This window comes from Elaeis guineensis, chromosome 3 (genome assembly GCF_000442705.2).
Source record: "Elaeis guineensis isolate ETL-2024a chromosome 3, EG11, whole genome shotgun sequence".
NCBI classification, from domain to species: domain Eukaryota; kingdom Viridiplantae; phylum Streptophyta; class Magnoliopsida; order Arecales; family Arecaceae; genus Elaeis; species Elaeis guineensis.
The window spans coordinates 62188271-62260359 of NC_025995.2; the positions used below are offsets into that span (position 1 = coordinate 62188271).

Consider the following 72089-nt stretch of genomic DNA (forward strand, 5'->3'; position numbering starts at 1 on the left):
ACAGATGGAACGTTGCATTCAACGTTCATCACATATCGACGAGAGTGGCACGAGTTTATAGGTGCCAGTTGGATACATTAGTTGATACATATAGACGGATAAATTCTGAATTTTTTATAAATATCATTTTACAGTATTCATAATCTACTAAAATTTTAGCTTACTAATTTTTTTATTTTAACTCTATCAGTTTTTGTGAGAGCCATATACATATGAGATATTGGCTATATTGCCGTAGATATGTACAGTTGGACATGACATATGGACTGCTAGGGTGCCACTTATTTATTTTGATGTGGTAGAGTGGCATCTTTCTGATCATGTCCTATGGCAGTTTGGTCAGATTCAGGGTATCCCATAGCAGTTTGATACCAGTCAGAGACTTCATCGTATTGATCGATGAGGGAGAGCTCGTATTGACTGACGTATCAGACATGCAGAGTACATTGATATTTGAGATGCACGTCGAGATCACATTGTTCATGGTGATCCCATTTTGAGAGGTCATTCATATATCGATGACTACATGACTTGATTTTTTAGCATTACAGTGCGAGTCATTGGACAGCCTCGGTATGCAATTTTCGGATACGAGGGCGAGAGTTCTGCTGTGCGTCTTTTGATAAGACTACGAAAATTAGTTTATGTTGTTTGTGTTATATTTTTGTTTTATATTTTACAGTATATTGACTGTTTTATTTTTATTTTGTAGACTGATTCTATGTCAAGTCTTGTGTTGGACGCTGTCGTGCTTTATCTACGACTGATGAGGACGAACGGATTCAGATACTACGTGAGATAGAGAGAACAAGTTTCGAAATATTGGTGGCGATTGGTGTTGATCCATATAGTTGTGCGCCTTGGTATGGAGCAGTCGATGCGCTAGATATGAGATATACGCCGTCACCATATGTTCCACATATGTCATCAACGCATATTCCACAGATGTCATCACTAGATGCTGCACAGATGCCACCGCCTTTTGATTCAAAGATGGCAGTGCTTTCTTCTTCCTACATCCCCCAGATGATATCATCGAATACCAGTTGGCCACATGAGTATGATACTTTCTTTTCAGGCCCATCCGTGTATCTAGATGAGAGGGTTAAGCGGGTCGCTTAGTCCGTAGATGATCCAACAGTATCCGTTATTCCTGAGCAACATGACCAGCAGACCTCCTCCACTGATATAGGAGAGGAGCCATCATAACAGGAGCAGGAGCAGCCGTTGAGGACCTTCCTGAGAAGGTCCAAGCGATCACGGGCATCACGACATCTTTGTGAGACTTAATCTTTTTTAAATTTGTACTTAATATTTTTGAAACTTTTATTGTACTATTTTTTGTATGCTTAATATTTTTATTCTATTTAATATTATTAATTATTGATTTTACTTTATATTATTTAATTTCAAGTGAATATGTCTCAGAACATTACAAGAGAAAAAGTTATGCTAAAAGGACTATAGAAATTATAATGTAAATAATAATAGTATATCAGATAATTTAATTATGAGATAAATCAAATCGCATTGGTACATCTCGATCTGGTACGGACACAAATAGCTACGTACGGTGCGGTATTGAAAAAAATTTTGAATTAAAATTTTTATTTTTTTTAATTCAAAATTATAATTTTTATTTTTTTCTCATTTTTTTGATATTTTTCTTTTTTATGATATTTTTTATTTTTTAAACCCCCATAAAATTTTTTGGGATATTTTTTTAAAAAATTATTTTTAAATAAAAAAATAATTTGAATTTCTATTTTTTATTTGAGTTAACATTTGAATTTTTATTTTTTTATCATTTTTTCACATTTTTTACTTCTTTGTTTGAAATATTTTTTTAAAAAAATAATCTGAAATGGAAAAAGTAATTTCAAATGGTATTTTTTATTTTAATTAAAATTCAAAAAAAAAATTATAATTAAAAATTATAATTTCTATTTTTTTCAAAAATTTTAAATATTTTGTTCTTTTATGATATTTTTTTAATTTTTTATTTTTTGACATATCTTTTTTAAAAAAATTAATTTGAAATGGAGAAAGTAATTTGAAATGATGATTTTTATTTGAATTAAAATTAAAATTTTTATTTTTTAAATTTTAAAATTATAATTTTTATTTGGCTTTCATTTTTTATTTTTTATGGTAATTTTTATATTTTTAATTTTTTAAGATTTTTTGAGATATTTTTTTAAAAAAATAAATTTTAAATGGATAAAATAATTTAAAATTATTTTTTTATTTGAATTAAAATTAAAATTTTTATTCTTAAAAATTTATTTAAAATTATAATTTTTATTTTTTTAATTTTTTCCTTTTATGATATTTTTTTAAAAAATTAATTTGAAAAGGAGATTGTAATTTGAAATGATGATTTTTATTTGAATTAAAATTAAAATTTTTATTTTCTTAAATTTTAGAATTATAATTTCTATTTCTTAAAATTAGAATTTTTATTTTTTATAAATTTAAATTTTTTTCCATTTTTTTCTTTATTTTTGGGGGAAAAACACAAAAAAAAATTTAATTTTTTTTAATTTTCTCTTTTTTTATGGTGTTTTTTATTTTTTTACACCAATTTTTTTCTTTTTTACAGATATTTTTTTAAAAAATAATTTAAAATGGAGAAAGTAATTTGAAATGATATTTTTTATTTTCATTAAAGTTAAAATTTATATTTTTTTAAAAATTTTAATTTATAATTTTAATTTTTTTCACTTTTTTTCTTTTTTTCACTTTTTGTATGGCATTTTTTTCTTTTATTTTTCTTGAATTCAAATTAAAATTTTAATTTTTTTATAACTTAAAATTATAATTTTTATTTTTTTCTTATTTTTATCATTTTTTCTATTTTTATAAAAAATTTTTGAAATTTTTTTATTTGTTTGAAATTTTTTTTAAAAAAATTAATTTGAAATGGAGAAAGTAATTGAAATGATGTCTTTTATTTTAATTAAAATTAAAAATTTTATTTTTTTTAATTTAAAATTATAATTTTATTTTTTTTAATTTTTGACGTCTTTATGGCACTTTTATTTTTTTAATTTTTTATTTTTTTAAAAACATCTTTTTCTTAAAAAATTAATTTGAAATGGGGAAACTAATTTGAAATGATGGTTTTTATTTGAATTAAAATTAAAATTTTAATTTTTTAAAATTTAAAATTTTAATTTTAATTTTTTTCTCATTTCTTTCTCATTTTTTATTTTTTATGGTATTCTTTATTTTTTAAATTTTTTAAGTTTTTTAGATATTTATTTTAAAAATTATTTTTAAGTAGACAAAATAATTTAAAATTTAATTATTTTTTTCTCATTTTTTTCTTCTTTAATGATATTTTTAAAAAAAATTAATTTGAAAAAATTAATTTTATAGTATTTTTTATTTTATGCTATTTTTTAAGATCTTTTTTGAGATATTTTTTTTAAAATTAAATTTTTAAATAATTTTAGAATTATAATTTCTATTTCTTTTCGATTTTTTTTAATGGTATTTTTAATTTTTTTTACACAAATTTTTTTTAGATTTTTTTTAAAAAGATAATTTGAAATGGAGATACTAAATTTAAATGTTGATTTTTATTTTTATCAGAATTAAAATTTTTATTTTTTTATAAATAATTTTTTTTTCATTTTTTATCTTTTTTTAGAAAAAAAATATCATTTTAATGGCATTTTTAAAAATACATTATTTTTTGGTATTTTTATTTTTTATTTTTTTTTAAATAGTCTATGTGGAAAATATGAGATGACGTGACTATGATAAAACGTTATTCCAGTAAATAAGTTAAAAATTAAATTATTTAAGTAAATATTTTTTTTTTATATTAATTAGGAAAAAAACGCTATGATTTTTAGTGTAACTTACCCTTACGCTTTTCTGTTGCAACAGCGGGACTTCTCCCTGCGATGGGACATCTTTATGCAAATTCCCATTCAATGTTCTATTTCCACTGTTATAGAATAAACTTTGTAAGAATTATGTACACTTAGGCAGGAAAGGTCTTACTCAGAAGAAAAATATTTCGTTTCGTTCCCTTCTTGTTTGCTGTGCACACTTTAGGCTGTACTTATATTTAGTATATAAATATTACCACAAGGGAGAAATGCCTTACTTCCTTCTTGCTTGCTTCAAAAAAGTAGCATAGGCAATATTTTTTGGCTTAGTAGGTGCCTTTCCCTTTCCATTCTAGGTAAAGAGGAGATAGAGAAGTAGGTATCCTGGAATATTCATCTACTAGATGAAAACCATACTTCAACATTCCTTTTTGGTGTTTTCAAAATTCTCTCTTTCAGTTTTTTGACTCCTTTTGGGCTCAAAAACTTGGGAATTATAGTCTATCTTTGGGGAGGTATAATTTCTTTTCATTTAGGTTGTCTTGGGATGATGTCATTATTTCTAGGGTTGGCTCAAAAAAGTGTAGTTACTCCTTCCGAAATGGCTCTCTTTAGTTCTGGGGTAAGGATGGCCATAGCTTTATCGGAAACACTATGGCTCATCGTAAAGTTTCCTATTCCTAATTTTACAAGGTAGCCTGATGTTTGCAAATTTAAGATCAAGTACTCCAACATATTGAGAAGTGAAGAATGCTGGTCCATCCCTCGGAGTAAGTTGGAGTATTTTAGATTTTTGTAATCTCTAAGACATACTAGGACCTTAGTATTCAGGCGTTTTGTAGTCAAGGTCTTATGGCTACCAAAACAAAGTCCCACACAGATATATTCATTCTTAGAATGGATCTCTTCTAAATACTTTTTACTTAATAATTAAAAAGTCTTTTGGACTGAATTATTGGATTGAGTTTCCTCTATGGTCTTAAATAATAATTAATTAGCTTTGAACAAGAATGATCCTTGATGATAAATTCCTTTGATTGGAATTTTAGGAATTTTTAAATTTTCAATACTTTGTTCTAATTGCTCAAAACATACATTATTTTTTAATAGGTATAATTCTGATGAAAATTGGTTTTTATCCTAGCTATCATGCTTAAATTACTCCTAGTAAGAGACTTAACAAGTCTAGCTATAGTATAAAGTCTATTCATCCGTGAGCGGTGGCCTATAAATGGTTTTCTAGCTCATAAAAAGGCTCTAGATGCCCTCTCAACTTCAAACGGGCAGATTAAGCATCGACGAGGCCTCAGACCTAACTCAAGATTCTTCAACAGGCTTGTTACTAGTGCTAGATATTACGTTTTTTCTTCCAAGAAGCAAATCGCTCTAATACCGGACTCTTGAACACCTAAGGATTTAGTATTTGCTACAGCACTGCATGGCGGGTAGTATTTCATAAGAAGGCTTAAACGTAAAATACTTTTAGATGCATGCATATCTATGTGCATGTGAGTGTGCATGCGCGTATTATAACGGGTATGAGCCAATAATCTTGGACAATTTTGGATTTCCCCTTCTTAGGTAAGTACGATATGTGTTCCCTCTATTATAACGGGTATGAGCCAATAATCTTGGACAATTTTGGATTTCCCCTTCTTAGGTAAGTACGATATGTGTTCCCTCCATCGGGCAAGAAGGGCACCATTACCATAAAATATTGAATAGCCTCATATAAATATGGAACAATAATACTCAAATAGATCTCGTAAAATTCCTCATAGAAAGACAACAATTGTTAGCAAGTGGGTTTGCATGTCACCCTCTAGAATATTATAGAGGTTATAATCCTCTGTCAGCTGTTGCTCCTCAGATAGATTGAGACCCTTACAACCATCAAGATACTCGGGACATTTAGTATTATCATCGACAACATTAATTTACCAAAAAAATGTACATTAACTGGCCAACAAAATCAAGAAGTGCCCAAGCTATTGTCCTCAATACCATGCAAGAAAGCAGAAAATATTAGCATTTGACATGTGCAACACATAATTAATTTGTGGATTGATAAGTTTTCATCACACATATTTAACTGACACTAGTATCTGATCTATGGGTGTGTTTCTCTGACATAAAATTGCGCTGATTTTCTTGCATATATTTTCCATTCCATTTATTCAGATTCACATCGCATTCTTTTATTCATTATTCTGATGAAATCATAAAGTGATTCAGTACCATTGAACAAACTACCAGCAACGAGTCCAATTTGGAGCAAGAATTCATATGGTCGACACCAAATAGCCTAAAAGAATGATGTATATTATTCTCGAAAATGAACTTCTTGTTATCAAGATAGCACAGAAGAAACATTAGTGGGATGACAGGGACTAAAAATAGATACTTAAAAAGGTGACTTGAACATAGCATGTTCATTGATTTGCATTTTGAGAATGCATAGAAAATTATGATACAACCGAAACGGTCGAAACTGACTTATCTATTCATATCTAAATATAACACTTTAATTTCATTTGAAAATTGCTTTATGATGCAAAGCAATACTGAACTAATAATCATGTTCCTTCATCTTCTATACATTTTTTTGTTTTCCTTACCTTTTCTTTCAGCTCTTAAATAAAGATACGCAAGATCTCAAACTCTGTAACCAAAAAAACCTTCTCGAATTTATCCACAGATGGCTCTATAATCTACTAGTTGTTAATAATCCTCAAAAGAAACCTTTTTATGTTTCTCCAAAGCCTTCTTTAATTTGAATCCTCTCTTCTTTTCAAAGCATCAAAAAATCCATTCCCCCTATCATGGCCCGGCCCATGTAACAAATCTCAGCCCAAACGACAAAAAAAAAAAAAAATGGAAAGAAGAAACAGAGGAGAAGACTCCCGAAGGGACTCTTCTTCCTCCTCTCACCGACTCCCAACCGGAGTCGGAAAGAGACCCCCTCCGGCTCTATTTAAGGAGGGGATCCCTCCTCTCTCTCTCTCTCACTGGAGAACCCGAAGTCCATCGGCGGCAATTGCCGGAAAATCATCACGGAAGACCGACTCTGTGCCCATCTAATTTTCATGCCGGAAAGCTTCGCCGGCGTCGAAGGTGAGCCTCCTCCTCCTTCCTCTCTTCTCCCTTTTCCTTCCCGTGCCGATGTGCATGCTCGCCGGCGACCGGAGTCGCCAGATTTTTTTGACAAAGGGATTCGATCCCTTTTGAATGTATGGGTACAAGTGGTCACCGCCGGCCACCGACTTGATCCTCCTCTTGCCGCCAGGTCGCCCTCCTCGTGCCGACTGTCGCCCCCATGCCAGCTGCACCGTCGGTCGGCCAGCCAACAGGAGATTGTGAGATCCCCTGCTTCGGCCTAAGGCGAGCCGTGGGAAGAAGAAAAGAAAAAGAAGAAAAAAGAAAAAAAAAAAAAAAAAAAGAAAAAAGAAAAAAAAAAGAAAAGAAAAAGAAAAAGAAAAGAAAAAAATAGAAGAAAAAAATAAAAAAATATATATATAGACTCTCTCCTCTCCCTCTTTTCTTCTCTCTACTTTCTCTTTCTCTCTCGAGTCTCTCTACTTTCTCTCTCTAGATTATTTCTCTCTCCTAAGATTTTTTTAAATTTTGAGAAGAATGATGATGAATTTAAATGATCCCAATGATGAATTTTTGATCTGTGATCACCGGACGGTACACCGGTACCCACTTTGATCAGATCAGGTATTTTTTTAGATTTTATTTTTTATGATTTTATTAAATTATCCATATGATAATTTCAGTATAATTTGATCTGATCGATCGGATTTGTTGAATCATATCGTCTGAAGAGTCCAAGATGAATTTCTCTCTAAAATTTCTCTCTCTAAAATTTTCTCTCTCTAAAATTGTTTCTCTCTTTTGATCGATTTATCAATGAAGAATTTCTTTTAATAATTCTGATCTGATGAAGAATCCTGATCCATGATTGTTGGATAATGTACTGGCACCCATCTTGATCAGATCAAATATCTTTAAATTTTATCACCCATGATTCTATTAAATTATCCATGTAGTAATTTAGATTTGATTAATTTATCTTGATCTAATCAATCGAATTTGTTGAATCATATCATCTGATTAGTACATATTCATCTTCATGAATTTTTCTCTCTAGAATTGTATCTCTCTAGAATTGTATCTCTCTAGAAGTTTATTTTTTTTAGAATTTATCAAGAAAAAAATTTATTTTGATGAGTTTGAGTGACGATGAGTTTGAATAATTCTAGTAAAAACATCCTGATCCGTGGTTGTCAGGTAGTATGCCAGCACCTTGATCAGACCATGAATCCTTAGATTTGATCATCCATGATCCCGATCTAGCCATGACTTGATTTGATCATGTTGATTTCACCAATCGAGATATGGATCAATCGTAATGTTGGATTGTATCACTTGATCAATTCGAATTGTACCTCATGAATTCTCTCTCCTCTGATTCTCTCTCTCTACTTGATTTTATGAAACCAATGAAGAAACCTCGATCCTATCACTTCGAATTCAATTTGATCTGATAGTCAAACTTTGGATCGTCTATGTCCTAATTAAATTTTGATTCGATGAAATTAGATGATCGGATCCAATCTAAACCGTTGAAATATGATATTCGTATTCTTTCTGATTATTGAATTTGATCTCGTATAGGTATCATTGATACCCGATAATCGGATATTGTGATATAGTTTATGAACTGAAGAATTTTGGAAGAAAATTTATAGAATTATGTAGATTTATTGGAATGCGTTCGAGGTAAGTAATGTTTCACTTTTTCTAGATTTATCGACAAATTATAATATATTTTTCTGACATAAATTGTGAAACGATGTTTGAATTGGATGAATGATATTTTATTATGAAAAATATCTTATTCGAAATGTTATGATGAAGCGTGATTGAACATATTGATTTCATGATACATTATATTGATTGATTTCGATACTACATGATTATATTTTTTTATCGAAATTAGAATATAAAATATGATTTATGAAGAATTCTGATATAAGAACAATATAAATTGACAACCTGACTATCTAAAGGACCCCGCCAATGGGGGCATATACGTTGGCAATTGATTTATCCTGAGGGTACATGTCGCTAGAGAGACCAGCAACAAACCGCCAGAGAAACCAGCGATTCCGAAGGACTTTGCTGCCAGATGATTGACAGCTTACCGCAAGAAGATACGTAGTGTTATGACTCTGCCACAGCGAAAATATGATCATAGCTCATGATTGACGAAAAGAATTTAAGAATGAAAGAAATTGAAATCTCGAAAGAAACTCGAATTTAAAAAAAAAAATAAATTTGGTATGAACTATATTGCATAATCAAAATTGATTTCAAATTGATGAACTTTATATGCTTATTTTCTATAAATGATTATTTACTTTAATGCCTGATGAAATCTATTGAAAGTGATCATTGCTTACTGGGCTGTCTAGCTCATTACCTCCTATTTTACTGTTTTTACAGATGTTAAGGAATTAAGATGATACAAGATATGAATGGAAGAGTGATCAGAGGCAGAATTTTTATATTTTTATTTTATATTAAAAGTCTTATTGAATTTGATGTAAGACCTATGAATCATTGTTGAATTTATTGAGATATTAAAGAAGAAATTTAGATCGTTATGTTTTGGATCTAAATTATTGACTAATTATTCCGCTCTTATTTTAGGATAGCATGATAAGATGCCTTACATACTTATGGAAAGAATTTTTTATGAATATACAGTAGTTGCCATAATCTTCGATTCACAATTTCAGATCGAAAGCATGACACCCCCTCCTCACTAACATAGCTTGCTTTGTTCACTCTGCATTCTCATCTTTACACCCATTATCTTGCACGTCCGCACATTTGTTATTCTCTAACATTATAACATACATGAACAATAAATGATAAGAACCTAATGGCAGTAAACACTAAAAGTGGAAAGTTCAATCACATTCCCTTTTAATCTAAATAAGTAAAGGATTCACATAAGTTATGTCATTGGAACAAATTTTAGCAGAATTTAACAATTAACAAATTACGAGAAGAATACTGGTGATCATAAAAAAAATCAAACTAGTTTGAAAGCAAAATTGCAACTTTATTTTAATCTCTCCAATATTGACCACTCTAGAGTATAGATACATTTACAAGAGAACACTAGAATATAGGCATCGGTTTAAGCTGAATTAAAGTACATTCTCTTTATCTAAGCTCAAAAGGTAAGCAACCAAACCCACAACAGGTATGAACCTTAGATTCCTCACAATCTGTTCATTATTCTTCTTCACATTTTGAAGATTGTCGCCTATCAGCCAAGGCTGAAATATGGCATAAAGACAGATGTCCCATATAAATGCATAAGCCAGCCTCTCTGATCCAACATACCTTTCCAAAAATTCCCAACGATCTGCAATACCTCCAAACCCCATATTGGAGCGACCGAAAATAGTCCACAGTGTTGAAATTAAGCAGACTGTCCCACCAGCTATTCCCACAAATGATGCACCATTTGTCATCAATAAACCCAACTGAGATTGTTTGGAAGGAGAATGCTTCACATCTATGTCATTAAGTCGCATCGCCATGTAAGGTATCAAGAAAGCTATGGACATCATTGCATGAAAAAAGAAAATAGTTGTCAGTGGAAAGGATGAAAGATAAAAGGTAAAATTAGATATCATTTTCTTGTACAGAAATGAATTTGGAGTTCAAAATAAAGCATACTATTTGTGAGGAACATCTGAAAACCCCACAAGAGGTCTAAAGATCCTTTATATCTGTCTCTCTGACAATCAGTGAATAGCAATGGAGCAAACAGAAGTGTCCATCCAATTACAAAATTGAATAATCCCTCAGCCATCTAGAAAAACAAAAGAAACTCAAATTGAAAATTTGAAGTTAACAAATGATAAACTTTAAAGATAGAAAAACAAATTGAATAATCTGTAGGTGCTTTTTAGCATCTTACGGGGTGAAGCACTGGTGCTTCCAGCACATGAATGCCAACTACACTGCCAACAAATGCACCAACCGAATTAGTAAATTGAAGATACAGCAAACATGCATAATAAACATGAGCATGATGGAGCCGCATTTTCAGGTGCACACAAGATGAACAAATACAATGTAACAAAATTATGGAATTCAGGAAGACAAATAACTCAACAATGAGAATTTACTTATCACAATGTACTAGGGAACAGAGCACTTATTCACAACAAAAATTATGGACTACCTCACTGGTCTCTCTTGACAAGAAGTACCTGACACAAATTACCAAGATTTGACAGTCTTTAGATATGATGTTTATGTCAAACATTAGATGTGAATGAGGTGGGAAACAACTAAAGCATAAGATACATAGACTTTAACATGAATATGTGCTCATCACTGAGGTCTTTGGATGTCAGCATAGATTGCGCCTAGATAAACTAAACCTCAGATGAAAATGAGGTAAAGGCCAGTTACAGGATAGAAGAAATTTGAGGAAGAAAGCACCACCCAGGAGCCTTCGTGGAGAAGGGTGCAATCAGAAAAAACCAGGATACGTGATTCAACTCAAAAACTGATTTTCCATATCTTGAGTTTTGTTCCCACCATTAACCCATTCCTAGTAGCAAGCATATATAAAAGAAATCCAGGTGAAATTTGAACCAGCAGCCAAACAACCCCTTAATGTGTATACTGCCCCATCTGTGATATGACTGCAAATGCAATCCTGCATTGTCCCCTCTATGAGACAGCAAAACCTTTTACAGCCTTGTGCTAGCAAACTTAAAACGCTCCATATGTCCTCATAGAAATTTGCAACTGTTATGTACAAACAAAAAGAAGATGAAAATGTGCAATCAAGAATTTGCAAGGAATTGAAAATGCATATGTGAACCTCCAGCTCATGGAATCTCAAAGATAGCAAAAAAAAATGATGAACCATTGAGGGTTCCCTCAGATGACGCAAAAGATAGCATGGAGATACCTATTGAGAAAGTGAGAAAGAGTCCAACAGCATGAAACTTTGGAGAAGGTAAACATCAAAGACAAAAACAATTCATTAACCATTCAAGTTATAAAAGGAATCAACAACATTTATTATATTTTAACTGCTGACAATTTATGATGCTTCTGACGCCAGTGCTAAAGCCCATCATTGCTCATGGTTACTAATGATGTAACACATGGAAATGAAGAATCCAACAATGTGCCATTGTTGATTCTGCTCTTTTTGTTGAGCAGCGCTGTTGTTTGGCTACCCAATATCATTTCTAATACTCCACATTATCTTTACCATGAGAAACATCATGGTACTACAATCCTATTCACTACTACTAGGAAAGATGAGAGAAGCATCAGGATTGCAGGGAGATATGGACCCAGAGGAAGGAATAAAAGGTTTCCTCATCTTTGTTGTCATTTCTGCAATATATTTTGAGAATTGGTGATTGGATGCAAGACTATTGGACAGGGCTCAGTTCTGGGTATGTGCACAGAAGTTTCTGCATAAGCAATCCTGTACCTGCATTGTTCATCTGAAACAGCCTTAGACACTACCTTCAGATGACAAAGGGATGTCAAGTGTGAAAAATGGGTGGAAGCAGTCTGTCTTGGGCCATCATTGAAGCAGATGTGCAGAAATCTATATGCTTGCATCCAGAATAAGCCTTGTCCCATGATTATAGGAATAGCATTCTCTGCTTGGATTGCATGGTTGTTGAAAATGACCAATATTTTAGTTGGAGGAGAGCAAGAAGTCCACTAACAACAGCATCTGAAAGAAAACCCTTATAGTTTAAGAAACCAAGACCCTATTAAAACTTAAAAAATGCAACAGATGATTTATATAGATCTTTAACAGAATATAACTCTAGTAACTTATGACAAGCCATTGATCGATTTAAATTACTTATTTTTATATTCTTTACTATTTTAAAAAAAATGAAAATGGTGAATTTTGGCTTATTACTTTCTAAATCTCATTTGTTAGCTCATCAAGCAAAAATCACTAGTTTATCTTCTATCTAATCTTAGCTAAAATGGAAGTTCAGCCAATTAACTTCCTTTTTGGATGAATAATGGGATAGCATATAATTTCTCCTTCCTTTCTTGATCACTTGATTCACTCATATCTCTTCAATCAGAAATCAATGAATCTTAGATTTTTGATTGCTATGACTATTGAATTTAAAAGATTCCAGTGCAATATGGTCATGTATCCCATTTAAGTCACTTTCTCTCTCACATGACATCCATTTTATAAAATCTAATCTATACTATGTTTGAAATTTTATGTTTATTTTTATTTTATGATTAAATAAGAACCTAACACTTTAGGAGGCTGTTTGCTTGCATGCAATTCATTTGCCTATAATTGGAATTGTAATTGTAAGAAGGGACCTTGTTTAGCTCGTTGTAATTGAAAACCACAAATGCAATTACAACTGTTAGGCTGTTCAATGTGGAAAGCAATATGGTTGGCTTGTGCTTAAGCTAGTATGGTTATCCCCCTGACAAACAGTGAATAGGATGTATATTTTGCTCTTTGTAATTGAAAACTGCAAATGCAATAACAACTGTTAGGTTGTTCAATGCGGAGAGCAATTTGGTTGCCCTGTACTTGAGCTAGTAAGGTTATCCCCCTGAAAAAGAGTGAATAGTATGTATATTTTCTATTATAGTAATACTTATCATATTATTTTTTAATTATAATGAAAAAATATTATTGCTTTAGAATTATCATTAGATTAGTATAGAAATAATTATTATAGTAATTATACTGATATAAAATATTTTGATATGATAATATCTAGAAATATTACTATGGTCATAGATATATTTATAATGTGCACTATAATAACTAATAATTATTACTGATTATTTATTATATAATAATATATAATTGTATAATAAATATAATAATAATCTATAGTTATAAATAACTATACATTGTTTATTTTATACAATTATAAATATTATTATAATATTATATATAGACTACAAAAGGAATCATTGCATACAATAATAATAACAATAATAAGTAATAATTAAATAAACATATTAGTGGTTGGAGTGGTGAGGGGCTTGCCAAAAGGACTTTTTCAACTGCAAGGAATCTTGTAATTGGAACTATGATAAATTTTGGCTGCAGTTCCAATTACAACTTTTTTTGAGCCTCTTTTTGTAGTTGAATTGCAGCCTTGAGCCCACAGTTGCAATTGCAGGCATACCAACACTTGTTTTGGATGCCTGCAATTCCATTGCAGCCAACAGCAGCTGCAGACTGCAATTACAGGCAAACAAATAGGCCCTGGGATGCACTTGGCATCATCATTAGTTTATCACATTTTAAAACTCAGAAAATAAAATTTTGTTTCTTTTTTTCTAATTTTTTGAAAATGAAAACTTGTTGGCAGTCACTATTGTTTTTTATTTTATATAACAAAAAATAGAAGGAAGAGAGGGAAAGGAAAAGAAAAAGCAGAAGAAGGAAAAGAATAAGAGAAGAGGAAACGAAGGGAAGAAGGGTAGAGAAGTAGCAAATCCAGCCAGCTAGTATGCTATTCACCTAGATTGCGCCAATCTGGGCTAGATGGAAAGGATAAGAACAATAGGAGGAGAAGGAAGAGAAGAAGGGGAGAACAGGAACAAAAGGAGAAGAGGAGAGAAAAAAAATCCAGTCAATATCTAGATGAATGGAGGAAGCATAGCAGTGGCCAGATTGTAGATCGAAGTAGAGAATTGTTGAGTGTTAGAGAGAGTTCAGGTCTCACACAGTCCCTAATTGGTGAAGAAAAGAGAAAACCCTGAATGGTTTTTCCTCTCAGAAAAAGTAATCTATTTTAAAAAGTTTTTACTTTTTTCCAAAAGCTTGAGTTCAGTTTTCTAAAAGACAAAAAACGGAAACATGCATATAAAAGAAGTTTCTCGCCTGGTTTTCATGCTTCATTTTTAAACCAAAATTGGAAACTGCAATGATAGAAACATGCTGTTGCTGACCCAAGAAGTCACCCAAATATCACAATGAGTTTAAATTATCTTGAAGCCTGAACTGAATTTTCAACTCCTAATGATAGAACTTTGACAAAATCTTCTACATGCAACATGAATCAAGAGTTTGCCTTGCTAACAAGTATAAATCATTGTTTAGGTGAACATGTATGGTCTTGTGAGGTTTTTTAGTTAACTTTGCGATGCAGCCGACATAAGTCTGCTGATCTGATGGATATACAGAAGTACATTTAACATTAGATTACCATTCTTGGGGAAAAAAGAAAATCAATCTCATGTTCATCAAAGACTTCTTCTGTCCTCATAACCTTTTTGGATATGGTCCAAGAATTACTTTAATCATGAATACAGCTTAAACTGGGATCTGTTAAGTATAATTCTAGGACATCAATGTAATCTCACTCTCTTAAACTTTCCAACACATAAATATAAATCACTTAAAATTTAAAAGGAAAAACTTGGTTCAAGCATCATGAATTACAACCTGATCAAAGAACCAAATTCTACCAAAAAGGAAGGGTTGTCATCACAAAAGAAGCATGGCAAATCAGATAGTCTTTACATGGACAGAAAGTAAAGAGTTCTGGTGCAGTAATACAGGATAGCATGCAGGACCTATACCGAAGATGGCAGGGGACCAGACAGCTGGACTGAGTGCTGTTGGCCTACTGTGCTGGTTGTTATGAGCAAGATTTGGGCTTCAATTTTAGTTAAAATTTTTTTATCATCACCATCCAAACAAAGTGCTCAATGCTTGCATTGCCAACAACCATGTGCAAAGATAACAAGTGCCTTGAATTTGATTGCATCATAGGCTTTCCTCCTTGCATTTTACATATTTATTTTCTTTAGGAAGTAACAAGTCTCAAGTACTCCTGAGAAAGACATACCTCAACTTTTGAAAGTGCAAATATATTCTAAACTTTAACAGAAGCAATAATATCAATGGATAATGTATTCCCTATGTATCACCTTCACTACATTCGTAGCAGGATTTCATAAAAATGAAAGTTAGAAAAAGGTATTCTGATCCACATGACTACACCAGATCTTCATCTCTAGCATAAAGGACCAAAAGTTATTATAAAAGTTTGCAGAATTTTCCAGTGGAAAAGAAAATTAAGATGAAAGGGATGGATGTTCAGAAGCAATGTGATTCTTTAGTATTATGGACATTTTTCAAGATCTAGCTGAATCTTTTAAGAGATTTAGAGTCATTATGCTATACAAGATCTCTCAACTCAAAAATCCATCGTATAGTAGTCTTTTGCTTTTCATTTTCCCACAGCATTAAATGTGGCATGAACCATGAATTGCACATGTATTTTAAATGACAAACAGATCAAGCATTTGACAAGAAATCGGTGAGATGCATCACCATGATAATAGCAATAATGTTTCTCAGAACCTTTCACTTAACAAACTGAAAAGTTAAAGTTCTTAGTCTAAAAGGTAGATCAGCCTAGTGCATTTGGTAAAGGGGATAAAGGGGAACATCCCCCCAAATCGCAGGTTATCCTGCCAAACACCCCAAAACAGACCATGGAATAGCCTTATTCAAATAAGTCGAAAAAGTGGGCTTATTCGGATAATACTTTTCCACTAAATTGGCAGAATAGAATTATCCAGAGGAATATGAGAAACTTATCGTCTCCACTTATGATTTTGCCTATATCCACTCTTTAGACACAGCAAAAACCAGGAGGGCAATTTTATCCTTGTTATGAAATCCAGATCATTATGAAAATCAACGTGCTCACTTATTCCCTCCACCTATCTCTACAACCAAACACTAAAAACGGGACTTATCCCATGAAATTTACTACAACAATAAGGTGGATAACCTTCCAAAAGTTATCACTCTATCAAATGCAAAACATTAAAACTCATGTTACTTCTTTTCTAAAACAATGAACAAACTTGTTTAACTAGAAAAAAAATCATGGAATAAGTGCTTTCTACAATGTGTTCTAACCAGGAAATGGTAGGGCAGTAGCTTATATCTAATTCAAATTACTGAAGATGGAATTTGTATTGACTATTGAAAATAAAAATATAATTTAGATGCCACTGAGTTCCAAACAGTAATATACTCAGAAACGAGGTGATTATCTTAGACCATGACTTGCAAACATGCCAAATGCTAAATCTTTCTTTCATATGCAAAATTAAAACACATGAAAAATCTTAAGGAACAATCTCAATGAGAAAACGATCTAAAAATATGATGTTAAAAAAATAATGTTTTGACATTCAAAACGAACTTACCAGTGTTTAGCAAGGGCAAAATAAAGAAGAAATTGAGGGACAGGCCCGCGATATCATTGATTGTGTCCAACTTTATAGCCCATACTGGGTCACCCTGCTGACAAGTTACTAATCAATACCAAAAAATGAATGGAGATTTTTGCTTCTTTTCCTTTTCTTATTTTTTCACCTTAGAATAATAATTGCAAACCAAGAAAACACTTTCTTTTTCACAAAAAGACAATTATCAATATCTGGCACGTGATTTCTGCAATATATTTTAAGTACAAACAGAAATCTACATTCTGGAATCAAGAGTTACAATGCCTATAGTCACTCCACATATAAACTCCAAAACCAAATATCGTTTTCCTTTTCTCTCGTCCATTGTGATAGGAGTGACTCCAAGTTCATGAGACTGAAATATCAGTGGTTTACCTATATTTGTTCAATAGTGTTCTATATGCATTGAGGTTATATTCAATTTTTCATGGACAGCAGCATACATATCTAGTTCTAATTATGAAGATTTGTGTCAACAAGTCAAACTTTTGTTTAAGTGTTTAAATGTTCACAGCATCTGTATGTATCACCAACAAGCATTTAAAAGACACTAAAATTTTAAAATACAAAATTTTCCTAGCAAATATTTGTCTGACTTCTTTGTATCTTTTGATAATACTGCATGCCATTTCACATAGTTCTTGTCAATACTCAGCCCCCAAAACTCAGCCAAGCCCATGATATATACTTCAAACCTACCATGTGGCTCACATGTTTGGGCACTAGAAAAAATATTTTAATATAATCTATTTCGCTCGGCAGTATGAACAAACTGAAATGCATTACCTGGGGCATACTGTTTTGCAAATTGACGTTTACTGAGCATAAAAGGATGCTAACTATGATATAGTTGTTCAAGTCCATAACCAAAAGGAAGATTCAAGTTTTTCAGGGCTTATAGTATCTAAAAGGAAGTTGAGGAAAAATTTCACAAGGTGGGACCCAATTGCAACATCTACCATTGAATTCTTGCATAAACTGCTTTAAGCCATGCTTTTCTGAAATGAAAACAAATGATAAATGCTTTAGAGTGAGGCCAGGAAGCATCCTCATGCTAAATAGTGGTGCTATCATTATGACTAGAGTTCGTACATGCTTGGACTGAAGCATGTAATAGTTTATGCATGCAATGATAACCTAGCTAAAACAGCATATATGGATTCTATATTTATCAATATACAATCATGAGATGTCTTTTACAGAATTGAGAACAAGATTGCTGCTAATATTGTCAAAATAATATAAAGAATGCTGTTTGTGGACTTTTGTTGTAACTTGGAATTGTGATCTGCTGACGTTCATCTAGATTTTTATTGGGTTCTTGGGCCACTAATTTTGAATATGTATTAACAACCAGCACATGCTCCCAGGGCATCATGGCCATCAGCCCACTAGAAAGGATCATTTGATTATCAAGCATAAAGATAATATGTATTAATGACCAGCACATGTTCCAGGCGCATCATGGCCATCAGCCCACAAGAATTGATCATTTGATTGTAAAGCATATAGATAATACATATTAATGACGAGCACATGTTCCAGAGGCATCCTGGCCATGAGCCCACTAGAATTGATCATTTGATTGCAGAGCATATGGATCACATGTAGCCTGGTTGTGCTCATTGGCACCATTCTCCTCACTTGTTACTTCTTTCAACATAGTTTTTCTTTTCTTCCACTCCATTCTTCCTGTACTTGATGATCTATGTGTCTCATCAGGTAATAAAAAGGTATTTCCTTTAGTTCTACTTCTCTGTCTTTAATCTATTTCTTCTTGCTGCATGTTTTATCATTTACTGCAGAATTTTGATTTGTTTAATAATTGGTTGAGCCTTCACATCATTCTTAACCTTTAATGCCCTATCTCAGAATGTTCAGACATAGAATGGAGGTGTTATGAATGCAATAGCAAAAGATCTAAAGATAGGGAACAAATTAAATAAAACATTTGCATAAAGGTCAAGAGTAAATGTTAGAAAGGGAAGTTTGTAATTGGATGCTAAAATATTCATAAAAAGCTTTATGCTACCCACACAGGCTATTCTAGAGTACATTGAGAATCTCTGCACAGATATGAACATCCCAAATTCAGAATAATGAAAGAGAATAATTATTCAAGAATGAGATGCTTGTTGAAGGAGCAAGGATGCTAGCATATCTTGTGTTGCTTCAGCCTTTTTTACTTTGTCAGATGTCTCCACATTACTGAAGAACTGTCATATTCTCATGGATAGAATGTAATCACCAGATAAATTGACATATTAGTATAATATCTTGCATGACATGACATTATTGATTGTGCCAGAGATTCTGTTCTTGCAAGTCTCCTCTTTTTCTTTCCTAGGGTTTCTTCTAATAACCGAAACCCAACTTAAAGATGAGGAAGACTATCCATGACTAATTAACAATAAAAGGTTAGCGAGCATTACTTTGGAGAAACACCAAAACATTGGGTCAGCCATATCTGCAACAGGTGGTGGTCTAAAACACTCGTTGACCTAACGGCTTTTCGATTAATTTACTGATATCAATTAAACTTTTGTCCCTGTGATTGCGAAAACAGAACAACACAGCCAAGAGATAGAAGACCATTACCAATACATTAATGTCATAGAGAAGAACAGATGCTTTGCTACTCAGCATTGCATGACATTAGTAGATCTCTATATGATGATCGAATCACAAGAGACTTTAGCAAGAAGAAGAGGATGTGTACCGGAGCATAAGGAAGAAGGAAGAGCCAGAGAATGTAAACGGCCTCGGCGGCCCACAGCGCAGCCTGCAGCATCCGCCGCGACGGCCAGCCCTCCGCCGGCGAGACATCGTTGCCTTTCTTGACCGTGCACGGAGCTGGGCCTCTGAACGGCAATCGGCGGCCGAGGAGGAATCCGCCACTTCTTCCACTGATCGTCGGCCGACGCCGAGACCTCCACGCTGCCGGCGTTCCTCTAAAGCAACCATGGAGGAGGATCTGGGAAGGAAGAGCCGAAGACGGATGGAGATGAGGGGCGGTCAGGTTGCTGCAAAGTAGCAATCCCCACGCCATCTTTGTTCCGGCGAGACCGTGATTCAGTACCAAAGCTGCAGCAGTATCGAGTCCATCATCACCAGTTTTTAGATCCAATCCGAGCAGAGCAATTTGGTGGCAGAAGTTGCGGCCACGTTCACTGGTAGCTCGCTGTCACGTTACCGGATTCTCCACCATTGGAAACATTCGCTGCTTCGGTGGGAGTGGCTTGGGGTCCAAGATATGGTTCCAAGTACAACTCATTGGCTTGGATGGGTCAGACGAGGATCATGTCCAATTTCGGATGGGATCTTATTTAGAGGGTTTGGTGTGGATATTTTGAGTAATTTGTGATAGGTACTTTGGGTTCATTTGTGTTGATTGGATCAGGTTCAATTCTATATGGTCATCTCTGACCCCAATGAGCCTTTCTGGGTTAGCCTCAAATTGGGTTGGATTACTGGATTACAACTAAGGTCCAAATCTGATTTAAGTTATTGCACTATGTTGCTGCTGTGGACATGTAATATTCGATTGTTTTGAAGGTGCAAGGAGTAGAAAGTTTAATTCCTTTCAACTTGTTCAAAAAGTAGACATTTATATATTTCTAGATGGTTGAATCTTGGTAAGTGATGACCCATTTATCTCTAAGTTCTGAACTTCTTGTTCTCTTAGCGGTCATGCTTCTCTTTTTTTTTTAATCTCCAGTTGAAAGCACTGTTATTAAACCCGGCCCGGCCCGGCCGGTCGGACCGCAAACCCGGTGACCCGATCAGAAGACCGGGCCGGTTATCTAATTAAACTGTTTATGTTTAAAATTTGGTTAAAACCGTATGAACCGGCCGGTTGAACCGTGAACCATCTGACCCGGTCGAACCCGGTTGAGCCGTGAAATTAAAAATCAAAATTCTGATTCGAGATCGTTCGACTTCCTGGCTTCCTCCCGTCGTCCCCGTCCCTTCGTCTCTTTGTTCCCGAGCTCAAACCCCAGCGGCCCAAGGGCCCCAACCTCAGCCAGTCCGCCATCTTCCCTCGGCGTCGTCGGCGACGAAATCAACAGCGGCAGCCGGCAGCGGAGGAGAGGAGAACCGAGTCTTCTCCGTCTCCGGTCAGCCGGTGAGTAATCTCAGTCTAACTCTTTTTTTTTTTCCAAATCTCCGGAGTCCGGCAGCTCTGCTCCGTCCGCTTCCTCCAAGGCTCCAACCGCGAGTCCGCGACGGTCCTCCTCTGCTCGCCCTCCTCTGCCTCTTTCTTCTCCGCTCGGCCACCTTCGCCCTCCGCCTCCTCCTCCTCCGCCGTTCGCCTCCTCTTCCTCCGCTCGATCCCCTCCCCCTCTGCCTCCTCCTCCGTCGGCTCCTTCCCCCCTCCGCCATCTCCTCCTCCTCCGTATGCTCGACTCCCTCCCCCCTCTGCCTCCTCCTCCCTCGGCTCCCTCCCCCCTCCGCCGCCTCCTTCTCCTCCTCCATACGCTCAACCCCCTCCCCCCTCGGCCTCCTCCTCCGCTCCGTTCCCTCCCCCCTCTGCCTCCTCCTCCTCCTCCTCCGTACGCTCCCCCCTCTGCCTCCTCCACTCGGCTCCCTCCCCCCTTCGCATCCTCCTCCTCCTCCTCCTCCATATGGCCGTCGGTCGTCCGCCTTCCTCCCCCTTCCGCCGCCTCCTCCTCCTCCGTATACAGCCGCGGACACGGCGAATTTTTTTTTTTTTTTTTAAATGCTGTGACCTGTGAGCAGGAGCCTGTGACTGTCTGCGGACAGTATTACTGTAAACAGTTTTACTGCAGCTGTATTACTGTAAACATCACAGTACAGTAAACACATTCCGTTCCGTGAACATGAAAAATTTTTTTTTTTTTAATGATGCTATGCTGATTGACCCGATAAATATTAAATATTATTTTTTAATTTCTATAATCTGTGATCACCATGAGTTTGACTCTATAGGATCATGGGAAAAAAAAATTTGGATAGAAATGAAAGAAGATGTTGATGACTTCATCTTGTTATTTATTTATTTTATCTTCTACTTATAAATTATAGCTTAATTTAATTTTCTTTGTAGATTATCAAAATGGCCTCTGTTGAGGGAAGTATGCCATCCATGGATGATTCAAGTAATACTTCATCCACTCAAATAACTGGGGTTAGAGGTAAAAGTGATCCTGCATGGAATCATTGTAGAGAAGCTCCTGAACTTAGTGGTAATACCAAAAGGATGAAGTTGGCATGCTTGTATTGTGGAAAGTCATTTGCTAGTGGTGGAATCAATCGCTTCAAACAACATCTTGCAGGAGTAAAAGGAGAAGTAGAACCATGTCGCAAGGTGCCGGCGGATATTCGCCATCAAATGATACAAAATATTCAAGCTATTAGTGAGAAGAAGAAAAGAACAAAGGAAATGGGTGAAGATTACAATCCCTTTAGTGCAAGGCATAAGGAACATGAGGAACAAGTATATTATAGGCAATTAGGTGAAGATGATGACATACAAGAAATTCCTCCCTCATCAAACAAGTCTACGGGTAATGTATTACCTACAAGAGGTAAAAATATAGAAGGTGGAAAAGGAAAACAACTAGAAACAATTAGAAATTATTTCATGCCCAGAACAACTCCTGGTGCTCAACCAACTATAAAAAGCTTGTTGCAAAATAAAGAAGCAGTTGAAAGGTGTGATCTTGCAGTGGCAAAATGGATGATAGATGCATGTGTGCCATTTAATGCTGTCAACTCTAAGTATTATCAGTGCATGATAGATGCAATAGCTAGTATGGGGCCGGGTTACAAAGCTCCAAATTTTCATTCTGTTCGTGGTTATTTGTTAACCAAGAATGTTGATGAGGTGAAAAAGTATGTTGAAAGCTTTCGTGCCACATGGAAGAAAACAGGATGCACAATCATGGCTGATGGATGGACAGATCAGTGTAGGAGAACTTTGATTAATTTTTTAGTTTATTGTCCTAGAGGGACCGTATTTTTGAAAAGTGTGGATGCTTCAGATACCTCAAAGACAGCTGATATGTTGTATAAGTTGTTCAAAGAAATTGTCATGTCCGTTGGTTTTGAAAATGTGGTTCATGTAGTGACTGATAATGCTGCAAACTATGTTGCTGCAGGTAAAAAGTTGGAGCAAGACTTTCCTACACTTTTTTGGTCACCTTGTGCTGCTCATTGTCTTAATCTCATCATGCAAGACATTGGCAAGTTAGTTTCAGTGAAGAACACCGTAGCCCATGCTGCAGGTATCACAAAATATATTTATAATCATTGTTATCCTTTATATTTGATGAGAAAATTTACTAGTGGAAAGGAGATAATTCGTCCGGCACCTACACATTTTGCTATCAATTTTATTGCTTTACAAAGCATATTGGGCCACAAAGATGCATTAAGAGCAATGGTGACTTCTAGAGAGTGGACAACTTCAGCTTATGCTAAAGATAGTAAAGGAAAAAAGCTCACCGATGACGTGCTTAATTCTCTTTTTTGGAATGAATGTGCTACCATTGTTAAACTAACAGAGCCTTTAATTCGAGTTTTGAGGATTGTTGACAGTGATGATAGACCTTCAATGGGTTACTTGTATCATGCTATGCATCAAGCTAGAGATGAAATGATCAAGAGATTTAGAAGGAGAAAGATTGTAGTTGAACCTTATTTGAGAATAGTTGATTCTCGGTGGGATTTGCAATTACACCAAAATCTTCATGCAGCTGGGTTTTGGTTGAATCCCTGTTTTCAATATGACTCAGAACTTATGGATAAACATCCTCGTAGTATTTCTGGACTCTTAGATGTCATAGAGAGATATTCATTTGGTAATCCAACCTTGCAGGGGAACTTAACTAATGAGATGAGATTATTTAGAAATGCAGAAAATGACTTTGGACGCTCATCGGCTATAAATGATCGAAGTCGCTTGGCTCCAGGTAAGCTTGTTCCTTAGTTATGTTCTTATGCTTTCATTAGTTTTATTAATATAAAGTTTTTTCAATTACATTCTATTTTAACAAATACAATATTTTGTATCTAGATGAATGGTGGGTCACCTATGGAAGTTGTGCACCTAATTTGCAAAAGTTAGCTATTCATGTTTTAAGCCAAACTTGTAGTGCATCCGGGTGCGAGAGAAATTGGAGCATCTTCGAACATATTCATTCTAAAAAGAGAAATAGGTTAGAGCATCAAAGGCTTAATGATCTAGTATTTGTGCACTACAATTTGAGACTACAACAAAGGTAATTTTATTGTGAATGATATCCAATTGCTTGTATTTATTTTTTGTTATTTAATTTTCAAACTAACAAATATTAAATACAGGTTTTATTTCAAGGGTCGCAACTATGATCCTATTGACTTTGAATTGTTTGGTGATAATGATGCGTGGATATTAGTCGATGAGCCATCGGAGTTAACTAGTGAGGAATTAGAAACTTTTCACCGTGAATTGGCATCATGTTCTATTCAAGAAAATAATAATAATGGTGAGCGAATTATTTTATTATATAGTTTATGAATAAAATATTATTATAATTTTATTACATATGATTTTTCTTTTTAACTTTTTGTTAAAATTATGGTTTTGTAGATATATTGAACTTGGAAGATTTGGATGGTGATGATGGTGAAAATGATGGAAATGATGCGAATAGGAGAGAAGATGGAGGAGATGAGAACATTGCAACTCAAGAAGATGTTTTTGCAAATATTGACATAAATTTCAGTCCATTAGCTTGAATTTTTATGTTGTGTACTTGTTTATCACTTTTAACTTTTTTTTTAAAAGATATTGAAGTGAAATGTCGTACATTATTATGTACTTGTTTGTTAAAACTTTTCATTTTGCTAGCAGATGTGGATGGTTATGTTTTAAAGTTTAAACTACTAGTTATTATGCATTTATAACTTTATGCCATTAAATCTTTATATTCATCAATATTTTAGTCTAATTATTTGTATTTATAGGATTACAGTTTTGTTTCATTTGTATTTTGATACTTGTAGCATTGAAATATATATTATCAGGATTATTATTGTATTTCTGGATATAAACAGGTTATTAAATTTTAGATTTTATGATTTGTGCATTGACCCGCCGGTTCAACCGTTGACCCGACGGTTGGACCGCTGACCCATTAACCCGGTGCCTTATCCGGGTTAAGGTCCGGGCCGGGTTTAATAACTTTGGTTGAAAGGGACGCATTACCCCCGAGAACTTTATTTAAACGAGTAGATGTATGGCTAGAGCCGTAGCAATGTATGGGCATGTTTACGATAAGCCATCATTTACACGGTGCTTGCATTGGCGCAGATAAAGAGGAAAAATATATGATTGCAAGAAAAGAGACCCGATGGTGGCAACATAAATCAAGCGGGACGGATACCATAGAATGCCATATAGGGCGAGTTTAATTGTTATCGGTAGAAAATTTTCAGTGCCAGAATTAAAGATACCGATGAACCTCGAAAGCAGTCAACCCAAGGTCGGCCATCAATCTCTATATCCATCAATCTTTGTGCATCAGTTATTGACCCATGCCTCAGTCGATCCATCCGAAACAAGCCGCTGACCCCCCCGAATCAAGCCGTCGATCTTCTATTTTGATCGAGAAATTTGAAAAGATTAATCAGGAGATCCCATGTATCCTTTCAAACTACGCGATTGTTGGGAACAACTGGCCGCAGGCCAGATAGAACAACTATAACCATCAAATCTTGAGAAATTAGGTCGAGAATTTTAAAATGATGCACCAAAAGAAATCAAGATAGCCTCTCACAACTCTTCCCTCCTACGACTCTTGCCTCAATCTATAAATAAAAGTAATCAGAGAAGCCCTAAGATACATAATCTCTCTCATGCACTTCTTCCCATCTGTTTTGTGATTTTCTAATTTGAGCATCAGAGGATCTCCATCTGAGCCAACCCCAATCAGAGACTTATTTTACAGGTCCGAGCACCATTGCCTTGTCATTCACCACCCAACTCTAGCCAATCCAATCCAAACTGAAAATCTGCAACAATAGATTGGTGCTAGAGGAAGGACTTGACCCATTTTTGGGAAGGAGTATGAGATTTATAGCATTGCCACTGTGAAGAACTTCCTCATGATGTTTCAATACCACAACAAGCAGGCTCGTCTAAAATTCGATCGAAAATCGTGCCCTGACTCAACAACCAGAGGTGCCTTCACAGTCCTCCCAACTGACTGTGGAGGAAATGAAGATCAACTCAACACGCTGGTTGCCCAGGTATGGAAGTTGGCCACAACTATTAACACCATGTAACGACCAAGCCCAGCACAGGAGGCACCTCAGCAGCAACCCTAGCCTCCCTCCTGAAGTCCAAAATGGGAAGGTAGATGCAGTTGAGTCGATCTCAAAGTCCCGAATGGAGGGGACTCCCACCCTTCACTCCGGTAAGGGATCCACTCTGGGTCGATCTCCATCATACCACACAAAAGTCTATATGGCCCGTGACACTGACATAGACCGTAAACTCCAAGAGATGAATCAATAAATTGAAGCACTGCAGCATCAGGCCAAGGATCGAAACGATCACAATGGCTTCTACATCGACCCACCTTTTAACAATAGAATCATGTAGGAGCCACTGCCCGCCAACTTCAAAATGCCATAGTTGGAAAAGTATGATGGATTGACCGACCCGATGGACTATTTGGAAAGTTTCAAGGCTCTCATGCTCCTCCATAGAGCGAGCAATAGAATCCTGTGCCGAGCATTCCCTCGACTCTCAAAAAGACAGCTCAGGATTGGTATTCAGATTTGAAGTCAAGCTCCATTCATTCATTCGACCAGTTGAGCCAGTCATTTATAACCCGCTTCATCAGCAAAAAGGCAACATTGAGAATCCGATTCTTTAGTAAACATCAAACAAAGAAAAAGAGAATCTCTCTGAGCCTATGGGAGCCGCTTCAATACGGCCACCCTAGAAGTATAAGATCTAGACCAGTCGGTTGCAATGATCGTCCTACAGGGTAGACTTCAAAAGAATTATCTCCTCTTCTCCCTGAAGAAGAAATATCCAAAGGACTTTATGAAAATGCTAGATCAGATCGAGAAATATGCTTGAGCCGAGGAAGCCTTCGCCTTCGAGAAGCATGGGACCTCGACCAATGTTATGATCGAGAAAAAGAAGAAAGACCTAAAGCTCTCCCCAATCCATGAAGATCCTCCAAGGAGTAGGCCACGGTCCAAAACTCCACCCCAATGCCGACGATCCAGAACCCCTCCTCGGGGTTGATGACCTAGAAGTCCCCGGAGACAGCGTCGCCCATCACTGAGGTGTTTGTCTCCACAGAGGAGGTTCACAAACTATACTCCTCTAAATACATCCAGGACTCAAGTACTCATGAAAATCAGGGAACAATTTTCCAAGATAGAGAAAATACAGTCTTGGTCAGATCAGCATAATCGGAATAAGTATTGTCTCTACCATCATGACCATGGCTACAACACCAAGGACTGCATTCAACTCTAAGATAAAATTGAGGAGTTCATCCTGCAAGATCAACTGGATCGTTTCATTCGATACATAAGGGGGAGCGCAAGGATCCACTAAGGCCACCCCATTAGCCAAAACAACCTCAGCAGGAAGAGCCAGCAAAAAATCAACCTGCAGCTAGCACAATCAATGCCATCATTAAGGGGCATAGCGGATTAGAGTTCGGGGCAAATGTTTAAGGAAACCATCACTTTCTCTCAGGAAGATGTGAAGAGGATTCAGTTCCACATAACAATGCAATGATTGTATCTTTAAATATCACAAACTATGATGACACTGTATCTTGGTGGATAATAAAAGCTTAGTAGATATTTTGTTTTACGATGTATTGTTGAAGAAAAAATTCATCCGATTAGATTAGATCGTTAGGCTGCATCTGAAAAATTTTCTATTTTAAGGATTACATAACAATTATGGGTTACCTTGTTCATAGTAGAATAGAGATCAAAATCTCTAAGAAAACTTAAATTCGATGCCTCGTGAGGTCTGAACGCACAGACCCTCTACTTCGCACACACGCCAAACTCCATAAAGAAGAAGGATGATTTTTTTTGCATTAATCTTCAAAAGAAAAGCGAGGGAAGGGAAGAGATCATATCTCACAGCCTTGGACAAGTTTTTCACACCACAAAAGGGTGCCCAAGGACTCTCCACGCCAATAGATGGACACCAAGAAAAAACACCTTAATTTTTAGCACCCTCCCTCACTTGTTTTGTCACACAAAACATCTCTTTAACTACCGGTGGTTCCTCTTGTTATGCCGCACACACCAAGATACCCATAACTGCTAGTTGTTAGGTCCCTTCTTAAATACATGAGGCACCATAATCTGATCCAAAGTCCTAACTAATTTAGGATGATAATTCTTATCCAACCAGGAGACGCCAACCACCATAAAAAAAAGGAGTGCTGCCCTATTTGCGTGAACTCCCTGTTGAGAATAGTGTCCTAAAGTCAATCGTCAGCCTGTTGACGGTTGTGCTCATTTTTGTATTTGTACATGAATTATGAATTAATAAAAATTATTTTGATATTTTTTCATCATAAAATATTTCATCTTCTAATGAACTCCTATGTTGTGGTGAAGTCCTTAGGACTATTTAGACTCGACAAAGGAGGATTTGTTGTTTAGTCCTTAAATTTGTTCACGACCAAATGATACGTTGTTACCAAGGATGACAATGTTTATCAAGCATAGGTCGTTGTATGCCATATAGGTTGGTTGTCCTCTTAACCAATGAGTGTGGAGACACTGGTATGGCATACAGATGAGATGTAAGGGTATATCTGCACTGAAACATGACCGACTCCGAAGCTATTTCTGCTGTCAAGATTTGCTCTGATAGAATATGGGTATAAATATCCCTCCGACCTGAGACCACCACAGTGACTTGCAAGCAACTCACTGTACTTAGGAACTGGACTACTTGAATTTCTAATTCAGTGACGGAAGGCTGTTGGGTGTAGTCAAGTACTTGATTTGTCGGTGCGTGTATCAAGATGGGATTGACCACTCTAGTTTAGGAGCTGTGTACAGTCGTGTTTCAATTTAGCAAAATCTTGATCAGGGTAGTCCTTGTGAGGAGTCACAGGACTGTTTGAGTTGAGCACGATTCGGATGATCTGATCAGGGTTGACAGTTTAACCCTGAGTCATCCTAAACACAGGGGTCAAAAGGATAAATTATACAGTAACCATATTCATGTAGGTTCTGAGTGTTGCGATTGTGACTCTTCGACCTATCCGAACATCGGGTACCATTGCTAGATGATCACTTCGATTAGTACAGGAATTGGTTCCTGTGCTACCGGCTTAGGTTCGAACCTACGGGGTCACACACATTAGAGGTTCCTATCTGATCTGATGGCTGGTGTAGAATCCTACATATTTAAAACTCAGTGATCGAGAATTAAGATTCTCTGATCATAAGTTCCACACATTATGGGTACCGGGGTCAAGAGTCCCACTGGTTGGAACTTTTCGATCAGGGTTACATATCGATGAATTCTGATGCCCGATTGCCCATCGAATTTGGACTCAATATTTATGAGAGGTTTAATTAGTGATTTGATTGCTAATTAACTCAATTTGATTGAGTAATTATTTTTGAATCAAGTTCAATTGAATTGAATTCAGTTGGGTTTAACCCGATTAGGTTAAGAGTTGACCTAATCGTCGAGATGGTTTGGTCCCTGATTTGATCAGGGGTTGGACTTAGTCAATTCTTAATTTGATTAGGATTTTATTGAGCCTAATTAAGCCTAATTAAATTAGATTTAAATTAGTCTAATTGGACCTAACTTATTTGGTTCAATTAGGTTGGTTTAAATAATTAAACCACCTTGACCCAATCTCCATGCGCCACCTCACTTCCATTGCACCCATTTGAATTCATGAGAAGGAACTTCTCATGAATTATTTCCTCACGTCAAGCCCTCTCCACGCCCCACTTTAATGTGCCAAATGAATAGATAAGGATGATTGGTTGGCCATTCAAATTCAAAATAAAGTTTGAATTTGAATGGACAATCAATCTTTGTACCTTATCTCTTTTTTTACGCTCCATTTATTATATGAGAAAAAGTTTCTCATGAAATCACTCCATGCACAATTTAAGCCATGTCTCACACCTTTAGTGGATAAGGAATGAGTTGGTGTCCATTTGAATTCAAAATTTGATTTGAATTCAAATGTGTAATTACTCATCTTTATCCTTTCTTTTGGATAAGACTTTTGACGTTGTTATAAAAGAAGGAGAAGAGTGGGGCATGCAAGAAGAAGATTTTTAAAAAAAAATTTTGGAGCGTGAGAAGTCTTGTGCATGAGAAGGAAGTCCATATCCTTCCAAGAGAAAAGAAAAGAAAAGAAAGAAAAGTGGGTGCAAGATTTTCGGTGAGTTCCCTAGAGTTTTAGCCTGGGGTTCGGAAAGTGAGAAAGTGAGCTACGAGTATCGTGAGCCCATAAAATCTTAGAAAAATCTTCAACATCTTCTCAAGCACGTCTGTTGATGATCTGGAGCATCCGAAGAATCGACAGACATCGATCGAAGGAGTTTGATCAGCATCTGCTGTCAAAAGGGCTCTACAATGAGCTAGCACTCATGAGGAGTCGATCAGATCGAAAATTTCGTGTGGATGATTCGCAGAGGCCAGATATACTGTGTGACTGTATCACGATGATCAGACTCTCCCGACGATGATCAGATTGCGGTGATCTACTATCCGCACAAAGGTATTGTATTTTGAACACATTACAGTAAAGTATTTACTGTTCGAATTTGAATTTCAAATTTAAATGAATGCATGCTATATATCATATTTAGATCCTAGTGTAAGATAAATTCATATTAATTAATATTTTCTCACTGTAAAATCATGATTTTGAAAAAGTTTTAAAATTACCATTTTATCCCTGTACTGAATTTTCCCACAAATAGTATCAGAGCGGGTTCTTAGATATGATATATATATTTGCATGCGTAGATTAAGTTGTAATCTAAAAGTTTAAATTTAAAATTTAAAATTTAAAATTTGAATTTTAAAAGTTGTTCGAAATTCAAAATTCAAAAATTTGAAATTCAAAATTTGAAATTTAAAATTTAAAATTTAAAATTCAAAATTTAAAATTCAAAAATTTAAAATTTAAAATTTAAAATTTGAAATTTGAAATTTGGTTGAAATTTTAAATTTGAAATTCAAAATTTAAAATTCAAAATTTGAAATTCAAAATTTGAAATTCAAAAATTTGAAATTTAAAATTTGTTTGAAATTTGAAATTCAAAATTTAAAATTTGAAATTTGAAATTTGAAATTTAAATTTTAAAATTGATATATTTAGATATACTTGATCCAAGTAGCAAGTAATCGAATTGGGTTGGTTGCCATGACCGTCCGATCATAGGAGAAAAGCAGGGTTTAAAGGCCCTCTCCTCCCATTCGATGGGGTCTCCTATGGCGGTAGGGGTGCCACTGCAATTATATCCCATGTAGATGAAGCAGCGAAAGGAATTAATTGTAAAAGTTCAACTGTGAAATTTATCATGAATGTGTTAGATTAGATCTAAAGGAATATTCATGATTTATTTTGATTGAGTTATTTTCTGTTATGTAATTAGCAATAGGATTGCTATTTATGAAATGTGCTGATCTATTTGTGAAATGAGTCAACATATTTGGTGAACAAAAAATAAAATTTTTAAATTTGAAAATTATTTTCAAAATATCAAACCCTGACCCATCAGCCCAAATACTTAATTAAAAGAATTAAGTGTTGTCTAGTAGGTCTAGAATTATGAATTAAGACCTAAGACAATTGCATAAACTTGTGGGTCAATGGGTTAGATGGATTAAGTCCATAATTGGGTTAGACCTAAGGTTAGCTTAAAGAAATGGACTAAATTAGAGTAATTGGTCAAATCTAATCAAAAGTTGAATTAGATTAGATCAAGGATACTTTAGACTCAACTCCAATAGTTGTAGTTGAATGGGTCCATATTTTTAACTAGACCAAGATTGACTTAATTCATGGCTACACAGTGGAACCCTATTTAATAAGTTGATCAAATTAAAACTAATGAATCGATTGGTGTCTAAGGTAAGTTTGGCATTTTGACCAGTGGTTTTTAAGTGGGAGCTACTCGCAGTGATTCGATCTCTGACGAGTTAATGACTTATCCCCACCACTGATCTCACTTACCTGGCCAACCTGATGAATTAGATTTTGATTAGATCACTTGGTGATTAGGGCTCACCCATGTCATTAGGTAAATCAGTTTGACTGATTTAGGTGCTCATAATGCCAGCTTTAATTAAATCTTTTTTTAATCTGACTTAGTGAAGTCAGTGGGAGGATTGAAATTGACTGGATATTTTCTTCTCATTTATCCTTTAATAAAATCCTCAAAAATTATTAGGTCCCTAAAAATGATTAAGTTATATTGATAACTAAGTCATAGCCTCCCATTAAGTGAGTGATAATGAGTCCATTAGTTTAATAATCATTGGAGGCCCAAAGGCCTAGTGCTTATTGACTAATGAAAATATCATTCATAATATGATAATTTGGTTTGAGTCTTTCTGATGGTGGTCAGGTTGGCCGACGAAAGTCGGGCCTGATCATTTATTGGTCCGATTCACCAAATCAAATCATGTTAATGGTTGGACCTAACCAGATCTTTTCAGTGGAGGCTAAAGCCTACTAATTAGATTTTGAGGCAAAATCAATTACTAGAAGTTATTTAGAGAAACAACTGGTTATGAACCTACCCATAGATGCACATGGGTTGACCAACCAAAGTTGGGCTCGTGTGTAGTCTGTGTGGATTCTAGTACCCACTAAGGAATTAAAGTAATTTCTCGAATTGGAGGTTGAGGCTACCAGTTCGTAAAAATACTAGAAGAAATTTTAGACTAAAGTCCAAATCTTTAGTATTTATAATTTATGTACTAATAGAGGTCTGATTTTTCTTTATGCAGCTATGGCCACTACCCTATCCCTTCGGTCATTATTAGATAATGACAAGCTCATGGGACCTAATTTCGATAGCTGGTATCAAAAATTACAAATCGTCCTTGAGCATGAGTGGATCCTTTATATAGTAACGGATTCGGCACCTGAGGAGCCAGCCCCGAACGTTAGAGGGACGGTCCGAGACACTTATCAGAAGTGGCTCAACGACCGCACCATCGTTCGGTGCATTATGCTGGCGGCAATGAATGATGAGTTCAGCCGTAGGTTCGAAAATGCCCAGCCACAAGAGATGCTTCAAATGTTGAACGACTCCTTTGGCATGCCTGACGACATTGAAAGGCACAAAGCTAGTTGTGCCATTTTCAATGCTCGAATGAGGGATGGAGCCTCAGTCACTGATCATGTACTGTACATGATCGAAATGATTGAGCGCCTAACTAAACTGGACTTTCCCCTGCACGAGCAGCTCGGTAAGGATGCGATCCTTAATTCATTGCCCAAGTCCTTCCTCCCCTTCCTTACTTATTTTCGGATGACAAAGCCTGCAGTGAACTACCACGGTTTGTTGGGGTTGCTGTAGAACTTTGAGAAGGATCACCAGCTCTATAAGGAGTCGGTGAATGTTGTGGGAGGGTCTTCTTCTGGTCGTCGATCTTTTAAGAAAGGGAAGAAGAAGAACAAGAAGAAGAAGAATAAGAAGGTGCAGCTGCATGCTGGGATGTCTGCACAGGGTCAGACCAAGAAGTGCAAGCTCGACCAGAGCCAGGCGAAGTGCTTCTTTTACAAGAAGCAGGGGCACTGGAAGAGGAACTGTCCTCTATATATTGCTTCCCTGGACCCAAACAGGCCGAAGAAGAAGCAAGGTACTTATATGATAACACCTTGCAACTTTTCTATTTGTGATACTGCTGCTTGGATATTAGATATCGGAAGCCCTTATCATATTTGCAATTCGATGCAGGGTCTACAGGTCAGTAGGAGATTTGATGAAGGCGAGAGATTCCTGAACGTTGGAGATGGAAGCAAAGTTTCAGTTCTAGCATTAGGAATCATGAACCTTATAATCAATTCTTGAAACGTAATTCTGAGTGAATGTCACTATTGTCCAAGCTTTTTATTAAATATTATTTTTGTAGGCCTTTTGGCCATGAACGGTTATCAATTTTTAATAAAAAAAAATATTTGCAATATCATTTTGAATGGTGTTACAATATTTGTTGGACAACTTAATAATGAAATTTACTTTCTATCACAACCTGTTAATGTGGTTCAAACCTCTGGTAAACGTCCTAGAATAGATAATGTGTCAGAAGTCTACCTTTGGCACTGTAGGCTAGGTCATATCAATAAGAACAGGATAAACAGGTTGGCTCAAGAAGAAATTCTTGAAGTAGGTGATTGTAAATCACTTCCAACCTGTGAGTCCTATCTTCTTGGTAAAATGACCAAATCACCTTTTACGAAAAAAGGTGAGTGAGCCAGTGAACTCTTGGATTTGGTACATTTTGATGTATGTGGACCTATGAGCTCAAGTGTAAGAGATGGATATTTCTACTTCATAACCTTCACAGATGACCTATCGAGGTATGGGTATGTCTATTTAATGAAGCATAAATCGGAGTCGTTTGAAATGTTCAAACTATTCTGAAATGAGGTAGAAAAACAAACTGAAAAGTGTATTAAAACTCTTCGATCTGATCGAGGAGGTGAATACCTTTCCAATGATTTTCTGACATATCTTGGAGAGAATGGGATTCTCTCTCAGTGGACTCCTCCTGGAACACCACAACAAAATGGTGTATCTGAAAGGAGGAATCAGACCTTGTTGGACATGGTTCGATCCATGATGGGGTTTGCTGGTCTACCGATCTCTCTCTGGAGATATGCACTCGAATCGGCTTGTTACCTTCTAAATAGAGTTTCGAGTAAGTCTGTAACCAAAATGCCATATGAGATATGGATAGGACGTAAGCCAGTACTCTCGCACCTTAGGGTTTGGGGGTGTCCGACTTATGTTAAACATTTAATTACAGACAAGTTTGGACCTAGGTCTGACAAGTATAATTTTATAGGGTACCCAAAAGAGACCAAAGGGTATTACTTCTACCTAACTGATGAGCAAAAAGTATATGTCAGTCTTAAGGCAATCTTTTTAAAAAAAGAGTTCCTTGGTGAAGGAACTGTTGCCTCTAAGGTCGAACTTGACGAAGTTCGGCAGGTGAAAAAACCGACACAAGTTACTGAACCTGAACCAGATTTGGTTAGATCAGATCTGGAGCCCATTGTTCAAGCACCCTTAAGGCAATCTGGTAGAGTACCACATCAACTAGACAGATACTATGGTTTCTTGGTCTGAGATGGCGATCCTATCGAACTTGATGAAAATGATGAGGATCCGATCACCTACATGGATGCAATGCAGAGATCCGACTCTGAGAAATGGCTGGAGGCCATGAAATTCGAAATGGAGTCCATGAAGGTCAATGATGTGTGGACATTGGTTGACCCACCCAAAGGAGTAAAACTCATAGGGTGTAAGTGGGTCTTCAAGAGGAAGAGAGGCACAGACGGAAAGGTGAAAACCTATGAAGCCCATCTGGTTGCCAAGGGATATCATCAACGTTATGGTATAGACTATGACGAGACGTTTTCTCCAGTGGCAATGCTCAAATCCATTCAGATTATGCTTGCGATAGCTGCCCATCTGGACTATGAAATCTGACAGATGGATGTGAAGACAGCTTTCCTAAACGGAGAGCTGGATGAAGAGGTGTATATGATACAACCTGAAAGATTCACATCCACAGATGAGTCTAAGGTGTGCAGGCTACAGAGGTCCATTTATGGACTTAAGCAGGCATCACGAAGTTGGAACATACATGTTGATAAGACGATCAAGACGTATGGCTTCGTTAAGAACGGAGAAGAGCCATGCATTTATAAGTGGGCTAATGGTCCAGTAGTAGTATTTTTTGTATTGTATGTGGATGACATTCTCTTAATCGGGAATGATGTCCCTGCATTACAGACAATAAAGATTTGGCTGTCGTCACAGTTCTCAATGAAGAATCTGGGAGAAGCTTTCTACATCCTAGGGATGAGGATCTATAGGGATAGATCTAAAAGGTTACTTGATTTATCACAGTCCACGTATATTGATACTATGCTGAAGAGGTTCAGTATGGAGAATTCCAAGAAAGGCTATCTTCCGATAGGCCATGGAATTTCTCTCTCGAAGAGGGATTATCCGACAACACCTCAAGAGAGAGAGCGTATGGGTAGGATTCTATATGCTTCGGTAGTGGGATCTATCATGTACGGCATGACATGTACACGACCAGATGTGGCATACTCATTAGGGGTAGTGAGTAGATACCAATCTGATCTAGGGGAGAATCATTGGAAGGTTGTTAAAACCATCCTGAAGTATTTAAGAAATACTAAGGACCAATGGCTTGTTTATGGTGAATCGGACTTGAGACTTATAGGGTTTACAGACTCTAGTTTTCAGTCTGATCACGATGATAGCAAAAGTGTGTCAGAATTTATTTTTACCCTTAATGATGGGGCTATCTGCTGAAAAAGTTCCAAACAGTACACAGTGGCTGATTTAGTTTGCGAGGCAGAGTATGTCGCTGCATCAGATGCTGCCAAAGAAGTGGTGTGGCTAAGAAAATTCATCATCGAACTCGGAGTAGCACCCTCCCTTGTTGGTCCAGTTCTGCTCTACTGTGACAGTTCTGGAGCCATTGCTCAGGCGAAGGAACCAAAGGCACACCAGCGGACAAAGCATATTCTGCGTCGCTACCATCTCATCCGAAAAATTATGGATCGAGGTGACGTCGATCTTCAGAAGATCGACGGAAAGGAGAATCTGACTGACCCATTCACTAAAGCCATTGCGGTGAAGGAGTTCGACAACTACAAGTCGAAGATGGGTATTAGATACTGCACCGATTGACTTTAGGCCAAGTGGGAGATTGTTGAGAATAGTATCCCAAAGTCAATCGTCAGTCTGTTGATGGTTGTGCTCATTTTTGTATTTGTACATGAATTATGAATTAATAAAAATTATTTTGATATTTTTTCATCACAAAATGTTTCATCTTCTAATGAACTCCTATATTGTGGTGAAGTCCATAGGACTATTTAGACTCGACAAAGGAGGATTTATCATTTAGTCCTTAAATCTGTTCGCGACCAAATGATACGTTGTTACCAAAGACGACAACGTTTATCAAGCATAGGTCGTTGTGTGCCATATAGGTTGGTTGTCCTCTTAATCAATGAGTGTGGAGACACTGGTATGGCATACAGGTGAGATGTAAGGGTACATCTGCACTGAACGTGATCGACTCTGGAGCTATTTCTACTGTCAAAATTTGCTCCGATGGAATATGGGTATAAATATCCCTCCGACCTGAGACCGCCACGGTGACTTGCAAGCAACTCACTGCACTTAGGCACTGGACTACCTGAATTTCTAATTCAGTGACGGAAGGCTGCTGGGTGTAGTCAAGTACTTGACTTGTCGGTGCGTGTATCAAGATGGGATTGACCACTTCAGTTTAGGAGCTGTATACAATCGTGTTTCAATTTAGCAAAACTTTGGCCAGGGTAGTCCTTGTGAGGAGTCACAGGACTGTTTAAGTTGAGCACGATTCGGATGATCTGATCAAGGTCGACAGTTTAACCCTGAGTCGTCCTAAACACAGGGGTTAAAAGGATGAATTATACAGTAACCATATTCATGTAGGTTCTGAGTGTTGCGATTGTGACTCTTCGATCTATCCGAATATCGGGTACCATTGCTAGATGGTCACTTCGAATAGTACAAGAATTGATTCCTGTGCTACCGGCTTAGGTTCGAACCTGCGGGATCACACACATTAGAGGTTCCTATCTGATCTGATGGCTGGTGTAGAATCCTACATGTTTGGAACTCAGTGATCGAGAATTAGGATTCTCTGATCATGAGTTCCACACATTATGGGTATCGGGGTCAAGAGTCCCATTGGTTGGAACTTTTCGATCAGGGTTACATATCGATGAATTCTGATGCCCGATTGTCCATCGAATTTGGACTCAATATTTATAAGAGATTTAATTAATGATTTGATCACTAATTAACTCAATTTGATTGAGTAATTATTTTTGGATCAAGTCTAATTGAATTAGATTCAGTTGGGTTTGACCCGATTAGGTTAAGAGTTGACCTAATCATCGAGATGGTTTGGTCCCTGATTTGATCAGGGGTTGGGCTTAGTCAATTCTTGATTTGATTAAGATTTTATTGAGCCTAATTAAGCCTAATTAAGTTGGATTTAAATTAGTCTAATTGGACCTAACTTATTTGGTTCAATTAGGTTGGTTTAAATAATTAAACCACCTTGACCCAATCTCTATGTGTCACCTCACTTCCATTGCACCCATTTGAATTCATGAGAAGGAACTTCTCATGAATTATTTCTCATGCCAAGCCCTCTCCACGCCCCACTTTAATGTGCCAAATGAATGGATAAGGATGATTGGTTGGCCATTCAAATTCAAAATAAAGTTTGAATTTGAATGGGCAATCAATCTTTGCACCTTATCCCTTTTTTTATGCCCCATTTATTACATGAGAAAAGATTTCTCATGAAATCACTCCATGCATAATTTAAGCCACACCTCACACCTTTAGTGGATAAGAGATGAGTTGGTGTCCATTTGAATTCAAAATTTGATTTGAATTCAAATGTGCAATTACTCATCTTTATCCTTTCTTTTGGATAAGACTTTTGACATTGTTATAAAAGGAGGAGAAGAGTGGGGCATGCAAGAAGAAGATTTTTGAAAAAAAATTCTAGGGTGTGAGAAGTCTTGTGCATGAGAAGGAAGTCCATATCCTTCCAAGAGAAAAAAAAAGAAAAGAAAGAAAAATGGGTGCAAGATTTTCGGTGAGTTCCCTAGAGTTTTAGCCTGGGGTTCGGGAAGTGAGAAAGTGAGCTACGAGTGTCGTGAGCCCACAAAATCTCAGAAAGATCTTCAACATCCTCTCAAGCACATCTGTTGATGATCTAGAGCATTCAAAGAATCGACAGACAATGATCGAAAGAGTTCGATCAACATCCACCGTCAAAAAGGCTCTACAACGAGCTAGGACTCGTGAGAAGTCGATCAGATCGAAAGCTTCGTGTGGATGATCCATAGAGGTCAGACATACTATATGGCTGCATCACAATGATCAGACTCTTCCGACGGTGATCAGATTGCGGCGATCTACTACCCGCACAAAGGTATTGTGTTTTGAACATATTACAGTAAAGTGTTTACTGTTCGAATTTGAATTTCAAATTTAAATGAATACATACTATATATCATATTTAGATCCTAGTGTAAGATAAATTTATATTAATTAATTAGATTAATTAATATTTTTTCACTGTAAAATAATGATTTTGAAAAAAAAAATTAAAATTACCATTTTACCCCTGCACTGAATTTCCCCACACTCCCTTCACACATGTACATGGGCAACAGTATACGGTGCCTCACTTCCTTTCTTAGTCGACTCTTATGAGAGAGAATCTTTGAAAATTTGGACCCTTTGGATCTATACCAATTGGATCCAAACTGAGTCTAATTCAAATCTGATTCGAATCAGATTCGAATAAAACTCGAAGAGACTATCAATCCCAATCTAGTTAGGATTTTAATCTAAATTTAACTTGAATTTTTAACTCAATCAAGTTTTAATTAAATCAGATCTAATCTAAAATTACTTAAGACATAAATTCAATCTCTTATAAATCTCTTGGATCATTGATCAGATCATCATCTCTTCAGAATTAAATCTGAACCTCATATCCACTGTTGGCTAAACATAATCAACTGTTTAATCCCATATGATCCTTAACTTAATTCTCAATTAATCTAATCTATTCATTCAATTAAGTCACATACTTTCAAATTAAACATATAGATATTAGGTCAATTTTTTTCTACTTTGTCTGATTTTGTGCGTGACTCCAGATTCGAACATTAAGCCGATAGCATAAAAATAACTTTCTATACTAATCGAAGTTATCATCTAGCAATGGTTTCTGACATTTGGATAGGTTGAATGTTTGCAAGATAACACTCAAAAATCTAAAAATATGATTGCCGCATAATTCATCTTTTTGATCCTGAATGTTCAAGACAACCTAGGATTTAATTGTCAATCCTAGATTAGTTATCCACATTATATTTCAATCTTTTTCAAATTTTATGATCTATCACATAGATTATCCTAGTCAAGGTCTTACTCTATTGAAATATAGTAGTACATCAACTCCTGAAAATACGGAGGGGTCAATCCCATCTATATCCACATACCGACTACCACAGGTACTTGACTGTGCTCAAAAATCTTTTGTCATTGAATTAAAAATTTAGGTAGTCTAGCATCAAAGTATAGTGAGTTGTTTACAAGTCACCTGGTGATCTCAGATCAAAGGGATACTTATGCCCATATTCTTCTTGAGTAGCCCTTAACAATAGAGTGCTCCATAGGTGAGTCACTTGTTCAGTGATGATATACTCCTACATCTCATCTGTATACTATATCAATATCTCCACACTCCTTGATTAAAAGGACAACCAATCTATATAGTACACAATGATCTACACTCGATAAACATCATCATCCTTTAATGATGTATCATTTAATCATGAACATGTTTAAGAACTATTCGATAAATCTTCTTTATCGATTATCGATTATCATATAGTTCTAAAGACTTCATTACAAAATTAGAGTTTATTTAAAGAAGATGTAACCTTATGCCAAATAACCTTTATTAATTCATAATTCATATATAAAGTACAAAGAACATATCGTCCAAATGATTGATTTTAGGACACATTTTCTAACAACTCCCATTTGGACTGAAGTCAATCGGTATAGTATCTAATATCTGTTAAATGTATGTTCTAGAAATCAATATGGTTGATACATTGTAATAAATCTAAGACATAATTTTATACTTAATTTATTAATTTAATCAATAAAAAATATGTTTAATTTTTATTCAAGTGTGATGTGTCCTTAAATCGTCTATGAAAATAACATTTCGATACATATTCTCAAAGTGTTGAGAATTAGAGATATGTATATAATTCCTAAATACTTCCGATCATAGTATCATCATGAGGACGGTGATCGATCAGGATAGATTGATGCACAGATCATTTTTTTTTTGATAGATGAGTCACTGATCTATAGTATAGAGATATTGAGCGATGAGTGCAGATAGTTGTTAGAGAATAACAAGTACTGAGCATAACCATATGAGAGATCACTTGAATTTCTACTCGATCATTAGTGATTGTCTCAATGCTGTAGTTATGTGAATGGTCCTTTGACCTGTGATGGTATGACTGTTCACAGTGAGCTTGTTGAAATTTGATTGACACATAAATATGATCTCAATGAGTCTTTGTAGTAGATGTTGATGATAGTTAGTCCACCGTAGGAGTAGGATGTGTATCTAGATGGAATCTATTGACCTTAATAGAAAAGGGTAGTCCTATGAGATTTGAGAGGTTAAGTTCGAAAGTTTGTAACCACAGCAATGTGATTGATAGAAAAAGAATTTCACAAAGATCGCAATTAGACTTAAGATGATCGAATCTATCATATAACTGATGATGAGGTTTGATAATTTATCCATGATCTGTCATTTAGTCGAAACTCATGATAGAGGGATTGAATTATATATGAACTACACCTTGAGATTCTTTTTCGATTTTGCTGGATTGCCACTATATACTGTTAAGTATCACTGGTGGATGGTAAGAGCTTATTAGGATTGCTTAAGATCGACAATCCTTGATGAGTCAGAGTGAAACTGTTTCGATCCGTTGAAAGAAGTTTCAATGATGCTATGATAAAAATTATTGTATATCTCACTATCAGATAGAATTGAACCTATAGGGTCATACAATAAAGAGATTAGACCTAAAATAAGTAATTGGGCTTATGAAGTCTCAATTGGATTTATAAAAATTCTAGTGGGCTCAGGGTAACCTTGCTAGCACATGATTGAACTCAATTTTTTCTTTATATTTAAATTTTTTATTTGATAAGATTAATTCAAGTTTAACTATCTACTAATAATCTAAATAAATTAGATTTATTGGGCTCTAATTATTGGGTACCTAAGATTTTGGATCAAATGAATTAAGGGTTCAAACCTTTAATCAATTTTCTTGATAGTTTTGATTGGGCGCCACTTGATTTGATCAAGTTGGGTGTGCACACACTAGAGAGGTCATGTGGACCTGATTGGGGTGTCCCATGGCCGCCATGTGGCATATGTATTTGTGAGTGCAAGGGCTCCAAAAGTGGGTGCCTAAAGGATCTCCTAAAGGGGGTCAAATAATACAAGTAGGACTTGTATTAAGTGGTAGTTTAGTTTTGAATAGGATTCAAACCTTATGCCTATTTAAAAAAGCCTTCCCTAAGCTCCTTAGCTCTGAATTTCAGTAGCCCATGCTTCCTTTAGAAGCTCCCCATGCCTCCTCTCTCTTCTCCCTCTCTTCTCCCCTTGAAGTCCAATGCTCAAGGTGTTGGGCATCCCACTTCTCCATGCCCAAGAGGAGCTTGGGCATCCCTTTTCTTGCTGATTTTTTAGTCCTTGATTGCTTCATAATCAAGGAGAGAAAAGTAAGAGAAGAAGAGAAGAAAAGATCAAGAAAAGACTCAAAGAGTTGATCGCGATTCAGACTTCGTTTAGATCCGCAGGCTGATTGTTCTTAGAGAAGAAAGATCAACATCAAAAAGGGCTACTCCAGACTGATTATGAGTGGATACTTATAGAAGCAGAGTACTTGTATGGTTAAGAGAGAACCTACTCTCTTCTAAATCTAGATTTAAAGAAAAAAATTATGAAACAGATATATGATTCGATCACATATTCAATTTTAATATAAAATTCTGCATATGTTCAATTTTAACATATGAAGTAGATCCTTGTATTCTATATTTTAAACATGCATGATTTAAATTAAAAAAATTTTAATCTTTTATTCTGCTGTATTGTTTAGAAAAAAAAATTTAAAATATACATGTATGTTCCGACACCAAATTCCAATAGTGGTATCGGAGCCAAGGGTTTCATATGCATGAAATTGATATACATATTTTGAAAAAAAAATTAAAATCTAATTTTTTTTGATACATGAGATGTATAGATGATTGCTTTGAATCTAAAATTTATTTTATATTTAATTTTTAGATCATATAGTTGATATGTGTTAGCATGCATAGATCTGAATTTTGTTCTAGAATAGTTTCTAGTTCATGTTTATGCGATATATAGATGTATGCATAAAATGTTAGATGCATGTCCTAGAAGCCAATATGACTGACATATTAGAATAAAGCTAGGACATAATTTTATACTTAATATATTGATTTGATCAATAAAAGGATAAGTTTATTTTTCATTCAAATGTGATGTGTCCTTAAATCGTTCATGAAATTAATATTTCGATTCTCAAAGTATTGAAAATTAGAGACATGTATTTAATTCTTAAATACTCCTGATCATAGTATCATCATGAGAATAGTGATCGATCCAGATAGATCAATGTATAAATCATTTCTTTTGGGATAGATGAGTCTCTGATCTACAGTGCAGAAACACTGAGTGATGAGTATGGATAGTTGTTAAAGAACAACTAGTACTGAGCGTGACCATACGAGAGATCACTTGAATTTCTCCTCAATCATCTGTGATTGTCTCAATGCTGTAATTGTGTGAATGATCTTTTGATCTACGATGGTATGACTGCTCACAGTGAGACTACTGGAGTTTGACTGACATATAAACATGTCTCAATAAGTCATTGTAGTGGATGTTGGCGATAATTAGTCCATTGTAGGAGTAAGACGCACATCAAGATGAAATCTATCGATCTTGATAGAAAAGAGTACTCCTATAGGATTTGAGAGGCTAAGTCCGAAAATTTGTGACCACAGTAGTGTGTTGGATGGAAAAGAGTTTCCACAAGCATCAAATTAGACTTGAGCTGATCGAATCTATCATATGACTGATGATGAAGTTTGACGATTTATCCATAACCTGCTATCTAGTCGGGACTCACGATAGAAGGACTGAATCACACATTAACTACATCTTGAGGTTCATTTTTGATTCTACTAGATTACCACTACATACTGTTAGGTGTCACTAGTTGATTGTGAGAGCTCACTAGGGTTGCTTAGGATCGACAATCTTTGATAAGTAAGAGTGAAATTATTCTGACCCGTTGAAAAGAGTTTCAATGATACAATGATAGAGATCATTGTATATCTCACTACCAGATAAAATTGAACCTATGAGGTCATATAATAAAGAGATTAGATCTGGAATAAGCAATTGGGCTTATGAAGTCTCAATTGGATTTAGAAAAATCCTATTGGGTTCAGGATAACCTTACTAGCACATGATTGGATCCAATTTTCTCTTTATGTTTGAATTTCTTATTTGATAAGATTAATTCAAACTTAATTATCTGCTAATAATCTCAATGAATTAGATTCATTGGGCTCTAATTGTTGGGTGCCTAAGGTTTTGGATCAAATGAATTAAGGGTGCAAGTCCTTAATTAATTTTCTTGATAGTTTTCTTTGGACGCTACTTGATTTGATCAAGTTGGACATATCTATTCATTAGAGGGTGTGTGGATCTATTATGGGGTGTCTTTAGGGTGCAAAGTAGGGTGTGTTTTTATGGATGCAAAAGCTCCAATAGTTGGCACCTAATTGATTTCCTAAAGGAAGTCAAATAACTAAAGGTATAAGGAAACCTAATATAAGTAGGACTGGTATTAAGTGGTAATTTGGTTTTAAATAGAATTCAAACCTTATGCTTATTTAAAGGAGCCTCCCCTAAGGTCCCTAGACACTTCAACCAGCAGCCCCACGCCCCCTTAGGAGAGCCCCATGCCCCTCTTTTCTTCTCCCCTCTCTTCTCCCTTGGAGGTCCAACGTCTCGTACCTTGGACGTCCTCCATCTTCATGCCCAAAAGGAGTTTGGACATTCTACTTGATTGCTGATTTCTACTCCCTGATTGTTTCATAATCTAGAAAAAAAGTAAGAGAAGAAGAGAAGAAGAAAGATCAAGAAAAGGATCAAAGAGTTGATCGCGATTCAGGCTTCATTCAGATTCGCAAGCTAATTTTTCTTGAAGAAGAAAAATCAATATTAAGAAGGCTATTTTAGGCTGATCTTGAGTAGATACCCATAAAGGTCAGACACTTACATGGCTAAGAGAGAGTTTCTTCTTTTTCAGATCTAGATTTGAAGAAAAAAATTATGAAAAAAGTATGTGATTCGATCACATGATCAATTTCAGCATATGTTCAATTTCAGCATATGAAGTAGATCCTAGTGGTTTATATTTTATGCATACTTGATATAGATTAAAAAAAATTTTAATCTTATATTCTATTATTATATTTAGAAAAAAAAATTAAAACATATATACATACCTCGATATAGAAATTCCAATAGTGGTATCAGAGCCACGAATTTTATATGCATGAAATTGACATACATATTTTGAAAGGAGTTTTAAAATTTGATTTTTAATTGATATATGAGATATATAAATAAATATTTTAAATATAAAATTTATTTTAAATTTAATTATAAAATATATAGTTGATATATGAAAGCATGCATAGATCTGAATTTTATTCTAGAACGATTTCTAGTTCATAATTATGTGATATGTGGATGCATGCATAAACTTAAAATTTTATTTGATCTAATTTATAATTTATATATGAGATATATGATTATATATTTAGATCATAAAATTATTTTTAATATAATTCATGATTTATATATGAGATATATTATATCATGTATTGATCTAAATTTTTGCTTAGATCTGAATTTTACATACATATATGAGATATATGTTTGTATGTTAAATCTAAAAATTATTTTTTTAATTTTAAAATTATCTTTTATGTAAAAAATTTAGATCTAAAATTTAGTTTTAGAATCTAAAATTTATGCTATGCATGAGAGTTTTGGTTATGAAAAATAAAAAATTAGGTCATATAATTAGATTGCATCTAGGATTTTTGATTTGAACATTATGGGTTTAATCCGATTAAGTAATTGATCAAATTGAGTCAAATATTGATTAGGGTTAGATTAATTAAATAATATGATCATGCAATTATTGTTGATCAAATTGATTGAATCCCATATATAGAATCGATTAACATAAGGACCTAATTCGGCTCAATGGCTTAAGCTTGATTCGCTTAAGTTAACCTATTTGGACCAATTGACCTATTAATGTCTAAGGCAAGTAATTGAGAGGTGGTTATTTAATTAGTTTTGTTAGCTGATCTGATCAATTTATTGGTGTTTAAGAAAAGTAACAAGGGGACCCCCACCGATCTCGACTTATTTGGCCAATTTGAAAGATTGAGTCCTGAATAAGATTGCTTGGCGTTTTAGTTTAGCCCATGCCAATTAGATCAGTCATATGATAACTGATTAGATGAGATCTAAATAAACCTCTCCACAAATATTAAGTCTATGGATCTTCCACCATTGTAGATGTACGGGTGTGCTACTGGTATTGATTGTTCTCGATTGGTTATAGTGGTTCAGTTGCATCGAGAACATACAATCACTCTATTAGCAAAGAGTTGCTCCAGGATAAGGATAGAGTTGGATCAAATAACTGTTAGGTGAGGGACCCAATGACAGCCTTACACCTACTTATGAACGATGGGTCGGGCTTAACTAAGGAGTGTGGTCAATAACTATTAGGTGAGCCCACATGACTTAGAGACCAAATCACTGCAATATGTTTAGAGAAATATCTGGACAAAGTGTTGTCCATGCATCGATGTACATGTTATCAATGATTGTTAGGTGAGGTACATGGCATCGGTGGGACCGCAACATCCATTAGAAATCTTTTTGTCACGTTAGGATTTTCGTTTTCCATCCAGAGAGTGGAGAGATCCAAAAAATTAGTGAGAGTCATTGTTGCATCTTAAAATTCTTAAAAGTAACTATAATTTTAAAGTATAAAAGTCTAATTTGAATATCTACTTTCGCAGTTAAATAATGTCGGCCTCAAATCTTCTAGCATGCATCCTTGAAACCAATCGTTTGATCGAAATAAATTATAAAGACTAGCTAAGAAACCTCAGGATTATCCTGACCTCAAAAAAATTATTAGATGTATGTCCTAAAAGCCAATATGACTGACACATTGTAATAAATCTAGGACATAATTTTGTACTTAATATATTGGTATGATCAATAAAATGGGCAAGTTCTTTTTCATTCAAGTGTAACGTATCTTTGAATCATCCATGAAATTAGTTTTGATACATATTCTCAAAGTGTTGAGAATTAGAGATATGTATTTAATTCCTAAAGACTTTTGATCATAGGATTATCATGAAGGTGATGATAGATTTAGATAGACTGATACATAAATCACTTCTTTCAGGATAGATGAATCTCTAATCTACTGTATGACACATAGAACGATAAGTGCAGGTGGTTGTTAGAGAAGAACTGGCATTGAGTGTGACCATACAAGAGATCACTTAGATTTTTATTCAATCGTCAGTGATTGTCTCGATGCTATAGTTATGTGACTGATCCTTTGACTTAAGATGGTACTGTTACTCGCAGTGAGGCTGCTGGAGTTTGATTGATATATAAATATGAGTCTCAATGAGCCATTGTAGTGGATGTTGGCGACAGTTGATCTACTGTAGGAGTGGGGTGCGCATCAAGATAGGATCTATGAGATTTGAGAGGTTAAGTCTAAGAGTCTGTAGCCACAGCAGTATGATTGATGAAAAAGAGTTTCCATAGAAGCACAATTGGACTTGAGCTAATCAATCTATCATATGACTGATGTTGAGGTTTGACGATTTATCCATGACCTGTCATCTAGTCGAAACTCATGATAGAGAGACTAAATCATATGTTAACTATATCTAGAGGTTCATTTCAGTTCTACTAGGTTGCCACTACATACTACTAGATGTCACTGGTGGATTATGAGAGCTCACTAGGGTTGTTCTGGATCGATAATCCTTGTTGAATTAGAGTAGAATTATTCTGACCCATTGAAAAGAGTTTCAATGATACGATGATAAAGATCATTGTATGTCTCACTATCAGATAGAATTGAACCTATAAGGTCACACAACAAAGAGATTAGGCTTGGAATAAGTAATTGAACTTATGAAGTATCAATTGGGTTTAGAAAAATCCATTAGGTTCATGGTAACCTTGCTAGCACATGGTTGGACTCAGTTCCTCTTTCTGTTGGGATTACTTATTTGATAAGTTAATTTTAACTTAATTATCTGCTAATAACCTACATGAATAAGATTCATGAGACTTTAATTATTGGGTGTCTAAGGTTATGGATCACATAAATTAAGGGTGTAAGTTCCTTATGAATCTCCTTGATAGTTATTATGGGGCGCCACTTTGATTTGATCAATTTGGACGTGTCCATTAATTAGAGGGTTTTTGGATTTCATAGGGGGTGTCTCTTGGGTGTAAAAGAGGGTGTCTAATTATGGGTACAAGTGCTCCGATAGTTGGCGCCTAATGGGCTTCTTAATGTAAGTTTGATAACTTAAGTTAATAGGAATCCTAATGCAAGTAGGACTTGTATTATGAGATTGAATAAGATTCAATCTTTATGCCTATTTAAAGGAACCTCTCCTAAAGTCTCTAGAGCATCAAAACCAGCAGCCCCTCACACCCAAAGGCTCTCCCCACGCCCTCTTTTCTTCTTCCTTTCTCTTCTCTTGGGTGTTCTATACACCCCTTCCTTGGGACGCACGTCCCTAGGAGTTTCATGCCCAAAAGAGTTTGGGTGCCTTTTTCTTGTTGGTTTCTAGTATCTGGTAGTAGCACATAGTAAGAAGAAACTTTAGAGAAGAGGAGAAGAAGAAGATCAAAGAGAAAGATCAAGTGTTGATCGCGATCCAGGCTTCATTCAAATTCAGCAAGCTCAATTTTGGAGAATCAAAATTCAGATTATAGAAGACTGTTCCAGACTGATCTCGAGTGGATACTCATAGAGGTCGAATACTTGTATGGCTAATAGAGAGCCTCATCTCTTTCAGATCTAATTTTGAAGAAAGAGATTACGAAACAGGTATGTGATTTGATCATAATCTAAATTTTAGCATATATCAATTTCAGCATATGAAATAGATCCATGTGGTTTTATATTTTTATGAATATAAAATTTAGATTAAAAATATTTTAATCTTATACTCTACTATGATATTTAGAAAATAAAAATTTTGAAACACATATGCATGCACCAAACCCAAAATTTCAATAGTGGTATCAGAGCTACGGATTTTCATATACTGAATTTTGATATACATATTTTAAAAAAATTTTAAAATTAATTTTTTCTTTGATATATAAGATGTATGGATGGATTTTTAAATCTAAAATTTAATTTTGAATTTAGTTTTAGAACATATAGTTGATATGTTGTTACATGTATAGATCTGAATTTTGATCTAGAAAGAGTTCTAGTTCATGTTCATATGATATATAGATGCATGCATGAAATCTGAAATTTTTTTTATGATCTAAATTTTGATTTATATATATGATATATGATTATATATTTAGATCATAAATTTATTTTTAATCTCATTCATGATTAGTATATGAGATATATAATATCATGCTTAGATCTGAAATTTTGTTTAGATCTAATTATACATGCATATATATAATATATGTTTATATGTTAAAATCTGAAAATTATTTTTATGTTTTAGAACTTACTTTTATGCAAATAATTTAGGTCTAAAATATGATTTTAGAATCTAAAATTTATGTTTGTGCATGAGAGTTTTGATCATGAAAAAATTAAAAATTAGATCATGTAATAAGATTACATTTAAAATTTTTGATTTGAGTCATATGAGTCTAATTCGATTAAATAATTGATCAAACCAAGTCAAGTATTAAATTGAGTTAGATCAATTAAGTTAATAATCATACAATTATTGTTAATCAAATCGATCGAGTTTTATATGTAGAATCGATTAACCTAAGGATGTAATTTGGCTCATTGGTTTGAGTCCAATTCACTTGAGCTAATCAATTCTGATCAATCAACCTATTGGTGTCCAAAAAAAGTTAATGAGATGTGATTATTTAATTGATTTCGTTAGCTGACCTGGCCAATTTAATGATGTTTAAGGAAGGCAACGGGGGAGCCCCCATCGTTCTCCACTTACCTGATTAATTTGAAAGATTGGGTCTTGAATTAGGTTGCTTAGCGATTTGATTTAGCCCATGCCAGTTAGATCAGTCATATGATGACTGATTAGATAAGATTTAAACCTAAATCTTCTCATAAATATTAAGTCCATAGGTCTTCTATCGTTGTAGATGTGCGGGCGTGTTACTAGCATTGATTGTTTTTGACTGATCACAGTGGTTTAGTTGCATCGGGAATACGCAACCACTCTATTAGCAAAGAGTTACTCCAAGGTAAGGATGGGGTTGGACCCAATAACTGTTAGGTGAGAGACCCAATGATGGCCTTTCACCTGCTTGTGAACGGTGGGTCGGGCTTAATTAAAAAGTGTGGGCAATAACTGTTAGGTGAGCCCACATGACTTAGAGATCAAGTGGCTATAACATGCTTAGTGAAGTATTTAGGTAAAGAGTTGCCTACGCATTAGTGTGTATATTATCAATAACTGCTAGGTGAGGTGCATGTCATCGGTGGGACTGCAGCACCCATTAAAATTTTTTTTATCACATTAGGATTTTCATTTTCTTTCAAGAGAGTGGAGGGATTCAAAAAATTAGTGAGAGTCATTATTTGCATCTTAAAGTTTCTAAAAGTAAATTAAAATATTAAGTATAAAAGTCTAACTTGAATCTCTACTCTCGCAGTTAAACCATCATGTCAGCCTCAAACCCTCTTGCTCGCATCCTTGAAACCAATCGTTTGATTGGTAATAATTTTAAAGACTGGCTTAGAAATCTCAAGATTGTCCTGACTTCAGAAAAGTTAAGCCATATTCTCGATCAAGATCCCGTTGTGTTGCGAAACCATCCTACTGCTGACTAGAGAGCTGCTTTTGAGAAGTATACGGATGAAGATAGTTAGGTCAAATATTATATACGGGCATCTATGTCCAATGAGTTGCAAAGCCAGTATGAGCATATGCCCACTATCCGAGCCATGATCACTCATCTACAAGAATTATATGGTGAGTAAAGCCGTACTGCACGATTTGAAGTATCCAAGAGACTCTTCAACCTAAAGATACGTGAGGGGCAGTCTGTCCATGAGCACTGTATGACAGTGATCAAAGATATTAAGGAGCTAGAGAAGCTTGGGCTGGATATGCAATAGAAATTGTAGATGGATCTGATCCTTCAATCCCTTACCAGTTTATATAGTCAATTTATTATAAATTTTTATATGAACAAATTTGACTGTACTATTTTTGAACTTGTCAATATGTTGGTCATAATGGAAGGTACCTTGAAGAGTTCAAGGGATAATATTTTCGCTGTGGAGCAAACTTCTTCTTCCAAGAGAAAGTCTACTAGAAGGAAGAAGGTCAAATCCATAAAGAAGCAGAAGAGAAAGAGCAAGCTAAAGAAGGATGGTCCAAAGGTAGCTGAGGTAAAGAAAAAGTATTTCTACTATCATGCTGAAAGCCACTAGAGGAGGAACTGTCCGAAATACTTGGAGAGCCTAAAGACCAAAAAGGATGACAAACCTTCTAAAGGTATGCTCATAATAGAATCTAACCTCACGGTTTCTTCTACTTCTAGTTAGGTATTAGACTCTGGCTCAAGTGCTCATATATATACCTCAATGCAGGGTCTGATAGAAAGCAGGAGGTTAAGAGAAGGTGACATGATCCTTCAGTCGATAATGGAGCAAAGGTTGCTGCAGAGGCTATTGGCACTTATCCTTTTCGATTACCGTCTGGTGTTAGATTAGATTTAAAAGATTGTTATTATGTTCCTGTAGCTAGTCGGAATTTGATAACACAAAAAGATTTTGAAATTAGTTTCAATAAAGACTTTTATTCTATTTATTTATGAAATAAATTGATTGTATGAGGTCTTTCAATTAACAGTCTTTAGCACTTGCATGTTGATGTGAATGTGAACTTAAATGAGCAAATAGTGAGTACCGTAGGTCAAAAGAGATCCAGAGATGTGATTAACCAGAAATACTTGTGGCACTATAGACTAAGCCATATTGAAGGGGACAGAATAAACAGGCTGAAAAAAGATGGGATCCTTAGCTCTCTTAATCCAGAGTCATATTCAGCTTGTGAATCCTGCCTTTGAGGAAAAATAGCCAAGTTACCCTTTGTAGGATATGGAAAAAGGGCCATAGAGTTACTTGCCTTGGTACACATCGATGTGTGTGGGTCATTTGATGTGCAGGCCAGGGATGATTACAGCTACTTCATTACCTTTATCGATGACCTGTCTAGGTATGGATTTGTGTATGTTATGAAATACAAGTCTAAGACTTTTGAAAAGTTCAAAGAATTCAAGCATGAAGTAGAAAAGCAGACTGACAAACCCATTAAAGTTCTTCGATCTGATCGAGGAGGTGAATATCTTAGTTGGTTATTTCTGAGATATCTTAAAGACAACGACATAGAGTCTCAATGGACCCCTCCTGGAACACCTCAGCTTTATGGGATATCCGAAAAGAAGAACAGAACCCTATTGGATATGGTCAGGTCCATGATAAGCTTCACTGATCTACTCTTATTTTTTTGGGAACATGCTTTGTTAACTTTCATTCACTTGTTGAATAGGATTCCTTCAAAGTCCATTCCTACCACACCATATGAGATATGGTTTGATAAGGAGCCGAGTCTGGGTTATCTTAAGACTTGCGGATGTCCGACCTATGTCAAGAGATAGATGGCAAAAAAGTTAGAGGATGGATCTATTATAGCTCGCTTTATAGAGTACCCAAAAAAATTTATGAGATACTACTTCTACTTTTCACAAGATCATAATGTGATTGTGAGTCGAAATATCATGTTCCTGAAAAAATAGTTTATCCAGGATGGCGGCAGTGGGAGGTCAGTGAAACTCGAAGAGAAGGTCTCTAAAGAGTCTAGAGCTATAGATCCTCAGGAACCCGTAGTCTATGAGCCAGTAGTTGATGTTCCTCTGCCACCTCATAGATCTAGCAGGATCTTCCGACCTTCTGAAAGATACATGGGTACGTATGCTTACAGAGGAAGTAAAGGAAATGTTCCTTATGGGAGATAGGGGTCATGGTGATGATCCCAATATCTTTGACGAGGTGATGTCTGACATTGATTTCAAAAAATAATTAGATGCTATAAAGTCAGAAATTGACTCGATGCACTCCAACCAAGTCTGGACTTTAGTGGATCCACTTGAAGGTATAGTACCTATTGGATGTAAATGGATCTTCAAAAAGAAGATGGGTGCTGATGGTAAGGTAGAGACCTATAAAGCTAGGCTTGTGGCTAAAGGTTATAGTCAGTGCGAGAGCATTGACTATCAAAAAACTTTCTCGCTGAAATCCATCTGCACTTTGCTTGCTGTTGCAGCTTATTACGATTATGAAATCTAGTAGATGGATGTGAAAACTGCCTTCTTGAATGAATATCTTGAGGAAGATATCTATATGGAGTAGTCTATGGGTTTCACATCCAGTGATGGTGATCACAGAGTCTGCAAGCTGTAAATTAAGGTCCGTATACAGATTAAAACAGGCTTCTCGGAGTTGGAACCATCATTTTGATGAGGCAATCAAATCGTTTGATTTAATAAAAAAATAAAGAGAAATCTTGTATATACAAGAGGATCAGTGGGAGGGCGATCATCTTCCTCATATTGTATGTGGATGACATTCTCCTTATTGGGAACGATATTCCCATGCTGACCACGGTCAAAAGATGGTTGTCCAATGAATTCTTCATGAAAGACCTAGGAAAAGCATCCTATATTTTTGAAATAAAGATCTAGAGAGATAGATCTAAATGGATGCTTGGCCTGTCACAAAAGCTATATATAGAGAAGGTGCTGAAGAGGTTTAGCATAGAAAACTCCAAGAGAGATCTCTTATCTCTTAGGTATGGTATTAATCTTTCCAATACGATGTATCTGACCACATCTAAGGAGGTCCAGCGTATGAGTAAGATTCCTTATGCTTCAGTGATAGGAAGCCTCATGTATGCCATGCTATATACTCGACCTGATATTGCCCTTGCCGTGAGTGTCACGAGTAGGTATTAGTCGAATCCAGGTGAGAAGCACTGGATAGCTGTGAAGAACATCCTTAAGTACTTAGAAGGACTAAAGATTTGTTCTTGATCTTTGGAAGAGATTCTGAGTTGCGAGTCGAGGGTGTATTCTTGTTTGATATATTAGAAGGATTCTAAATATTTGATCAATGGAGATTGAATATACTGTAGATGTGTAGGATGAATTCTGGCTCTAATATTAGTTGTAGAATTGGATGTCATGCCTTGACACAGTACTACAAAGACAATGGCATCATAGCCCTTGCTAAGGAGTCCAAGGTCTCACCAAAAATTCAAACACATAGAGCAGCAGTGTACATGACTACCTCATTCGAGGTGCGAAGAGCAGACTCTACGGATAATGTGGCAGACCCGCTGACTAAGCAGTTGAGCAATCAAAAATGAAAATTCATCTTAAGAAGATGGGACTTAGATTTGTGGCCAATTGGCTTTAGTCCAAGTGGGAGATTGTTAGATGTATATCCTAGAAGCTAATATGGCTAACATATTATAATAAATTTAAGACATAATTTTGTACTTAATATATTGATATGATCAATAAAAGGGATAAGTTCTTTTTTATTCAAGTGTAATGTGTCCTTGAATCATCTATGGAATTAGTTTTGATACATATTCTCAAAGTGTTGAGAATTAGAGACATGTATTTAATTCCTAAAAGCTTCTGATCATAGGATCATCATGAGGGTGATGATAGATCTAAATAGACTGATGCATAAATCATTTCTTTCAGGATAGATGGGTCTCTAATCTACTGTGTAGAGACACAGGACGACAAGTACGGATAGTTGTTAGAGAACAACTGGCACTGAGTATGACCATACGAGAGATCACTTGAATTTTTATTCAATCGTTAGTGATTGTCTCGATGCTGTAGTTGTGTGACTGATCCTTTGACTTGAGATAGTACTGCTACTCACAGTGAGGTTGCTGGAGTTTGATTGACATATAAACATAGGTCTCAATGAGCCCTTGTATTGGATGTTGGTGACAGTTGATCCACTATAGGAATTGGGTACGCATCAAGATAAGATCTATCGACCTTAATAGAGAGGAGTAGTCCTATAGGATTTGAAAGGCTAAGTCCAAGAGTCTGTGGTCACAGCAGTGTGATTGATGGAAAAGAGTTTTCATAGAAGTCACAACTGGACTTGAGCTAATTAATCTATCATATGACTGATGTAGAAACTTGATAATTTATCCATGACCTACCATCTAGTCGGAACTCATGATAGAGGGATTAAATCACATGTTAACTATACCTAGAGATTCATTTCAGTTCTACTAGGTTGCCATTACATACTGCTAGTGTCACTGATGGATTGTGGAGCTCATTAGGGTTGTTTTGAATCGACAATCCTTGTTGAGTTAGAGTAGAATTATTTCGATCCATTAAAAAGAGTTTCAGTGATACGATGATAGAGATGATTGTATGTCTCACTAGTAAATAGAATTGAACCTATGAGATCATACAATAAAAAGATTAGGCCTGGAATAAGTAATTGAGCTTATGAAATATCAATTGGGTTTAGAGAAACCCATTGGATTCATGGTAACCTTGCTAGCACATGGTTGGATCCAATTCTTTTTTCTGTTGGAATTACTTATTTGATTAGTTAATTCTAACTTAATTACCTGCTAATAACCTACATAAATAAGATTCATGAGACTCCAATTATTGGATATCTAAGGTTATGGATCACATAAATTAAGGGTGCAAGTCCCTTATGAATCTTCTTGATAGTTATTATGGGACGCCACTTTGATTTGATCAATTTGGGCATGTCCATTAATTAGAGGGCCTTTGATTTTCATATGGGATGTCTCTTGGGTGCAAAAGAGGATGTCCAATTATGGGTGCAAGGGCTCCAATAGTTAGCGCCTAATGGGCTTCCTAATATAAGTTGGATAACTTAAGTTAATAGGAATCCTAATGCAAGTAGGATTTGTATTATGAGATTGAATAGGATGCAATCCTTATGCCTGTTTAAAGAAATATCCCCTAAGATCTCTAGAGCATCAAAACCAACAGTCGCTCACATCCAAAGGCTCTCGCCAGTCCCTTTCTTCCTCTCCCTTTCTCTTCTCTTCGATGTTCTATACACCCCTTCCTTGGGATGTGCGTTCTAAGGAGTTCTATGTCCAAAGGAGTTTGGGTGCCTCTTTCTTGCTGGTTTCTAGCATCTGGTAGCAACACAAAGCAAGAAAAAACTCTAGAGAAGAGAAGAAGAAAAAGATCAAAGAGAAAGATCAAGTGTTGATCGCGATCCAGATTTCATTCAGATTCAGCAGACTGAATTTTGGAGAATCAAAATTTAAATTATAAGACTGTTCTAGGCTGATCCCGAGTAGATACTCATAGAGATCAGATACTTGTATGGCTAACAGAGGACCTCATCTCTTCTAGATCTAGTTTTGAAGAAAGGGATTGTGAAACAGGTATGTGATTTGATTACAATCTGAATTTCAGCATATATCAATTTCAGCATATGAAATAGATCCATGTGGTTTTATATTTTTATGCATACAAAATTCAGATTAAAAGTATTTTAATCTTATTCTCCATTGTGCTGTTTAGAAAATAAAAGTTTTGAAATACATATGCATGCACCAAACCCAAAATTCTAATAAAAACTAGGTCATGTACTCGATCAAGAACCAATAGTATTACCAAACCATCCTACTACTGAGCAAAGAGCTGCTTATAAAAAGTAGATGGATGAGGACAGCTGGGTTAAGTCTATGTGCTGGCTTCTATGTCAAATAAGTTGCAAAGCCAGCATGAGCATATGCCTACTGTCAGGGCTATGATAACTCACCTACAAGAGTTGTATGATGAGCAAAGCCATACATCACGCTTCAAAGTGTCCAAGAGACTCTACAATTTGAAGATGCGTTAAGGATAGTCAGTCCATGAGCACTGTATGACAATGATTAAGGATATTGAGGAGCTTGAAAAGCTCGGGCTTGATATGTAAAAGAAATTGCAGATAGATTTGATCCTTCAGTTCCTTACGAGTTCATATAGTCAATTTATTATAAATTTTCATATGAACAAATTCAATTGCACTATACCTGAACTGGTCAATATGTTGGTCACTATAGAAAAAATCTTGAAGAGTTCAAAGGATACTATTCTCGCTGTGGAATGGACTTCTTCTAAGAGAAAGTCTAGTTAGAAGAAAAATACTAAATCCACTAAGATGCAGAAGAAAGAGAGAAAGCCAAAGAAGGTTGAAGCAAAGAGAAAGTGTTTCCACTGTGATGCTGAAGGCCACTGGAGAAGGAACTATCCACTCTATCTGGAGAGCCTAAAGACCAAGAAGAGTGATAAACCTTCAGAAGGTATGCTCGTAATTGAATCTAACATTATAATTTTTTCTACTTCTAGTTGGATATTAGACTCTAGTTTGAGTACTCATATATGTACCTCAATGCATGGTCTAATAGAAAGTAGAAGAATGAGAGAAGGTGACATGATGTTTTGGATCGATAATGGAGCAAAAGTTGCAACAGAAGCCGTTGGTACTTATCCTCTTCGATTATCTTCAGAATTTAGATTAGATTTAAAAGGCTGTTATTTTATTCCTGTAGCTAGTTGAAATTTGATTTCCTTATCTGTGCTAATACAAGATGGTTTTGAATTTAATTTTAATTAAAATTTTTATTTTATTTATTTATAAAATAAATTGATTGTATGAGATCTTTTAATTGACAGTCTATATCACTTGCATGTTGATGCGAATGTAAATTTGAATGAGCAAATAGTGAGTGCCATAGGTCAAAAGAGATTCAAAGATGAAGTTAACCAGAAGTACTGGTGGCATCATAGACTAGACAATATTGGAGAGGATAGGATAAATAAATTGAAAAAAGATGGGATCCTTGGTTCTTTTCATCCAGAGTCATATCCAGCCTGTGAATCTTGCCTTCGAAAAAAAATGACCAAGTTATCCTTTATAAGATATGGGGAAAGGGCCACTGAGTTACTTGTCCTGGTACACACCAATGTGTGTAGACCATTTGATGTGCAGGTCAGGGGTGGTTATAGCTACTTCATTATCTTTATCGATGATCTATATAGGTATGGGTATATGTATCTGATGAAACACAAGTCTGAAGTCTTTGAAAAGTTCAAAAAATTTAGAAATAAAGTAGAAAAATAAATAGGCAAGCCCATTAAGGTTCTTCGATCCAATCAAGGAGGTGAATATCTTAGTCAAAAATTTTTGAGACATCTCAAAGATAACGGCATAGTCTCTCAATAGACTCTTCTCAGAATACCTCAGCTCAATGGAGTATCCGAAAAGAGGAATAGGACCTTATTAGATATGGTCAGATCCTTGATGAGCTTTACTGATCTACTCTTATATCTTTGAGGATATGCCTTATTAACTGCCATTCACTTGTTGAATAGAGTTTCATCAAAATCCGTTCCTATCACACCTTATGAGATATGGTATGGTAAAAAGCCGAGTCTAGGTTATCTTAAGATTTGGGGATATCCGATCTATGTCAGGAGACAGATGGCTGATAAATTAGAGAATAGATCTGTAATAACTCATTTTATAGGGTATTTAAAAGAATCAATAGGATACTACTTCTACTTTCCACAAGATCACAATATGATTGTGAGTCAGAATATCATATTCCTTAAAAAATAATTTAACCAAGATAGTGGTAGTGGGAGGTTAGTTGAGCTCGAAGAGAAGATCTTTGAAGAATAAAGAACTATAGATCCTCAGGAATCCATTATTCATGAGCTAGTAGTTGACGTTCCTCTACCATCTCATAGATCTAGCTGGATCTTCTGACCTCTTGAAAGGTACATAGGTATACTTACGGAGGAAGTAAAGAAAATATTCCTTATGGGAGATAAGGATCATGGTGGTGATCCTAATACCTTTGATGAGATAATTCTGACATTGATTCTAAGAAATGATTAAATGCAATGAAGTCAAAAATTGACTCAATACATTCGAACCAAGTATGGACCTTAGTGGATCCATCTAAGGGTATAGTACCCATTGGGTATAAATAGATCTACAAAAAGAAAATAGATGCCAATGATAAGGTAGAGACCTATAAAGCTAGGTTTGTGGCAAAAGGTTGTAGCCAGTACGAGGGCATTGACTATCAAAAATTTTTTTCGTCTGTAGCCATGTTAAAATCCATCCACACTCTGCTTGCTATTGCCGCTTATTATGATTATGAAATCTGATAGATAGATGTGAAAACTGTCTTTCTGAATGGATATCTTGAGGAAGATATCTATATAGAGCAGTCTTTAGGTTTCACATCTGATGATGGTGATCACAGAGTCTGCAAGCTGCAAAGATCCATATATGGATTAAAGCAAGCTTCTTGGAGTTGGAATCATCATTTTGATGATGCAATCAAATCATTTGATTTTGTCAAGAACGAAAAGAAACTTTGTGTATACAAAAGGGTCAGTTAGAGCGTAATAATATTCTTCGTATTGTACATGGATGATATTCTCCTTATTGGAAATGATATTCTTATGTTGACCACGGTCAAAAGATGATTGTCCAAAGAATTTTCCATGAAAGATCTAGAAAAGCATCTTATATTTTTGGAATAAAAGTCTATAGGGATAGATCTAAAAAGATGCTAGATCTATCATAAAAGCTGTACATAGAGAAGGTACTGAAAAGATTCAGCATGGAGAACTCTAAAAGAAGACTTTTACCTCTTAGGCATGGTATTAATCTTTCCAAGACAATGTGTCCGACCACATCTGAAGAAGTTCAACGCATGAGTAGAATTTCTTATGTCTTAGCCATAGGGAGCCTCATGTATGCCTGCTGTGTACTCGACCTGATATTGCCCTTACTATGAGTGTCACGAACAGGTATCAGTCAAATTTAGATGAGGAGCACTGGATAGCTGTAAAGAATATCCTTAAGTACTTGAGAAAAATTAAGGATTTGTTCTTGATTTTTGGAGGAGATTCTGAGTTGCGAGTCGAGAGATATACTGATTTAGACTTTATGTCTGATCTTAATGATAGAAAGTCTATGTCAGAATATATTTTCATTTGCAATGGTGGCACAATCAGCTGGAAGAGTTCCAAGCAACCTATCATAGCAGATTCGACAATAGAGGCTGAATATGTCGTTGCTTCAGATGCTACAAAGGAAGACTTCTGGTTCAAGAAATTTATAACGAAACTTGGGATTATGACATCAGATGCCATACCACTTTATTGCGATAACAATGAAGCCATAGCACTTGCTAAAAAATTGAGGTCTCATCAGAAATCAAAGCACATCGAGCGGTGGTTGTAGGAACCAGATCTAGGGTTTCAGGGTTAGATCTTGAAACTTTTTCAAGATCATACAGCGGAAGACTAAAATAAATTAAAATTTATTTTTTAAAATTAGAGAATCTCTAGATTTAAGATCCTATTACATGATTATTACATAGCATTAAATCAAAAATTAAAATATATAAATATAGCATGAACTACATGTTGATCATATCAACATGTTTCTATACCACATCTAATGTATGTATTAAATAATAGATCAGATCTATTATCTTGCAAGTTAGATGCTCTAACCTCACTGATCCGGGCTTAAGGATGATGTTGCAAGCTGCACACACGTCCGGCCTCTAAGAGTCGTTCACACGAGCCCACGAATCTCGATCAGAAGTCCTGCTTCAAGAAATCAGCACAGTATGCTAGTACTGTGCTGATCCTTCTTTGATGGTTGATCAGGTGCCTCCTTCTTCTTGATTTGGACTCTTCCAAAGATGAAAAGTAGAAGGAGGAGTTTCAGATCTGAGACACTCTCAGGAAACTCAAGATGGAAGGAGAAAAGATATGAAAATAAAAAACCCTAGAAGAAGACCCTCTTCTTCTTCACATTTTTTCTCTAGACACCCTAACTTGTGTCTTTTATATCTCTACGACCCAAAAGTCTTTCTCTTTTATTTTTGGATGGATCAAAGATCTCTCTAATCACTATCTTCACCAAAAATTTCATGAAGAAACTCATTTTATACAGAGAGATATGATAGAGTCCTTGTCTAGGTCAAATACCTAGTCAAGGCTTATCCAAACATGGCAAGTTAAGGGGTGCCCAACTCTTGAGCACCTCCTCCATATTTTCATAATGAATTACTAGCAAAGGGTGCACAATATGTACCCTAAAAGCTATGAAAATTTCAAAAAAATTTGGATAAATTCGATACAAAATTAAAAGAGTTTTGAATTTCTAAAACTCTATCTCATAGAATTCGAAATTCAAACTTATTCCTTTTTGATTTGATCCAAACCACCTTCCATGTAAGAAAGAAGAGAGGAAACCTTTTGTGAACGTGAAAAAGACCTGGGAGAGGGCTTTTATCATACAAAATAAGTGGAGATTGGCGTTGAATAAGAGAGAGGGCGTGGGGAAGGCTTATGTGGCGCAAGGTGGAATCCTAGTCTTACTAGGATTCTATCTCATGACTTGTTTTAATTTGGTTTCTCAAACCAAATCAAACCAAAATTAGATCAACCTAATTAAAATAGGTCTTAATCCAATTATGAACCTAATTTAATCAGATTAAATTAGATTTAAATCTGATTTAATTTTTTAATCAAATTAGAAATTAGATTGACCCAAGTCCTAGTTGAACTAGGACTAGTTTTTTCTTGCACTTGGCTTATCCAATAAACCAATTGGACTTGATCCAATCAAGCCCAAAATAAATCTAATTAAATTATATTTAATTAGACTTAATCTCAGCCCATTGACTTAATCAAATTAAGCCAATTAGCAATCAAATTGCTAATCGATCCTCCTGCAATACTTGCACTGGGTTAAATGTCAATCGTATTGATCATTTAACCCTAGAACGATTCTTAATCATTGATCAACCATCTGATCGGATCATGAACTCTAATGTGTGTGACCTCATAGGTCCGAACCTAAGCTGGTAGCACAAAAATAAATTTCTGTACCAATCGAAGTGACCATTTAGCAATGGTACCCGACGATCGGATAGGTCGAACGTGTAGAACAACATCCTTAGAACCCATGCGGATATAGTTTTCATATAATTCATCCCCTTGACCAAAATGATCATAGGACACCCTAGAGTTCAACTGTCAACTCTGATCAGATTGTCCATATTGTATTTCAAAATATCAAATCCATCTGATGGATTATCCTGGCCAAGGTTTTGCTAAATTGAAATACAGCGACTCATTCTTCTCCAACTCTTGGAGTGGTCAATCCCATCTCGATCATACTCTGACTTCGCAAGTACTTGACTGTGTCCAGAAGCCTTCTGTCCCTGAATTAGAAATTCAGTTAGTCCAGTACCAAAGCACAGTGAGTTGCTTGCAAGTCACTGAGATGATCTCAGGTCTAAGGGATACTTATACCTATATCCCATCAGAGACATTCTCGACAGCAGAATGCTCTGGAGTTGGTCACGTTCAATGATGATGTACCTTTACATCTCACCTGTATGCCATACCAGTGTCTCCACACTCCTTGGTTAAGAGGACAACCAACCCATATGGCCTACAGTGACCTATGCTCGATAGAAGCTGTCGTCCTTATTAACAGCCTATCATTTGGTCGTGAACAGTTTTAAGGACTAATCGATAAATCCTCTCTTTATCGAACTTAAATAGTCCTAAGGACTTCATCATAACAACGGAGTTCATTAGAAGATGAAAGCTTATGATGAAGATGTCAAATATATTTTATTTATTAACAAATCAATTACAATACTTGGTTGCTTAACTGTCAACAGCTTGACGATTGATTTTTTGGGATACATTTCCCAACAACTCCCACTTGTCCTAAAGCCACTCGGCACAGTATCTAATACCCATATTCGACTTGTGGTTATCGAACTCCTTTATCGCTAGGGCTTTAGTGAAGGGGTCGGCTAGGTTCTCCTTTCTGTCGATCTTCTGAAGGTCGACATCACCTCGATCCATGATCTCTCGGACCAGGTGGAAGCGGCGCAAGATGTGCTTCGTCCGCTGATGTGCTTTGGGTTCCTTCACCTGAGCTATGGCACCAGTGCTATCGCAGTAGAGCAGGACTGGACCATCGAGAGAGGGTGCTACTCCGAGCTCGTTGATGAATTTCCTCAGCCACACAGCTTCTTTCGCGGCATCCGATGCTGCGATGTATTCCGCTTCACAAACAGAGTCCGCCATAGTATGTTGCTTGGAACTCTTCCAGCAGATGGCTCCACCATTCAAAGTAAAGATATAATCCGACACGCTCCTGCTGTCATCATGGTCAGATTGGAAGCTAGAGTCTGTGAACCCCATAAGTTTCAGATCTGACTCGCCATAAACCAACCATTGGTCCTTAGTATTTCTCAAATACTTAAGGATGGCTTTAACCACTTTCCAGTAATTTTCTCCAAGATCAGATTGGTATCTACTCACTACTCCTAGTGAGTATGCCACATCTGATCTTGTACATGTCATGGCGTATATGATAGATCCTACGGTTGAAGCATATGGGACTCTACTTATACGCTCTCTCTCTTCAGGAGTTATCGGACAATCCTTCTTAGAGAGAGAAATTTCATGGCCTATTGGTAGATAGCCCTTCTTGGAATTCTCCATGCTGAACCTCTTCAGCATAGTGTCTATGTACATAGACTGGGATAACCCAAGCATCCTTTTAGATCTATCCCTATAGATCTTCATTCCTAGGATGTAGGATGCTTCACCCAAGTCCTTCATGGAGAACTGTGATGACAAACAAACTTTTATTCCCTGTAGTTTGGGGATGTCATTCCCGATTAAGAGAATATCATCCACATACAAGACAAGGAATACCACAACTGGACCATTTGCCCATTTATAGACGCAGGGCTCTTCTCCATTCTTAATGAAGCCATACGTTTTGATCACCTTATCAAAACACATGTTCCAACTCTGAGAAGCTTGCTTCAATCCATAAATGGATCTCTGAAGCTTGCACACCTTGGACTCATCTGTGGATGTAAACCCCTCAAGTTGTATCATATACACCTCTTCGATCAGCTCTCCATTCAGGAAAGCTATCTTTACATCCATCTGCCAGATCTCATAATCCAAATGGGCAGCTATTGTAAGCATTATCCGAATAGATTTGAGCATTGCCACAGGGGAAAACGTCTCGTCATAGTCAATACCATAACATTGACGATACCCCTTGGCGACCAGACGGGCTTTATAGGTCTCCACCTTTCCGTCTGTGCCCCTCTTCCTTTTGAAGACCAATTTACACCCAATGGGTTTAACCCCTTCAGGTGGGTCAACCAATGTCCATACATCATTGACCTTCATGGACTCCATTTCGGATTTCATGGCTTCAAGCCATTTCTCGGAATCAGGTCTCTGCATTGCATCCATATAGGTGATCGGATCTTCATTATTCTCATCAAGTTCGATGGGATCACCATCCCGGACCAAGAAACCGTAGTATCTGTCCGGCTGACGCGGTACTCTACCGGATCATCTTAATGGTGCAGGTACATTGGGCTCCGGATCTGATCTAATCATATCCGACTCAGGTTCAGCTATTGGTGTCGGTCCTTCTACCTGTTGAACTTCATTAAGTTCAACCTTAGAGGCAACGGTTCCTTCACCAAGGAACTCCTTTTCTAAAAAGATTGCCTTAAGGCTGACGAACACCTTTTGTTCATCAGCATGGTAGAAAAAATATCCTTTTATCTCTTTGGAGTACCCTATGAATGAGCATTTGTCAGACCTAGGTCCAAGTTTGTCTGTGACTAATCGTTCGACATAGGTCGGGCACCTCCAGACCCTAGATGTGAAAGTACTGGCTTACGCCCTATCCATATCTCATATGGAGTCTTAATTACAGACTTACTTGGAACCCTATTTAATAGATAACAGGTCATTCGAGTGCATATCCCCAGAAGGATATCGGCAAGCTAGCAAAACCCATCATGGATCAGACCATGTCTAACAGAGTCCGATTCCTCCTTTCAGACACACCATTATGCTGTGGTGTTCCTGGAGGAGTCCATTGGGAGAGAATCTCATTCTCTCTTAGATATGTGAGAAACTCACTAGAAAGGTATTCTCCTCCTCGATCAGATCGAAGAGTTTTAATACTCTTTCCAGTTTATTTTTCTACTTCACTTCAGAATCATTTGAACATTTCAAATGAATCCTACTTATGTTTCATCAGATAGACATATCCATATCGAGATAGGTCATCCGTGAAAGTTATGAAGTAGAAATATCCACATCTAGCACTGGTGCTCATGGGCTCGCATACATCAGTATGTACTAGGCCCAAGAGCTCAGTAGCTCTCTCACCTTTTCCAGTAAAAGGTGACTTGGTCATTTTACCAAGAAGACATGACTCACAGGTTGAAAGTGATTCACAATCACTGACTTCGAGGATTCCCTCTTGAGTCAATCTGTTTATTCTGTCTTGTTTATATGACCTAGCCTACAGTGCCATAAGTAGATATCTGACACACTATCTAATCTAGAGTGCTTGCCAGTTGAATAGACTCTTATCAGGCTTGATCTTTCTAGTCTGGCTCTGCACTGATGTCCCAGCTTGAACTTGCACCTTCTTTTCTTTCTTCTTCTTGTTCTTCTTCCTTTCTCAAAGGGTCGAGAACCAGAAGATGAACCTCCCACTGAGTTCACCGACTCCTTGTGAAGTTAGTGATCCTTCTCAAAGTTCTGAAGCAACCCCAGTAACCCAGGTAGTTTACTTCAGGCTTTGTCATTCTATAATGAGTGAGGAATGGGAGATAAGACTTGGGCAGCGAGTTCAGTATTGCATCTTTCCCAAGCTGCTCATGCAAAGAAAAGCCGAGCTTGCTCAATCATTCCATCAGCTCGATCATGTACAATACATGATCAGTGACAGAGGCACCATCCCGTATTTTGGCGTTGAAGATGGCATAACTAGTCTTGTGCCTCTCTACATCATCGGGTGTGCCAAAGGCATCCTCCAACACTTGAAGCATGTCCTTTGGCTGAGCCATCTCGAATCTGCGATTGAACTCGTCGCTCATGGTAGCCAGCATGATACAGCGCACCATGGTCCGGTCACTGAGCCACTTTTGGTAAGTGTCTCTGACTGTTCCACGTGCATTGGCAGCTGGCTCCTCAGGTGCAGGATCCATTATCACATATAGGATCCGTTCATGCTCCAGGACTATTTTCAACTTTCGATACCAGCTACCGAAGTTGGGTCCCACCAACTTATCATTGTCCAACAATGATCGGAGCGATAGGGAAGTGGCCATATTTGCACAAAGGAGAACCATAACCTAATTAGTAATTGATTCATTAAACCTAAAGATTTGGACTTTAATCAAAAGGTTTCTCCCACTATTTTATTCGAATTGGTAGCCTCTACCTCCAATTCGAGGAATTACCCTAATTCCTTAGTGGGTACTAGAATCCACTTAGACTGCACACAAGCCCAACTTTGGTTGGCCAACCCATGTACATCTAAGGGTAGGTTCATAACTAATTGTTTCTCTAAGCAATTTCTAGTAATTTTAATTTTGCTCCAGAAACCTAATCAATAGGCTTTGGCCTCCACTGTAAGGATCCGGTTAGGTCCAACCATTAACATGATCATACTTGGTGTATCTAACCAACGAATGATTAAGCCCAACTTTGGTTGACTCACCAACCACCATTAGAGAGCCACTTCCAAGTCGTCATATGATGAGTGATAATTTCATTAGTCAACAAGCACCAGGCCTTTGGGTCTGCAATGATTATTGAGTTAATGGACTCATTATCAAACACCTTAATGGGAGGCTTTGACTCAGTTATCTCCATAACTTTATTATTTTAAGGACCTAATAATTTTAGAAGATTTAAATAATATAGAGGATGAGATCAGATGAACCAGTTTATCATGATCCTCCCACTGGCTTCACCAAGTTAGCTTAAGGGAGACCATTAAAAGGGCTGGACTAGGAGCACCTAAATCAGTCACACTGATTTACCTAGCTGACATGGGTCAGCTCGAATAGTCAAGTGATCCGATCAAAATATAATTTCACCAAGAGGCCAGGTAAGTTCGATCAGTGGGAGGGTCTGCCAAAGCTTGCCTTAGACACCATCAGAAATGGTCAGGTAAGCGAGCTCCCAATTAAAAACCACCGGTCTGGTTTACCTTAGACACCAACTGGTTTAATTAGTTTCGATTAGATCAACCTAACAGTTCGTGCTAGACCACTTAGCCAAGAATCAAGTCTATTTGGTTCTCGTTAAAGACATGGACTTGACCAACTACAACTATTGTAATTGATCTAGAGAATCCTTGACCTAATCTAAGACAAAATTGATTAGATTTAGTCAATTCTCTAATTAAGTCCATCTTCAATCTAACCATAGGTCTAACCCAATTAATGGACCTAATTTCTACTAACCCATTAACCCAATGTGTTATGGTTTGTGTCTTAGGTTCTTCAATTCATAATCCTAGAACCTAATCAAACAACTTCTTAATTCTTAATTAAGTTTTGGGCTGAGGGTTGGGTTCGACTTTTCAAAAAATAATTTTTATATTTATAAAATAATTTTACAATATGATTCTACCAATCATATTGCATGTTTGATTCATAATTAAGATGCAAGTGAAATAAACATGAAACTACTTTAGATCTAATCTAAACAGGTTCATGTAATTGAAACAATTTCAACTTTAAATAATTTCTTTGCACAAAAAATATTAACAAAAAGATTTTATTTTAGATTTAAATATCTTTTAAATCTAATAAATCATAAATTTAATCTAGATCATATCTGATAAATTTATGATTAAAGATAGATCTACACAAACTAGGACAACCTTTGCACTGTAAGGGGTAAACCTTACAGCAAGACAACCTTGCAGTTTGTGATTGATCTAAAATTTTAATTTCAGAGTTAATAATCAGATTATAAATTAGATCTAATCTAAGAAATAATCTAAGCATGTATATATAATCATGTAATAAAGAACCTTGCTCTGATACCAATTTTAGGAACCAGGTCTAGGGTTTCAGGGTTAGATCTTGAAACTTTTTCAAGATCATACAGCGAAAGACTAAAATAAATTAAAATTTATTTTTTAAAACTAGAGAATCTCTAGATCTAAGATTCTATTACATGATTATTATATAGCATTAAATTAGAAATTAAAATATATAAATATAGCATGAACTACATGTTGATCATATCAAAATGTTTCTATACCACATCTAATGTATGTATTAAACAATAGATCAGATCTATTACCTTGCAAGTTAGATGCTCTAACCTCACTGATCCAGGCTTAAGGATGATGTTGCAAGCTGCACACGCGTCCGGCCTCTAAGAGTCATCCACACGAGCCCACAAATCTCGATCAGAAGTCCTGCTTTAGGAAATCAGTACAGTATGCTAGTACTGCACTGATCCTTCTTTGATGGTTGATCAGGTGCCTCTTCTTCTTGATTTGGACTCTTCCAAAGATGAAAAGTAGAAGGAGAAGTTTCAGATCTGAGATACTCTCAGGAAACTCAAGATGGAGGAAGGAAAGATATGAAAACAAAAAACCCTAGAAGAAGACCCTCTTCTTCTTCATGTTTTTTTCTCTAGACATTCTAACTTGTATCTTTTATATCTCCACGAACCAAAGGTCTTTCTCTCTACTTTTTGGATGACTCAAAGGTCTCTCTGATCTCTATCTTTACCAAAAATTTATGAAGAAACTCATTTTATACAGAGAGATATGATAGAGTCCTTGTCTAGGTCAAATACCTAGTCAAGGCTTATCCAAACATGGCAAGTTAAGGGGCGCCCAACTCTTGAGCACCTCCTCCATATTTTCATGTATGAATTACCAGCAAAGGGTACACAATGTGTACCCTAAAAGTCATGAAAATTTCAAAAAAAATTTGGATAAATTCGGTGCAAAATTGAAAGAGTTTTAGATTTCTAAAACTCTATCTCATAGAATTCGAAATCCAAACTTATTCCTTTTTTATTTGATCCAAACCACCTTCCATGTAAGAAAGAAGAGAGGAAACCTTTTGTGAATGTGGGAGAGACCTGGGAGAGGACTTTTGTCGCACAAAATAAATGGATATTGGCATTGAATAAGAGAGAGGGCATGGGGAAGGCTTATGTGGCGCAAGGTGGAATCCTAGTCTTACTAGGATTCTATCTCATGACTTGTTTTAATTTGGTTTCTCAAACCAAATCAAATCAAAATTAGATCAACCTAATTAAAATAGGTCTTAACCCAATTATGAACCTAATTTAATCAGATTAAATTATATTTAAATCTGATTTAATTTTCTAATCAAATTAGAAATTAGATTGACCCAAGTCCTAGTTGAACTAGGACTAGTTTTTCCTTGCACTTGGCTTATCCAATAATCTAATTGGACTTGATCCAATCAAGCCCAAAATAAATCTAATTAAATCATATTTAATTAGATTTAATCTCAGCCCATTGGTTTAATCAAATTAAGCCAATTAGCAATCAAATTGCTAATCGATCCTCCTGCAATACTTGCACTGGGTTAAATGTCAATCGTATTGATCATTTAACCCTAGAACGATTCTTAATCGTTGATCAACCATCCGATCAGATCATGAACTCTAATGTGTGTGACCTCATAGGTCCGAACCTAAGCTAGTAGCACAGGAATAAATTTCTGTACCAATCGAAGTGACCATCTAGCAATGGTACCCGACGACCGGATAGGTCGAATGTGTAGAACAACATCCTTAGAACCCATGCGGATATAGTTTTCATATAATTCATCCCCTTGACCAAAATGATCATAGGACACCCCAGAGTTCAACTGTCAACTCTGATCAGGTTGTCCACATTGTATTTCAAAATATCAAATCCATCTGATGGATTACCCTGGCCAAGGTTTTGCTAAATTGAAATACAGTGACTCATTCTTCTCCAACTCTTGGAGTGGTCAATCCCATCTTGATCACACTCTGACTTTGCAAGTACTTGACTGTGCCCAGAAGCCTTCTGTCCCTGAATTAGAAATTTAGTTAGTCCAGTACCAAAGCACAATGAGTTGCTTGCAAGTCACTGAGATGATCTCAGATCTAAGGGAACTTATACCTATATCCCATCAAAGACATTCTCGACAGTAGAATGCTCTGAAGTTGGTCACGTTCAATGATGATGTACCTTTACATCTCACCTGTATGCCATACCAGTGTCTCCACACTCTTTGGTTAAGAGGACAACCAACCCATATGGCCTACAGCGACCTATGCTCGATAGAAGCTATCGTCCTTATTAACAGCCTATCATTTGATCATGAACAGTTTTAAGGACTAATCGATAAATTCTCTCTTTATCGAACTTAAATAGTCCTAAGGACTTCATCATAACAACGGAGTTCATTAGAAGATGAAAGCTTATGATGAAGATGCCAAATATATTTTATTTATTAACAAATCAATTATAATACTTGGTTGCTCAACTGTCAACAGCTTGACGATTAGCTTTTTGGGACACATTTTTCAGCAGAGATATCATATCATATGCGACTATCTCGAAAAAAAATATATCGAGATACGAAGAGTAGACTCCACAGACAACATGGCAGACCTACTGACAAAGCAATTAAGCTAGCTAAAAATGAAAATCCACCTGGAGAAGATGGAACTTAGATTAGTGGCAATTAGCTTTAGTCCAAGTAGAAGATTGTTAGATGTATGTCCTAGAAGTCAATATGCTCAACACGTTGTAATAAAGCTAGAATATAATTTTATACTTAATACATTGAGTTGATCAATAAAAGAGCAAGTTTATTTTTCATTCAAGTGTGATGTGTCCTTGAATCGTCCATGAAATTAATATTTCGATACATAGTCTCAAAGTATTGAGAATTAGAAACATGTATTTAATTTCTAAATGCTCTCGATCATAGTATCATCATGAGGATGGTGATCGATCCAAATAGACTGATGCACAGATCGCTTTCTTCAGGATAAATGAGTCTCTGGTCTACAGTGTAGAAATACTGAGCGACGAGTGTGGGTAGTTGTTAGAGAATAATTAGTACTGAGCGTGACCATATGAGAAATCACTTGAATTTCTACTCAATCATGAGAGATTGTTTCGATGCTATAGTTGTATGAATGATCTTTTGACCTGCGATGATACAACTGCTCATAATGAGGCTACTGGAGTTTGACTGACACATAATCATGGCTCAATAAGCCCTTGTAGTGGATATTGACGATAGTTGATCCACTATAGGAGTAGGATGTGTATTAAGATAGAATCTATCGATCTTGATAGAAAGGAGTAGTCTTATGAGATTTGAGAGGCTAAGTCTAAGAGTCTGTGGCCACAGTAATGTGATTGATGGAAAAGAATTTTCACAAGCATCATAATTGGACTTGAGTTGATCGAATCTATCATATGATTGATGATGAGGCTTGACGATTTATCCATGACCTGTCATCTAGTCGGGACTCATGATAGAGGGACTGAATCACACGTTAACTATACTTTGAGGTTCATTTTTGATTCT

At 36.0% G+C, this 72089-nt stretch overlaps 3 protein-coding genes across 6 annotated transcripts; 2 read left to right on the plus strand and 1 right to left on the minus strand.

Annotated features, from left to right (window-relative positions):
* Positions 1-9957: 9957 nt before the first annotated feature.
* Positions 9958-20458, minus strand: LOC105035666 (uncharacterized). Of its 4 annotated transcripts, none has more exons than XM_010911303.4 (5): positions 19912-20450; positions 17151-17247; positions 10849-10886; positions 10605-10740; positions 9958-10482 (listed from the first exon to the last, which is right to left on the minus strand). In XM_010911303.4, exons 1-5 carry the CDS (start codon positions 20239-20241, stop codon positions 10067-10069), a joined length of 1017 nt encoding a protein of 338 aa, XP_010909605.1. In that variant the 5' UTR covers positions 20242-20450; the 3' UTR covers positions 9958-10066. The 4 variants fall into 4 exon arrangements, with proteins under 4 accessions (XP_010909605.1, XP_010909606.1, XP_029117849.1 ...); XM_010911304.4 differs by having other exon boundaries at positions 17151-17244; positions 19912-20442; XM_029262016.2 differs by lacking the exons at positions 10605-10740; positions 10849-10886 and having other exon boundaries at positions 19912-20458.
* A 1811-nt stretch (positions 20459-22269) lies between these two features.
* Positions 22270-23439, plus strand: LOC140856230 (uncharacterized; the record flags this gene model as incomplete). Its single annotated transcript, XM_073253365.1, has 1 exon — positions 22270-23439. A coding segment is annotated over exon 1 (1170 nt), but the record flags the coding sequence as incomplete, so codon positions are not given.
* A 45-nt stretch (positions 23440-23484) lies between these two features.
* LOC140856231 (uncharacterized) lies at positions 23485-24935 on the plus strand. The gene is made up of 4 exons (XM_073253366.1): positions 23485-24127; positions 24232-24436; positions 24519-24682; positions 24787-24935. The coding sequence occupies exons 1-4, from the start codon at positions 23485-23487 to the stop codon at positions 24933-24935; spliced, it is 1161 nt and encodes a 386-aa protein (XP_073109467.1).
* Positions 24936-72089: the final 47154 nt, after the last annotated feature.

Excerpts from the sequence above, each read along its gene's own strand:
- LOC105035666 (XM_010911303.4), bottom strand. The coding sequence starts at position 20,241 with ATGGCGTGGGGATTGCTACTTTGCAGCAACCTGACCGCCCCTCATCTC. Across the intron at positions 10,887-17,150 it reads TTTGCCCTTGCTAAACACTG|TTGGCATTCATGTGCTGGAA; the intron begins GTAAGTTCGTTT and ends TTGGCAGTGTAG. Across the intron at positions 10,483-10,604 it reads TCAGATGTTCCTCACAAATA|CTTTCTTGATACCTTACATG; the intron begins GTATGCTTTATT and ends TGATGTCCATAG.
- LOC140856231 (XM_073253366.1), top strand. The coding sequence starts at position 23,485 with ATGAGAAAATTTACTAGTGGAAAGGAGATAATTCGTCCGGCACCTACA. Across the intron at positions 24,128-24,231 it reads TCGAAGTCGCTTGGCTCCAG|ATGAATGGTGGGTCACCTAT; the intron begins GTAAGCTTGTTC and ends TTTTGTATCTAG. Across the intron at positions 24,437-24,518 it reads AATTTGAGACTACAACAAAG|GTTTTATTTCAAGGGTCGCA; the intron begins GTAATTTTATTG and ends TATTAAATACAG.